Source organism: Zeugodacus cucurbitae, chromosome 4, assembly GCF_028554725.1.
Source record: "Zeugodacus cucurbitae isolate PBARC_wt_2022May chromosome 4, idZeuCucr1.2, whole genome shotgun sequence".
NCBI classification, from domain to species: domain Eukaryota; kingdom Metazoa; phylum Arthropoda; class Insecta; order Diptera; family Tephritidae; genus Zeugodacus; species Zeugodacus cucurbitae.
In genome coordinates, this window is record NC_071669.1 from 40,060,468 (window position 1) to 40,112,049 (window position 51,582).

The 51,582-nt window shown below is 37.5% G+C and overlaps 5 protein-coding genes across 6 annotated transcripts; 3 read left to right on the top strand and 2 right to left on the bottom strand.

Annotated features, from left to right (window-relative positions):
* The first annotated feature begins 2,530 nt into the window (after positions 1-2,530).
* Positions 2,531-4,920, top strand: LOC105214936 (uncharacterized protein DDB_G0271670). The gene has a single exon (XM_011188642.3). The coding sequence runs from the start codon at positions 2,953-2,955 to the stop codon at positions 4,231-4,233; it is 1,281 nt and encodes a 426-aa protein (XP_011186944.1). The 5' UTR covers positions 2,531-2,952; the 3' UTR covers positions 4,234-4,920.
* Positions 4,921-18,842: 13,922 nt separating this feature from the next.
* On the top strand, positions 18,843-20,877 carry LOC105214920 (uncharacterized). Its single transcript, XM_011188626.3, has one exon. It carries the CDS (start codon positions 19,363-19,365, stop codon positions 20,467-20,469), a length of 1,107 nt encoding a protein of 368 aa, XP_011186928.1. The 5' UTR covers positions 18,843-19,362; the 3' UTR covers positions 20,470-20,877.
* An 8,499-nt stretch (positions 20,878-29,376) lies between these two features.
* LOC105214935 (mucin-5AC) lies at positions 29,377-31,301 on the top strand. The gene is made up of 4 exons (XM_011188641.2): positions 29,377-29,971; positions 30,046-30,447; positions 30,545-30,912; positions 31,187-31,301. Exons 1-4 carry the CDS (start codon positions 29,924-29,926, stop codon positions 31,299-31,301), a joined length of 933 nt encoding a protein of 310 aa, XP_011186943.1. The 5' UTR covers positions 29,377-29,923.
* Positions 31,302-31,933: 632 nt separating this feature from the next.
* On the bottom strand, positions 31,934-34,762 carry LOC105214919 (hepatitis A virus cellular receptor 1). Of its 2 annotated transcripts, XM_011188625.3 has the most exons (7): positions 34,596-34,758; positions 34,437-34,536; positions 34,067-34,374; positions 32,902-33,953; positions 32,519-32,845; positions 32,211-32,462; positions 31,936-32,148 (listed from the first exon to the last, which is right to left on the bottom strand). In XM_011188625.3, exons 1-7 carry the CDS (start codon positions 34,629-34,631, stop codon positions 32,034-32,036), a joined length of 2,190 nt encoding a protein of 729 aa, XP_011186927.1. In that variant the 5' UTR covers positions 34,632-34,758; the 3' UTR covers positions 31,936-32,033. The 2 variants fall into 2 exon arrangements, with proteins under 2 accessions (XP_028897908.1, XP_011186927.1); XM_029042075.2 differs by lacking the exon at positions 32,519-32,845 and having other exon boundaries at positions 31,934-32,148; positions 34,596-34,762.
* Positions 34,763-37,588: 2,826 nt separating this feature from the next.
* Positions 37,589-38,337, bottom strand: LOC105214918 (uncharacterized). Its single transcript, XM_011188624.3, has 3 exons — positions 38,185-38,337; positions 37,974-38,116; positions 37,589-37,919 (listed from the first exon to the last, which is right to left on the bottom strand). Exons 1-3 carry the CDS (start codon positions 38,218-38,220, stop codon positions 37,799-37,801), a joined length of 300 nt encoding a protein of 99 aa, XP_011186926.1. The 5' UTR covers positions 38,221-38,337; the 3' UTR covers positions 37,589-37,798.
* Positions 38,338-51,582: the final 13,245 nt, after the last annotated feature.

Here is a 51,582-nt window from a genome sequence, read left to right on the forward strand (position 1 = left end):
GAATTTTCATCTTATAATTATAAATATAGCAACGACAAAAAAATGTCGTTTCTATAGTCGTTTCAAATTGGGGAATCTCAATTTAGTTTCGATAAATGTCGTTAACGCCAACAGGAATACCAAATAGGCGTTCTTAAGTCGTTTTAAAACGATAACGACAACGGGAATAGGGGCGATTATAATGTGATTTAATTTAATTCAATGAAATTGTGATTGTTTACAAAATGAATATTTAAAGTAAAAAGAAACTGTACTTCTTATTACAATAGTCTACGTCGATACGTGCGTAAGGCTACACATCTTCCAGAAAACTCTTTGTCTTAATGCTGCATACTCATGTTCGAAGGTTCGAAAGACGCTGCTCTTCCGAAAATGGGTTTCGGAGTTGATATTTTACGTAAAAGGAGTTTCAAGATTGCCAATCCTACATATATACGTATAAGTTTTCTTTATGAAGATATCGGAACAAATCTTTTCGCAAATACTACATACTTTACAGTGTGGCATAGCCCGTAAAAATCGCTTAAATCGGACTATAACTTTTCAAGGCCATGAGGGCCTCAAAGCTTGAGTTTATTTTCATTGAGAATATCGGTAAATCTCTCAGATATTCTAAATAAATTCAAAGGAGATGTGTTCCTTCTAATAGTGTGCCTCTGTACCAAAAATGTTTTCTCTAGGCCTCATATACTTCATATAATTTTTTCAGACTTACGGTGGACTGTATACCGTATATATCGGTTAATATATGTGAAATTTTAGCAAAATTAAGTGGTCGTAAAATCTTGGATATAATGTAACTTAGTGGCATAAAAAGTTTATATCACTTCTGAAATTATGCCAGCTTCCATATACTGTAATACATACCATATAAAATTAAATAAATAAATTTCGAAAGTATATATGTTCGGTTACACCCGAAGTTAGTCCTTCCTTATTTTTAATTTTGCTCTTAATGTTGAATATAGTATTAAGTAGCTACCGCACCTAATCCAACCAGCCTCATAATAGTTGGATAGTGGAAAGTTGTCGAACATTTTAGGTATTTTAGCAAGTTTGGAGCTTTGACTTTTGTATTTGCATATTATTATTTGAAGCACGGACTCTATTCCCTATTTCTAAAAATATAAATAATGTTAAGACACCATAGTATACTAATAAGTATTCAAAACATGTAAAACGATATCGAACACAGAAGAATGTGTGTTGTGGGTTTTAGGAAAATTTCGAAAAGGACCCAGAAAGGAACTCCATTGAAATGGATCTTGTCTTAGTTTTAAATAATTATAACACATCAGTACACCAAACGTATAACATCCATCTTCTGGGGAAATTTTTATTTTCGAAAGTTTATTAATATTTTGAATACCAGTATATACTAATTAATGACAATACTTGAAGTACAGCAAAAGTTGCATAGCCAACTCATCATCAACTGTGTACCTGCCGTGCATCACATGGCTGCAACAACGTCAGAAATCTAGCAAAGCAAACAAAGAGAAAATAAAATAAATAACGAAATTACCATACGAGTTTGAAAAGTTTGTGTCAATCGCCAATCTTAGCACCTCCACATACACATCAATTGTTTTTAAAATACTAATATTTCCAAAGTGACGCACGAACTCACGTGCACCGGCCGACCAAAACAAACGGAAGTGCAATGAAGTGAAGGTGTGAAATGGACTTGGCCGCACACCGACAAAGTTGGCCGGGCGAAAAACAATAGCGCCGTCAAGAGTCACGTTGTGTACACTTGCACACCTCGAAACAATTGGGCGACAGCGTACTTTCTTCACGGGCAACAGCGTGAGTGTCGCACAGGCCGCAAATGCATGACCGCTGTCACGCTGTCGAGTAATAGTTGTTTGTTAGCACATAATTGCATAGTTGGTCGCCTGCACTGCTGTCAGGTCGCGTGTAGAGCCGAACCACTGCACCAGTGCTGCACCAGCGTCAGCCGCCGGCAGCGAGTGCAGCAACACCTCTGCACTGTTATAGTGCATCCCATAAGGCACGCGTCTTCCACGGGTGTACGGCATGCCATGTGTGGCATTGCGCTGGAATTCGCATACATGACAGCATTCGTTTGGGAAATGTGGGCTTGGCAATGTGCGGTCATGTTTACCGCTGGCATTTTGAAAAATTCACGTTACTCGCGCCAAACTGCTGTGCAAGGTGTCAAATGAGTTGTGTCGAACATGTGATGTGTGCGACGGCGAACGTGAAGCTGCGTTAACAATCGTGTATGTTCAATTGCTCGATCCTTAAGATTTCCGCATGCAAAAGCTGACAATGCGTTAGCAAAGCAGACGTGAGCGCAAAGTTCACGAACACTTGTTGCTTTGTCTCAAAGCTCGTCGGCACGCTCGTCGTTTGTCATAGACGAAGCTCGAATGCCTTCAAAACTTTCTATACGCTAGTGTGCCTTCTTGTTGTTGGTGTTACGATTGACTGGCTGGCATGGCAGGCTGGCAGCGAAGGTTGCATACGACGCAAATAAGCTTCGCTCCAGCGCTGGCCGACGCAACGAAGTGGCGGCAATGAGGACCAACACGATTGTGTCCCTGAAGCAGCTGGTGTATAAAAAGGCTGCCCATTGCTGGTAGCTGGCATATGTTCGTCGCGCTTCGAAGCTGAAGTATCTCAGTGAAAATTGCGGAATATACAGTAGAAAAGCAAACCGTTGTTATTTGAAAGTAAAATACAAATTTGTGTCTCAGATAAGAAATCAAAAAAATATTTTGGAAAAAAGTGCAAGTGTCACCAAAAACCGAAAAACCCCTTAAGCGTATTTGGATTACTAATACATACGCAAAAACTATCAAAGACAAGAAATAAAGTGTGAGAAAATTTTGTTTTTAACAAAGCCAAAAATTTGGCTACAAGAACTGTTGAAATCAATTAAAGACAGCAAAAAAGTGTTACAAACCAAACATCAACAAATACAAAATGGATAATTTAACACCGCAAAAACTCAACAAACCAACAACATCATCTTCTAGCAGCACATCCAACTCATCAGAGTTCGCTGCGAAGCACACCACAGCCTCACCCGTACACGTCGATCACAAATCCGTTTCCTACTCAAGCACATCCTCTTCGAGCGACAGCAAAATGTCCAAAACAAAATTGACACGCGATCAGAAAGTATCGCGCGGCTTTCTCAACTGCATCGGCAAGCATTTGGGTTGCCCCTTTCTGCAGCAAAATCCACGGCATCTGCCACAGCAGCAACTCCAGCGCTACATCTACAACAGCCAAGACGATTTGCCCAGCTCCTCCACAGATTCGTTCTCGCTCAGCTATGAACGCGGCTCACACACGGGCTTCCACCTCACCGGCTCCAGCATCGATCTCACTTGCGGTGATCTCAATGACTTCGCACAAGAGCCGAAAACGCAGCAGTATCAAAGGCAACACGCCTCACGCAATACGCTCTCCTCATCGGCGTACAGCGGCTCCTCATGCTCACCAGCGTTCTGCTCATTTGACGTCGACTGTTTGGTGGATATCTATAGCGGTGATGTTGACGCCGATGGTGACGAGGTCTCGCTAAAAATGTACCAGCAGCAGCAGCAACAGCACATCAGCTCCAACAACAATGTGGCGCATAGTTGCAGCTCTGGTAACAATACCGATACAAATAGCAGCGATGACGATGATGAATGCTCCACACATGAGGAGTGCTGTGAGCAAAAGCAGAAGCGCAAATGTCTGAAGCACGAAGCACAACAACATCACCAGCAGACGCATCAGCAGCGCCACGAACAACAAAAAGAGCACACAACACACAAGCGTCTGCACCTGAGTCGCCTATCCATCGCCTCGTCGGTGACACGCATGTTGAACCATTTCGCCAGCAGCACGTCGATGAGGTCGTTGTCGTGCAGCAGCACACCGCTGCGCTGCTTCAAGGATGCCAAACCGAAGGAGGCTGATGACGCAGCCGCGCATTTGAATGCCAGGAATAAGAGCGAGCACAAGAAGCACAGCTTGCCGAACACGTCGTCATCGTCGGCATCGTCCAGCGGCAGCCGCAGCAGTAGCAGTGGCAGTAGCAGCAGCGGCGGCGGCGGTAAAAGCAGCAATAGCGTCAGCGGTAAGAAGAAGGAGAAGAAGCAGCAGAGTATATTGCGGCCGCCAGTACATTATGTCTACACGAAGGGCATGTCCGGCCTCTACTCGCGTGTGCCGCGCTACACCGTCTGCTCGCCCTATGCAATGCATTAAAGCGACAGCTAAGGGCAGAGGGTGACCGTTCGGCGTGCGGAAATGTGAGATAAATGATTTATGCATATATACACCATGTATACAAACAGAGACGTATCGAAAAAGAGGCTGACTATCTAAGTATTATAGTACGTAGAGATTCGTAGGTTTGGAGAAGTCGAAACGTTTTTTTCCAAATGACAACAGCAAAAGACTTGTAATTCATAACAAAACATAATAATACCGTTAAGTGTACATAAATGATTAGTTTAACCCGTAGTTACTTGTAAGCGTCTAAGTATAAGCTCGAAGGAATAAGGTTTGGTTTAAAAAAAAACAAAAGACATAATAATGGAAATCGCAGTGCCTCGAGTTTAATGATTTGAAATGTATGAACAAATATGTAAAACATAGTATATACATATATATGTACACCAAACACCCCTAGTGGGTGTGTTGTAGTCGGTTTAGTCAACTTAATGTAAAACCTTGCAAAATTTCTTCCATTCAAAGCTGCATATTTTTTCTAAAAGAAAGCGGTAAAACGAAATAAAATTAAAATGAAAAATTTTATTCAAAAAGCACTGAAAAGTTCAAAAGTTTCTTCCATTACTACAAGGAAAAGTATTCAACTATCAAATAGTTTAAAAAACGCTGTATATTCAATTATTCTAAACAAAATTTTAATTATATTTATTATTAATTATTTATAGTCATTAAAATGTAGACAAATTTTTAGTATAAGTAAAATTAAATAATTATAATATTTATTTTTGGCTACTTCACATTATATTTAAATAAATGCTATATTTCTGAAAAATACAAAATACACTCGTTTCTTTATTTATTTTTTTAGTGGCATACATTTAGGACCAACTGTAGTCAGTCAAAATTGACATTTCTCATATCAGATGAGCCAGATGAGCTGCATTCAAGAGTCGAAATTATGAACAATCTTTAATTAAAAACTAAAGCTTTCTAAGTTTACTCATTTAAATTCTATGTATTTTTTAAAGACAGGATATTGAAGAACTTAACTTTAATTGAAGAGCGAAACTGATTCCACTTTCTATGTTTGAAAACGAAGAAAATTGTCATTTATATAATAAAGCTCAATGTCATACATTCTATCTCTATTTAGAACCCTAAAAAAATTAACAACTTAACTTACATAAAAAATATTTTTTCTCGGTTCTTAAATGTGAACACACCGATTGATTCTTCCACTTAGAAGGTACATTTCCTTATTTCGTAAGTTTGAAAAAGAAATATAAATGATATCAAAACTGTTAAAGCTGATACTTTGATATTTTCCGTAAAGGACCTTTATAATTAAACTAAAAGAACTCTCCTCAAATATAGACACAAAAGATATAAACAAGAGACTGACTACTAACACTGCTTTCGCTATTTAGAAAACACCGAAACACCCTTCAAAATTACTGCTTTCACGCGCTTTTGAAGTGTATGAAAATGAATTTAAAAATACGAATAAAATTTCCAGTAATAACAGTAAACATCATATATTTTTAAAACAACGAAAATCTAAGTAATTTCGATTTGAAGAACTGCACCGTAACATTGAGCAAAGCTTAGCGTCTTTCAACTGTCTTCATGCAACTCAAAAAGCTGTGCGAGGTAAATTTTCTGAAACCTCCAACTTTCTAAAGCTCATCGGTTGGTGGTATATTTACTCTCCACTTCGTGTTCTTGCTCTGTTCCGCGCTCTTTGGCGCACCGCATGCGCATTCAGCACTTGGCATTTGTTATGGGAACACTTCGCCGTCAAATAGGGTACAGTTGAGGAAATGAAAACATAGTACGTCATCGACAACAACAACTAGATTTTGTTTTTGTCAGCCGCGACACACTACTGACACACAATTCAGCCTTTAGTAGCCACATCCATTGCTCGGCGAATGCAATGCACTTGTGAAGGACTTGTGCTCGACCTTATTTACCTTTTTCGATCCAACTTGGCGCAGATAAGGTTTGACGACAAAAATTTCCTTGCCACCGGAATGACAACTATTTGACAGTGTCATACGCGCTCATCTAGCATTTGGTGGCATAGAATTTGAATATTACCCCGTCCGGTTTTGGGCCCACAAATAGTTTTCAACCGCTTTTCTGAAGGTCCTCACCACTTTGCTTCGATTGTGTTTCGAGTATATTATATATGTATATACATATACATATATCTATATATCGTTTGTATATATATACGCGAACGTAAGGCATTGTAGGTTTGTAGTTCGTTGCCGCTTGAGGCTGAAAATAGTAACGATGAACAAGTAACCTTTAACCGACTGCTGTTTAAAGTGAATGCCAAATTGGCATATACGAGTATATGAAAGGGCATTTACATGGACGTATACTTGATATAAATGTATTTTCAGAATTCTGCATCTAAGGTCCTCTCTGACGTAATACTTTCAACATTTCTATGGCATCATAAGCGAATTTGGCGTATTTAAATCATAATGAGTTGTTTGTTGTGGAATATTTTGAGAATATTGAGGTGGATATGGGAACAACACGTAAAATCCTAGTTGGTTCAACCTACACCGTGCTACTTGTCCATTATTAATGAAAGAATTTCATTCCTTTTAAGGACGTGTATCTTGAGCTAGTCATTAAGTGAAAGTTGCATCAAGTTTAGGAAAGATAAACATATTTTATTCTTCAAAAGGTCTTTTTAAAGTTTAAGATTTTCAGCATAGAATATAATAATAAAAAATATTTAAATACAAGTAAGGAAATGAAAAGTCTAAATTCGGGTGCAACCACATATTTTATACTCTCGCAATTTATTGATATAGTTTTATTAAGATAACACACTATTTTACCCATATAATCGGCATAAAGTCCAATAGGATAACGAAAACCATTATATATATGTAGTATATGAGAGCTGAGGTAATTCCTGAACCGATTTCACTCATTTTCATCAAAAACAAACATAATATCAAAAATTATATACTCACTTAATTTGGCTAAGATATTTCACATATTAACCAATTTATAAGCTATTAAGCCCATCGCATTCTTGAAAAACCTATAATTAGCTACGTATATGAGAGCTAGGGGAAGTTATGAACCGACTTTACCCATTTACCACCAGTACAGAGACACACTATTGAACATGATTCCCTCTGAATTAAATTAAGATATCTGAGAGATTTACCGATATTTTCGGTGAAAAATTACCCTAAGGCACTGGATTCTTCATTATAGACCGATTTAAAAAAAAAATTCACAAGTTATGTCACAGATCACATACAGTATTTGTGTAAAGTTTTATTACACTATCTTCATTGGCTCGTTATGTATATATTATAAAGTGAAGGAATGAGGTAGAATTCAATATTGAGTTATATGGGAAGTAGTCGTGGTTGTGAACCGATTTCCCCTTATTCCACACGTGTTATCAGGGTGTCAAGAAAATGCTATATACCGAATTTCATTGAAATCGGTAGTGTAGTTTCAGAGATATGGTTTCCAACCCATAAGTGGGCGACGCCGCGCCCATTTTCCATTTTATAAAAAATCTGAGATCAATTTCTTCTGTCATTTCTTCTGCACAATTTAGGGTTTCTGATGTTATTCATTACTGAGTTAACGCACTTTTAGTAATTTTCAACCCAACCTTTGTATTGGAGGTGGGAGTGGTCATTATCCGATTTCAACTATTTTCATGGTGTATGATAGGGTACGTAAGGGAAACGACTCCAGAAAGTTTGGTTTGTAAAGGTTTATTGGTTTGCGAGATATATACAAAAAACCTATTTGTGGGCGTGGCCCCGCCCAATGAATCACATCATATTAATGAAGTGTATTAAATAACATTACAATTTACTACATAATTAAAACAATTTTTTCTGAAATTCCTTCCAAAGTCTAAAAAAGTCTCTCCCCTGGCTTGTATGCTAAACCAAAACTAAGTTCAATCGGAAGTAAAATAATTAATATTAAGTATTGTTAAATAAAATAGAAAATTATTTTGTTTATTTCATATAATTTTTAAAATTAACTTTTGTCCCGATATATTTATGTATCTACCCTGCCAAATTTTGTTTCGTTTCTACGACATAAATTCAAAGAGTGCTCAAGAGCATATATCAGCCTGAAGTTTACAATACTAATCGCGAAATCCGTTTTAGCGCTGTATTTTTTCAGTTATTGCGGCCCGATCGTGCGATGTACTGGATTCGAAAACTGATTTTGTCTCTCCCCTGGCAATTCATATAACGTATACTATTAATTTAATTTGTTTACCTTTATTGTTCCAAATTACTAATTCTGTGATAATTAAAGTGAAATAAATAAATTACCCAAAAAATAGTTCAGTCAATTAAAACAATTAAATTTGTCATGAAAACGTCTCTTCCCTGACAAAATAACTGCCAGGTGAGAAAGTTAGAGACCAGGAGAGATAATATTCATCATGACACCCGGACCGGAAGTCGTGAGCTGCTTGAGTCTTGATACTTTCATGCGTGAACTTCTGAACATGGCCCCTTCACCACCTCCAGCCATCACCAGCATCAACAAAACCGAAAATATTAGCTTCGCAATCCAACGCAGAATCGCTCTTACCAACAGATACTACTTTGGTCTGAGTTAGCATTTGAATGTTAAAGTCCTCTCTCGGTGAACCAAAACCAAGCTCTACATGTCTCTTATCATCCCCGTTCCGCTTTATGGTGCAGAAGCTGTCGACGATGTCAACATCCGATGAGACGACACTAGGAGTTTTCGAAAAATATTTATGTTTTGTGGAAGATTTATGGTCCTTTGAACATTAGCAAAAGCGAATGCCGCAGATGATGGAACGATGAGCTATACGACGACATAGACATAGTTCAGCGAATAAAAAGACAGAGGCTACGCTAGCTAGGTCATGTTGTTCGAATGGACGAAAACACTCCACCTCTGAAAGTATTTGATACAGTACCCGCCGGAGGAAGCCCTCCATTCCGTTGAAATAAACAGGTAAAAAGTGACTTGGTTTCTATTGGTATTTCCAATTGGCACCAAACTGCAAAAATGAGATGTGACTAGCGCGCTCAAATAGATTCACCTATAATCGCATAAGCGCTGCATACGCCAAATATGTATGTAAATATAACTAAGATCAGATTGGCCAGACTCTCCCATACCAAATCTTTTTTTGAAAAGGCAGAGGATATATTACGTCTTTAAAAAGTCAGAAATGTTTTTGAAAGATCTTAAGATTTCATATGTAATATTTGTTTCGTTTATTTAGGATAAAGAGTGAATTTATTGATTTGTTATTTTAATTTTATGGTTTATTCATCTAGGAAAAAGAGTACCTTTAATTTGTAATACTATTTTAAATTAATTTTTTGCTTTTGGTAAAATAATTATCTACCATAAACTTTACGTCTCTCCCTGGCCGATGTATTTACCCAGGTTGTCGAAAAAGTAATAAAATATGTATTAAGTGTCTTGCCCTTACGTGAGAAGATAAATAAAAGGGACAAAAATCATAATATAGAGGTTTCATGAAAAAAATCCAAAACTTTTCTTTGGCCGTATTCTCTATGCAATTGAAAGCTCTTATCGTAGAATCACCCATATATGACTCTATATCTAACTCCTTCAGTTTTAGGTGTTATAAACTACCGTTATGTGAACAAAACTATAATACTCTCTTAACAACTTTTGCTGCGAGAGTATACAAATAATAATAAAATCTTCCTCACTGGAGTAAACATCGGCTCCGCGATTAAAGCCGAGTTAACAACAGCACGACAATTGTTTTTCTTTTCACTGTTCGGTGCCAATTAGTGATACCAAGCGAAACCAGGTCGCTCTCCACCTACTCTTTCCAACGAAGGAGAGTTCATTCATTTTCCTCTGCTTCCCCAGTGCTCTAATCCATCCAGACAAGTTATCCTTGCCAGTGTAGCTGCTGTTTCTTGATACGCTGAACTATATCAATGTCCGCACAGCATAGCAGGATAAAGGATTTGTAGATTTTGGCTTTAGTTCGTAGAGAGAGGACTTTACTTTTCAGTTGTCTACTCAGTCTGCGTTGCATCTCAAGGCTGCCATTGTTGCTGGTGTTAAAGCTGATTCCACGATAAATGGATTAGCTTTGCTTTTATATCCAATAGAGTTTTTATAGAGGGATATAGAAAATATTTCGAGCAAAATCAGTCGTAACTACTTTTAATTTTATAAGTGCAAATAATGTTTTTTCATACAAAACATATTTCATGGATTTCTTTTTGACAACCCATGATATAGAATAATACTACAAATATATGTACACATTGAACTTTGGCTTATGCATATCAATAACAATAACAACAACGGCATTAATAATGCGCCAAAGCGAATGATATTTGCACACGTGAAATGCGCGAACGATTAAGAGTTTATTGCCTTATCGCGTTGATTGCCCTGTTGTGTTGATGCACATTCAACAGCTGGTCAAGCTGTTGCGAGGCTAATCTAATTTTACACAAAAAGTAAGCAACGTCAGATAGCAAGTAGAAACTAAAACAAATACAAACAAAGAGCCTTTCAAAACCTTTCAGCAGGTTTGCAGTTAAGGTCAAAATCAAGATTTTCGCTTGTTATTATTAGCAAATTGTGTTGGTGTTGTTGTCGAAAATTATATATGCCCATGAATATATCCATTAACAATTATCAATTAACGGGATTCAATGACCACACGGTTCATTGGCAAATGACATATGATCGAGCCAATTTTGCTTTAACTCACACATACCTATCTATAAACGCTTGGTCCTTTTAAAAGAGCGATAACATATGCTATCATAATTAATATTGGTAGTGCAAAATCGTGATGAATATCCCAGCAATACAGGTATATGACGCTTAATATGTTGAACTCCCTAGAAGGTAAATTAATACTCTGGAGGAGAGTGGGAGGTGTTGGAATTTCGCAAAGATATTACATTGTGCTATGCAAAGTTCATATCTTACACACACATATTATTTGCACGTCTTAGTTTGAGCGCCAATTCAGTCACCTGTAATTGATATGTGATATTTCTTAATTTTAATTAAGTCAAAGTAGCTCATAGTAATATAGACATATACATACAAATACACCTGCGCACATTTGCTAGTTATATAGTTTATTTCCCCGAATAGGTATCCGATTTGCATTTCAGTTATAATTAAATCAGAAGGATAATTACTTAGGAGTCCCTTTGAGGTTAATATTTCTATTTGGCTTTTGATTATTATCTCAGGAGCTAAGCGAATTTACGTTATCGAGTCACAATTTGATAATCAGTGTGATATGTAATATGGCGTAATATTAGCAAACATTTTTATACTCTCGCAACATGTTGCTACGATAGTATTATAGTTTTGTTCACCTAACGGTTACTTGTAATACCTAAAACTAAAAAAGTTAAATATAGGTTTATATATACCAAAGTGATCAGGGTGACGAGTAAATTCGAAATCCGGATGTCTGTCTGTTCGTCCGTCGGTCCGTCCTTCTGTGCAACGATTCTATAGTTTAAAAATGGATGAAATCGGTTAACAATCACCCCTATTTTCCATATTCCAGAATTTTGTAGTCTATCTACCTATCTGATCCGTTCACTATATTGAATGGTACGAACGAAACGAAACTTTGCACAAATACTGAAACTTAAAAATCCCCGAAATGGGACCATAACTTTTCAAAGCCCCAGATATCAAATATGAAGACCTCAGAGCTTATGGGTAATTTTTTATCGATAATATCGGTAAGTGTCTCAGATATTCAAAAGAAATACAAAATCTGTAATCTGTCCTAAAAATGTACAAAATCTGTTTATAACTCCCCTAACTCCCATATACCACATAAACGAATTTTCAAAAATATGGTGGGCTTTATTCCGCATATATCGGTTAATATGTAAGATATCTTATTAAAATTAAATGAACGTATAGTCTTGGAAATACTGTAGCTTGGTGATGAAAATGAGTGAAATCGGTTCGGGAATTTTCTCAGCCCTCATATACTATATGTACTGTACTGTTTACACCCGAACTTAGCCCTTTCTTACTTCTTTTTAGAGTACATTTTACAGTTTTATTTACAACTGCTAAGAAAGTTTGATAGTTTCATTATGTTATCTTTCTCCATTTCTTTTTTATGACGCAACGTGTTTCAATTTCTATAATATATCATTCTTTGACTAATATAGTAGTCGGAGTTGAAGTCTAATTTAATATCGACCAAATTCTCTGGGCATACGAAGCTAACGGTGAAGCTGTTGACATTACAAAAAATCGATTTCATCAACAAGTTTTAGCAAATATTAAATTTGATAAAATAAATTCGAATAAAAAGCGTCGATTTATTTGAAACATTGCTAAGTAGATATTAGTTTTCAAAAAATTCTTAATGGACTATAATGTTAATGCCAGAAAATTCTTTAAATTTTCACTTCAATACGGCTCGCAATGCAATCGCTTTGCCCTTGATTAAGCTATTAAATAACAGTGAGTGCATCAATTTCCCTCAAAAGGCACGTCTAATATACAAATACACCACTAACGGCATTTATACTTCTGCTGCAACTGACAACACTTCAACTGATGCCCGTTTTTGTTATTGTGCTAATGCTAGCGGTTTAACGGTGTTGCTAGTTACTTAATTGCTGCACCCATAGCCAGTACGAACACACAAACACGCACAGATGCACGAACAGACGTTTGTATGTGCCGCGCGCAACAAGCAACTACATTAATCTCGTTTAATGCCAAACAAATTGATTTATTCTTATATACGTTTACTGCTCTACCCATACATACAAACTAATTTTTTCTTTGTGCTTTTTATACATTTCTCCTATTGTATTGACGCATTTCTTTGTTGATATGTCGTCGTCGCGACACGGTACCTTGATACTGTCACAATACACCGTCGCTGATGTAGACGCTTTGATAGAGTGACAACGAGGTATGAGAGGGATGTGTATTAGTGGTGGAGATGGTGGCAGTTGGGCTAGTGTTTAATAAATTCAATTGTACTAAGCGCAATTTATTGCACATTGTCGTTCAACGCTAATGACGTCCGTCCCACACTTCATACACCTACGCATACTTATGATATGAATTAATTAAAAAAATTCGCGAAGTGATGAGCACTTTTAGCAAAGATTATTTTTGTTTGATATAATTCAAAACTATAAAATCTGTAAATTTTTATTTATTTTGAATTTTTTTTAAATGCATACATATAGCCGCTACAAGTAACTCATACGCACTGTAGAGCAGTTTCGACCATGGCGTATGAGTTACCTCAAGCAAGCAAAACGAGAACTATTATGCAGATAAAGCTTCTCAAGATAAATTAATACATTTTAGACATATTTGAAAAAAGGAGCTTATGTGCTGTTGGATCTCTTCTTAGAATATTTGTCCACGCATACCCCATTTTATTTTGTGGATTTCGGCTCATAGGGGTGTTTGGTTTGTGTGTGTCCATAAGTCAGTGTTAGAAACGTGACGGTGACGGGCCAGAAAATGTGGCAAATGTTGCGACGCATCGATTTGTGAAAACTTACAGCTTTTGGATGGCGAGATTCCATGTTTCGCAACCATATAAAATGGTTGACTTAACGCTGGAATTGAATAGTTTTATTTTGGTACATTGCTCAATGATGGTTGAGCTCCAAACCAAATTTAGGGCACCGAAAGCTTGCTGGGCTTTTTTATACTGTTGGTGAGGTCTTCCTTTGATCCTATGACATCTACCTTTGCTTTCGCCAATGTTAATTTTGTGATCTACTTTCTTTCCAGTTTCTTGCACCACTCCGTGGCGAATCCCACTTATGGGTCAAAAGCCATGTCTCAATAAATACTCGATTTCAATGAAAATTGGTACATAATACTTCCTAGACACCCTGATGACACGGATGGAAAATAAGCGAAATCGGTTCACAACCACGACTCCTTCCCATATAACTTAATTTTGAATTCCATCTGATTTCTTCACTTTATAATATATACATAATAATATACATTGCTGTATATCGTCTGTGGCTTCACTTTTGGAAAAATTGTCGAAATCGGACTATACGAAATCGAATATGAAAAACTCAGTTCCTTAGGTTAATTTTTCATCGAAAATATTTAAATCTCTCGGATATTTGTATGTAATTCAGAGGCAATCTTTTTCATCCAATAGTGTGTCTCTGTACCTTCTTCTTCTTGACTGGCGTAGACACCGCTTACGCGGTTATAGACGAGTCCAAAACAGCGCGCCATGTATCCCTTCTTCTGGCAGTTTGGCCCCAATTGCTTATACCAAGCGAAGCCAGGTCCCTCTCCACTGGTCCTTCCATCGGAGTGGAGGTTTCCCCCTTCCTCGGCTTCCACCAGCCGGTACTGCATCGAATACTTTCAGAGCTGGAGCACTTTCATCCATTCGAACAACATGGCCTAGCCAGCGTAGCCGCTGTTTTTTTATTCGCTGGACTATGTCTATGTCGTCGAATAACACATACAGCTCATCGTTCCATCGTCTGCGGTATTCGCCGTTGCCAATGTTTAAGGGGCCATAAATCTTCCGCTAAACCTTTCTCTCGAAAACTCCTAGTGCCGTCTCATCGGATGTTGACATCGTCCACGCTTCTGCACCGTAAAGTAGGACGGGAATAATGAGGGACTTGTAGAGTTTGGTTTTTGTTCGTCGAGAGAGGACTTTACTTTTCAATTGCCTACTTAGTCCATAGTAGCACCTGTTGGCAAGAGTGATTCTGCGTTGGATTTCCAGGCTGACATTGTTATTGCTGTTAATGCTGGTTCCCAGGTAGACGAAATTATCTACAACTTCAAAGTTATGACTGTCAACAGTGACGTGGGAGCCAGGAGATATTTCGTCTTGTCCTCGTTCACCAACAGACCCATACGCTTCGCTTCCTTATCCAGTCTGGAAAAAGCAGAACTAACGGCGCGGGTGTTGTTTCCAATGATATCGATATCATCGGCGTACGCCAGTAGCTGTACACTCTTATAGAACATTGTACCTTCCCTGTTTAGCTCTGCAGCTCGTATTATTTTCTCCAGCATCAGGTTAAAGAAATCACACGAGAGTGAGTCACCTTGTCTGAAACCTAGTCTGGTATCGAACGGCTCGGAGAGGTCCTTCCCGATCCTCACGGGGCTTTTGGTGTTGCTCAACGTCAGCTTACACAGCCGTATTAGTTTTGCGGGGATACCAAATTCAGACATCGCGGCATAAAGGCAGCTCCTTTTCGTGCTGTCGAAAGCAGCTTTAAAGTCGACAAAGAGATGGTGTGTGTCGATCCTATTTTCACGGGTCTTCTCCAAAATTTTGCGCATGGTGAATATCTGGTCTGTTGTTGATTTTCCAGGTCTAAAGCCACACTGATAAGGTCCAATCAGTTTGTTGACGGTGGGCTTTAGTCTTTCACACAAGACTAAATCGCCTTATACGCGATGTTGAGGAGGCTTATCCCACGGTAATTGGCGCAAATTGTGGGGTCTCCCTTTTTGTGTATTGGGCAGAGTACACTGAGATTCCAATCGTCAGGCATGCTTTCTTCCAACCATATTCTGCAAAGAAGCTGATGCAAGCACCTTATCTGCTCTTCGCCGCCGTATTTGAATAGCTCGGCCCATAATCCATCGGACCCCGCCGCCTTATTGTTCTTCAAGCGGGTAATTGCTATTCGAATTTCTTCACGGTCGGGCAATGGAACATCTGCTCCATCGTCGTCGATTGGGCCTGTCGGCCAGCTTGTCAAGCTCTTCATACTCACGCATTTCGGCCTCTTTCTGTTTTTGTCTGCAAATGCGTCTCGCTTCCCTCTTCAGCTCTCGATATCTTTCCCATCCCGCTCGTGTTGCGGTCGATCGCAACGTTGCGAGGTAGGCAGTCTGTTTTCTCTCCACTGCGAGACGACAATCCTCATCATACCAGCTGTTTTTCTGGCTTTTCCGAAAACCAATGGTTTCGGTTGCAGCTGTACGTAAGGAGTTTGATATGCCGTCCCACAGCTCCCTTATACCGAGATGCTGATGAGTGCTCTCAGAGAGCAGGAGTGCAAGTCGAGTAGAAAATCGTTCGGCTGTCGGTTGTGATTGCAGCTTCTCGATGTCGAACCTTCCTTGTGTTTGTTGACGTGTGCACTTTTCTACACAGAGGCGGGTGCGTATTTTAGCTGCTACAAGATAGTGGTCCGAGTCGATGTTGGGACCACGCAGCGTACGCACATCAGAAACACTGGAGACATGTCGTCCATCTATCACAACATGATCGATCTGGTTGCGATGGATTTTCTTATGCTGGAATCTAGTACTACAGACGACCATATTTCGGGCCCCGGCGAAGTCGATCAGCCTCAGACCGTTTGGTGATGTTTCGTCATGGAGGCTGAATTTTCCGACTGTTGTGCCAAAGACACCTTCTTTACCCACCCTAGCGTTGAAATCGCCAAGCACGATTTTGACATCGTGGCGGGGGCAGCGCTCATAGGTACGTTCTAGGCGCTCATAGAAGGTATCTTTGATCACTTCGTCCTTCTCTTCTGTCGGGGCGTGGGCGCAAATCAGCGATATGTTGAAGAACCTCGCTTTGATGCGGATTGTGGCTAGACGTTCATCCACCGGAGTGAATGCCAGGACTCGGCGACGGAGTCTCTCTCCCACCACGAATCCCACACCGAATTTGCGCTCCTTTATATGACCGCTGTAGTAGATGTCACAAGGACCCACCTTCTTCCGTCCTTGTCCCAACCATCGCATTTCTTGGATTGCGGTGATGTCAGCCTTTACTCTTACGAGGACATCAACCAGCTGGGCAGAGGCACCTTCCCAATTAAGGGTCCGGACATTCCAGGTACATGCCCTTAAATCGTAGTCCTTTAAACGTTTGCAGTGGTCGTCATCGAAATTGGGGTCTCTCATCCGAGGCTGTTTTGTTCTTTTCATTGGGGGGGTGTTTTTATGTGGTGGGTCCCAAACCCTACGCACAACCGCGAAGCGGGTTTCGCCTTCTCACTTTAGCTCGCCTCCAAACGGATGTCTGTTGGCTACCCAGAGGATACTTGGTTTAAGACCGGAAGTCGTGAGCTGCTTGAGCCACATGTAAAAGAATCGTTCCTGGCCATTCCCAAGTGAATGACAGTCAGCAACTTTCCTCACTTACGTGAACTTCTACATATGACTCCATCCTCCATCTCTGTACCAAAAATTATTAAAATCGGGTCATAACCTTCCTTCGCTTCCATATACCAGATTACAGGTTTTACAAAAATACTGTGTTCTTTATTCCACATATATCGGTTAAAATGTGAGATATCTTACAAAAATTAAGTGAGCGTATAGTCTTGGATGTAGTGTACCTTGGTAGTGAAAATGAGAGAAATCGGTTCAGAAATTACCTAAGTCCACATATACTATATATGATGATTTTCGATATTCTAGTGGACTTTATGCCATATATTGTCAAATTGTGTGTTATCTTAATAAAACTATATCAATAAATTTCGAGAGTATAAAATGTTCGGTTGCACTCGAACTTAACCTTTCATTACTTGTTTTTTAAAGATGACAGTACAAAAGCATATAAATGTGGCCAATAGACATTAATATTTAACTTTTTAACCCGAAAATAATATTCATTCGGCAATCATATTTGAACGAAAGTTTATTATTAACTTCACATGTCTATTACAGGTGATCATTATGTAAAGTAATGAGGCTAAAATAAAATTTCAGGCACTTTCAATTTATATTCATTCATTAATATTTAATAAGATTGCCAATACAGCACAAGTTTTTGCAAAAGTTAATTCAGTTTACTTTTCTTACATCTTTTGCGATTCATGCTAAAAAAGTGTCAGCTTGTACGACTAACACAGTGCGCACATAATAAAACATTTTCCTATGTATACAAATAATGAAATATAGTTATTAAGGCGTTAAAGCAAGAATGCACCTTTGGCGCACCCTTTTAAAATATTCCATACAATTTTAATGATCATACTATTTTCAGCTATGCAATCCGATATGAAATGAAACGAACACCCGCCCAACTTATTTTTAACTCCCTCTAGTGAGCATAAACCGCAAACTTCTTACTTATGTCCTTTAAGCGCTTGTGTGCATGTGTAAGTATCTATATTGTATGCTCAGAAATTTTACAAGCCCTTTATATGCTATAAACTTTATATATTTTTAAATACATATTTACTTTGAACTTTTTAGTGCAAGTGAAACTGCTTTGCAGAAGCTCTGCATGTGAGGACAATGACTCCTGAGAGCAACCAGAAATGCAACGAAACCACATGAGAGTGTATGCGAAGTTGGGCTGCTGAGCGGTTGGCAGTAAAGAGAAAATCTATAGGAGGAGAGAAATAGTTTAAAATGTAGAACAATAATGTATTTTTTATTTTTGAAATGTTCTATCGGTGTTGCAAAATCTTCGACAGTGATAATTTTAAACAAAATGCCATACAAAATTCCAAAATGAAGTATTTAGTAATTCCATTTTTGTAACAAAAATGTTTTAAACATTTGATCATTTGACTAAGCCTTAATATATATATTATAATTAGATATAAATAAATATTGGTTTTGCTTTCAAATACAACTTATGGCAACTCTGAACGTAGGTTAATGTTATTTTAAATAAGACATTAAGAACTGCTCTCAAATATATTAAAAAGCGTCGCGCCTTCAGCAGCAATCTCTAGCAAAAAGGAGAGCGAAGGATATGGTGTGAGCATAACGGAGAGATAGCCACTGGGAGCGTATTGTTTGCAGATATTTTGCAGACTTGCAGCTTTTGCCGGCCAAAGCTATATAAAGAAGCCGCATAATGAAAACAAAGTCATAGGCCGCCATAGAGCGTTAGTGTTTACACTGAAAACGTTTAAAGGACACAATAAAAAGAAATACAATAAATACAATAAATACGCTAGAAGTGTGCAAAAAAACGAAGAAAATAAGAAAATAAAAATAAAGAAGTTACAAGAAAGTGCATAAACTACTACAAGTGCGCTCGAAAAATTGTCTGATTGCTTAAGATATTTCAAATCAAATTAAGTTATGAAAAGTGGCAAGTAATATAATCGACTCCATTAAAGTATTTAAGTAAAACATTCCAAAATAACCGCAATGGGTACCTTGCATGTCTGCTTCGCCGATGTGCCGCACTACACAAGCGCCACCTCAGCCTTAGCAGCCTCAACCCTATGCACCACCAACTCAACTGGAGCCCCGTATGAGCTGAATGGTGTTAACGCCGGCGACAGTAATAGCGCGACAACAATGACGTTGCATACCGATCTGAACAAGGACACGCCGCCATGCAGCCTATCGCCTGGTGCCGCCAGCAGTACGCACAGCATTTCGCCAACTCCGCGCTATGAACGCAACATGAGTTTCTTTCAGCAACTCAGTCGCCGCTTTGGACTGCTGCGCTCCAGCGATGACCCAGTTTTCAGTGCCGCCGAAGATGACTCGACCGATTCGTGCTCGTCGAATATCGTTGCAATGCCAACCGTGCAGCGTTCAACCGGTGCAATGGGTACGTCATCGCCGCCAAATGGCGGTAATGCGGCAAACGCCAGCAACGGCTCTAACTGCGCTGGGACACGCTTGGAAATAGGTGACGCCTGCATGAAGGACGGTCACGGCTCAAGCAGTGAACACATATCGTGCGCTTCCAGCGAGACAAGCAGCACCGTCGACATTGACGAACAACAACAACAACAACAGCGACATTCACCAACAATAACAACCACAAACTCGACAGCGGCCAAAGAGCGACGCTCCAGTGCACGCGCCAGCTTCTCGCGTCTGCATCGTCGCTCCACCTCTTCCATTCGACGCGCATTCGAAAGTTTCTCACTATCATCACGTTCGCTATCGTGTAGCGGAGCCAATGCGGCCACAAGCGTCGACACACCTCACAACGCCCATCCACGCAGTGCCACCAACAATACACCCATCAAATCGGCACTGAAATATAATTCCAATGCGGAGCTGAATAGAAAGGCACAGGCTGGCACCTCGAATTCGGCAACCAGCTTACACTTGTCAGCAGCATCAGCCTCAGCTACGTCATCGGCGGCATTAAAGTCCTCGAAGGGCAAAACGAAGCCACCACCACAACGCATACTCCGTCAGCCAGTCTCCTATACGTATCTGAAGGGTATATCCGGTCTGCCGACACAACGAGTGCCTCGCAGCGCTGTCTGCTGTCAATATGCAAGGCGTTGAAGGCGAGACGGCAAAATTATTTAATTCACTGTAGCTGCGGCAACGATGCCGACGTCGTCTACGAAATTAGTTAGACACCGACAAAGTGTTCATTGTTACATACATACATACACAAATTGAAGCGTTTGCAAAAGATGAGATGTGAAGATACGATTATTCGACTAGTTGATTGTTCGAGCGTTTATTGTTGTTGGTTCGCATTGAAGTGACGTATAATCCATAGTAGAAGGTTTCTCCAAGTAAACAAATACATACACACGCGTAGTCCGTATGTTAGTCTGTCATGCGTATAATAATAATGTGAAGAGGAAAGCGAAATAATTATTAAGTACATAAGTCGAGCTATTTATAACTTTCATCATAAATACATATATGTATATATATATATAAGCGTCAACATAAAATTCACTCACACACATACACGCATACGCAACAATACACAGAGTGCGTAGATTTTGTATAAGTATATGAGTGTATTCGGAACACAGGCACACATTTATAAGTAGTCATAAATTAACATTTAAATCCATACACACACAACAGCATCATTCATGCGTCATTTCATTCCCTTTTGCTTTGTTCTTCGATTGCATCAAAAAAAACTGTGATAAATATCATTTTCATATCGGATGTAAACCCTAGCAATGCCAGCATTGAGCATAATATTTTTCAAAAATATTTATTAAATTAATTAAATAAAAAATTCTTAAGAATAAAATACATATATGACCTTACCAAAAATTAGTTTATTTTGCTATTGTTTACTTTGTATGTAATTAGCAGTGCATATCAAAACCCATAAATACAGCAGTAATCCTGAAATAGCAAACAGATTAATCGTCAAGCCAGTTCGTTGTATTGAAATTTTCGTTAATTCGAGTACTCACTTAGAGGTATGTTTTGCAATAAAAATTAGTTAAATTTCCTAAAATTGCAACATAATAAATTATTCGTGAAAAACATTACAGAACAATTCAAATGTTGCTTTAAAGAAAATAATGTGTAATGTCAAACTATTTTTTAGAATTTATCGGATAAATTATTCAAAAATGGACCAATTCAGGAAATTCTCCACTACTGAATGTTTTCTTTTTGTAGCTGCAGCTCATATTTTTCAAAGGTTTTCCTTTTAAATTCTAACATCTTTTTTGGGCTTTCTATGAATTTCAATATTATTTTCTACTTTAGTTTTACTTTGCACATGCTTTTAGAAAGCGAAAGTAATACAAATCTTTTTTGAACTCTATCGTGGTAAATGACTTTATTTTATTTTAAACTCTTTCTCTGTCTTCTTCATATTGTTCGTTAAACCGAGTGATATTTTGTCCATATATGAACTTTTATTACAGAAATAAACCATCATTATAATATAAGGACTAGGATATTGAATTTGGAATCAATCTAATATAACCTCATTTTAAAAAACAAAAGGTTTTCAATTTTAAATAAAAAACGTCACACATTTCAATTAAATTATTGTTTTTTTTCATTAAACTTCGTTGCATTATTATACAATATATCCATCATAACCTCAATTCACGATGCTAAAATTATGCATTTATATGTCTGCCGACACTAGACATATGCGTGAGACACGTTTGTTTTGTTTTCATTTTTATTTTAGACAGACTGTTAATACATTCAATTAAAATTTATATCAATTTTTCTGAAAAAAAATATATTCAAAGTAACATTTTGCTTACAAACCTTTTCGAAATATGCGCTGTAAAATTACTAATAAATATTATAAATAGATTACTAGAAAATAATAATAATCAGTCTGACAAATACATATGAATAATCTCAAAAATTTTCAAAATCCTTAAAATCAATACACTTAAAGGCACTACAATAGCCAAGATTTCAAGAAGCCATATGACACCTACTAAACATAAATATATTTACATTTATTCACGAAATTGCGATTGAGCGTACACTTTTAATTAATATTTGTAGCAACACGAAATTGACGACTTTATACAGCAACAACAATAATATTGCATAGAAACTCCAGTGAAACGTATTAAAGGAACTTACATACATATATTATATACAAATAAATAAACGTATTGATATTTGCTCTCATACATACATATGTACTTTGTAGACAGATTTATACTGCCAAATATTAAATGCACTACAAGCGAAATTATATACAAACCTACGTACACCAACAAGTTTCCATAAAAAAAATTATTAAAATTATTACGGTACATATGCACGAAAGCTTTCGAAGATTTCTATAACAATAACAGAACTATTATATAGTCCAATAAAAATCAATAAAAAGCCTTATACATAAAATTCTGGTTTATAATTGCAATTTTTCAAAAAAATATTTATACTAGTATGACGTTTTGTGGAAAGGTAAGTGCCAGTGAGGGGTCTTGAGTTGTTGGTAAAAAATCTTTGTTTTCTCCTTTTATTCCAGTGTAAAATTATAAGCCTGTATGCCTTTTCCAAAACTGATGATGTCGAACCATGATTCCTGTACACCTCAATATGCTGAATATATTCATTAAAGTCTCGTTTAACATATTCGATCTCATAGTCAGCCAATTAAGGAAGCCCTGGTTAACATATATCGACTATTTATGGAATGGTATTAATCCCTGTCCTCGCAAGTTCATATTTCACTTTATACCCTAACCTACATTTCGTTTAGCAATATATTGTAGCTTGCAATAACGGAACGAAATATTCACATCGAAATACCTTACATTGACTTCATTCAAGATACATTGGGGTTTCCTCGAACTATCGTTTGCTGGACAGAATCAAACTGTGTTCGAAATTATTGTTATCTGTGCAGCATGTCGAGAGAGTTTCTTTGTTGATTTTTACAAATATCAGGCAATTGAAAACCAAATGAAATTTAATGGAAACATGAAAACATATAAATTTTACGCTCAGAAAGAGAGTAGTATAAAAAGTGCTCAATCTGTTATCAAACAACAAACACTGATAAGAAGTAATGTGAATATCTGAAAATATTTCTCTCACGTTACTGATTTTTTGTTTATGAGTTTTTAACTTTACTGTGTGTGTGTGTCTCTATGTAGTCACATAATGGAATCTGTCAGTAGACTCTAGTTTACTGCAATTTCTAAAGATGGAGCGGTCTCCCTTAAAAATATATTTCCTTATCTAGCTATTAAGAGATCTTCTACTTTTACACGTTTAGAAACCGCGTTTAAGGGGTTAGGGGTAGTCAGGATTTACAAAAAATCAATTTTTTTTTTATATTTCTCGTTACGTGTAGTTGATCCGATAATTACTTTTCGCCTTATTCGACAAATATCAAAGAGCGCTCTGGCACTCCAAACGCTAGCGTTTTTCGCAAAACTGTGTTTATTGAACTGATAACAACTGTAACTTGAAAACCGGTTAGTAGATTTTAATGAAATTTATACAGATTTTAGAATACATAAAAACCTAGAAAAAAATTTACTGAGGCCGAAAAAAAACAATAAAGCTTCGACCAGCCCCAATATCTATTTATAAAACTAATGTTTTTATCCGATTGATTTTAGATAAATCTCCAAGGACTTATGATTGTCACATAAAAGCTATAACTTTGGAAATTATATTTTTTTTTTCAAATTTTCGTGACGTCAGTTCAAAACAATATGTAATAATTCCAATTCAGTTCAGTGATTCTCTTCAAATATGTATGTTGAGGCCAAATTATAACTGATGCATGATCTGATAATGCCCACTGTTTGTTCGATTTGTTACTCGTCAAATTATGATGAGTCAATAGCCTTGTTATTTATAATGCCCAGTTTCACAAACAACAAAAATCTGCCTTCTTCCTCTAATATACAGGATATATTCTTTTATAGATGCCCACTGTACAATTTTTTCGATGTTCTCACTTTAAAGATTTTAAATTTTCTTAACAGCAGAGTTGCATAGCACCGCCAATAAAAATACTTTGAAATCACTTTGGTCCACTTATCGAAAAGTTTTTACTCAAAAGGCACACAAATAATATGTTCGTGGGATATGAGGAGGACAAAAGTCTTTGACCGCCGATCAATGCTCATACAATCAACATTGTGAATGTAGGCTTGTATTTGTTTTTGGCAACAAGAGAATATTCGGTAAGAGAATATTCGCGTTGTTCGCGGAAGTATGCGCATGTACTGTAGTAAGACATACATATGTATATATAAACTCGCACACAGTTAATATTATTTAATATTATATATATGTATGCACGACTGTGGCCTATTTAATTCTATTCGATATCGTTCTGATTGTTGTATTCACGCAGCGAAAACTTTCCGCTTCTCAATACAAAAAAAACTGCAATAATAATAAAATCCACTGACCTGATTTTTCTAAAATAAAATACCCTCACAACTTAATATAAGCTGTTCATCGATAATGCCCAGCACAATTCAATACAGATTATTTATCCATAAAACGAAGAAGTCTATAGCCAAAGCCGTAAAGAGTTTGTATGTATTTATACACGCTATTTAGTTAATTCTGAATCATGTATAGAAATGGAAATTTCTACATATTTGTAGTGGTCAAGAAGCTCAGATGGTTAGAGTACAGGAAGAGTATGTATGTTTCCGCTAAAAGCACTGTTCGTCATATGCGCCTACTTATTATTGTAGTTGAAACCAGACATATTACGATTCAATGAAGGCTTGAGATTTGCAAAGTAAACTGAAAACTACTTTAATAATCGCGGAGCATGGAATGGTATCAATTGAATACTTCAATTTAAATATACGCAGCGCAGCATTCATTTAGCTAGTTCAATCATAAGATCGGGAAGCATCATTTGGATATATGGGTACACAAGGAATATACCGAATTTTGATATTTCTTGTAACCAAATTGAATGCTATTAATTATTAGTCGTAGAACGTTTCATCAAATAACAGAGTTTCTGTGTGCACCAATAGACCGATTTTGCGCATTTTCAAGTTTTATAAAAGTGTCTCAAGATTTATTCAAGTTATCTGTTGTATGAACAGGTGGATCAATAATATATATATTGGACCAATCCCCCTAATTTTTTTGGTATATAGAACCTTCAATATATATAAACAATCGTCGATAGTTTGTAGCTCAAATAAAAGGTTTTGCGGATCAATCTACTCTCTTTCAATCGTAAGTTTAGTTCTTCAGAAAACTTTGACATTTTTATACTCTCGCAACAAAAGTTGCTAAGAGAGTATTATAGTTTTGTCCACATAACGGTTGTTTGTAAGTTCTAAAACTAAACGAGTTAGATATAGGGTTATATATACCAAAGTGGTCAGGGTGACGAGTAAAGTTCAAATCCGGATGTCTGTCTGTCCGTCCGTGCAAGCTGTAACTTGAGTAAAAATTAAGATAGTATCCAATGGAAGTCATTAAGGAAGTAACTGGGAAGCAGTTGGAAACATCTCTTAGAATTATCTGATATTAATGCTATTGATCTATCTGCTTTCCTGATAAACATTCAAAATTATTAGCGGTAAACATATGGACACGCGTTTTGTTTCCTTCTTTTATGTTTAATAACAAATAATGTATTTATAACAGTTATTTCCCACTTAAACCAGAAGTAAACTTTCTGGCAAGAACAAGCAGAGAAATGTCCAATCGTTTTTATTTCGGTATTTAGTCATTGAGATAGCTATTTTATACGAAAGCTAATACCAAGAAGTACTACTTCATATCAACCAAATCATCCATTAATGCGCAAATTCCGTAATGAAGGTCCACATTTCCATGAAATGATATTACGAGTATAGCTACTAGGTAGGTAAATTTTTGTTTCTATGCTTTAATTCTTTTTTAGTCAAATTACATTGCTTATGCAAGTACTGAGTATTATTTTAATAAATATAATCCAATTTATTGTATTAACTGACTCTAGATATGAGTTATATTAAGAGTGCTAATTAGAGTCAAGGCTTAATCGTGCAATAAGAATACCAAAGGTACGTCGCAAAATGTTGTTTATTACTACTTAAATGCGCACTTATTACTCACACTCATATAAAAATACATATGTCTATCCTCATTACTTGTATGTATGTTAGGTATGTGTGTACTACTCACTGTTTGCTTGTATTCATGTAGACTCTTATTTTACTCGGATGTAACCGAGGACATTTGTATGCTGTTTTATTTATACAAACACACACACACATCTATTCATACAGTTCCACATATGTAAATGGAAAATCGACGTCCTAGGCGTGATATGCTTGACTAGTCAACGCAGTGGTCAGTCAAAAAGGAATCTAGGTCAATGCATAAACTATGTTATATTGTATTAGTTCGTTAATGATATATGCTTATTTATTTCCAGTTGTGTGCCGAAGGGGAACAATGTCGCACCAATAATAATCTAGCAGATGATATAAAAAGCCATGCATGAAAATGAAATGTCCTTCTTCTCTACTTTATTTATGCATCTTTTATTTGATGCGTTTTGTATATCCTTACGCCAGCGAAAGCATACCATTTCAGAACTAAAAGTGAATGAAATTTATTACGCATTTGACTTCGGAGTCATATGTATGCACTAACGGATACTTCATTTTAAAACTTTCAATGATTGCTCCATGTTTGAAGCCTTCACGGCCCTAAGTCCTTCCTAACCCTAACAATCCTTCCTAAGACTAACCGATGTGTCTCATCTCCTCATCTCCTGTAACACAAATTACCTAAAACTTATACTTTAAAGGGGCCGAAGTGGATCATACACTTGTTTATAGATCATACAGCTTAGACTAATGTAAGAGAGTCCTTTGAATTTACTAACTTTTTGCAAGACGCAAATTTCCAGTTCACTTTTATAATTCACCGCCGCATTTTGAAAGCTTAATCGGGTACCCTTTCGTATAAATTGTGATTTTCAGTTGTTCATGCTTCGTCCTTAGTGTATTTAATAAAGCCACCACAAAACTGTCGTTGCTGTGCATAAAGAGTGCTGAGAATGCATATATATATGTATGTACATTGATAACTGTGGAATTATTTACATATGTATGTCAATATTCGGTTTACACATACATATAATCAATTCGCTGTTATAAAACGGAATACGTGACTTTCGGTCTGTCGCTGTACATCTGTTGACGTCACAATCTTGTAACCAAATAGACAAATACAAAGTCATGCATGGAAAATGATGATGATGATTGATTTTATGTAATGTTATAGACATACTTGCGTTGTCTCTGCGTATTAAATTATACAAATAATCGTGATATTGAAATTTTGAAATGATTTTACGTTTGAAAATTCGTCTCTTTCACTCATATGCAACACATTGTGACTATGTATCAAAGCACTAAGTAGTATTCTGCTTATACTATAGGTGAAACTATATCTACGTTACAGACTCTCATTGCAGCTTATATGTTTCAACTATGATAGAATAATCAAGAACGAAAAATATTATCACATGCTTACTTTATTTGAATAAAATTAGTTATATATTAACCGATACCCGACTTAAAGTCCACCAAAGGGGTGAATCCTCCGAAATATTTTCACGCATTTTATATTTGTATATAAAATCCGCTGGAATAACGAATGACATTATGTGTAGTATATACTAAATTGATTTTATCAAATATTAATTCCGATCACAATGTGTATCAGTCTGGTATCTGGTGACACTCATTAAAGGCATTGATACTTGATTTGTGTATTGTAGAGTGGAAGAACCTAAGGGAATTTAAAATTATATGCTATTTCACCTGAAAATCGGCTTTGTCACGCCCATGGTCGTAATTTCAATATATACAATGGTTGGAAGGTGGACATGCTTATTATCTTATATCTGACTCAAAGTGGGTTCTGAATAAGATATGACTAATTCATTTGTAGCTTTATGTGTCCGTAGCCATACCACTTTAGACAGTATGGAATGGATAGTAAAGTGCAAACTAAACTAAGCGGTGAAAGTTAAATGCGAAAAATTTTAATTTGTCAATAAAAAATATCTGTTGCAAAACATTAAATGTCGAAAATAGGGCAATAGGTTAATATTCGCGTGAAATAACATGCTTCAAACATATGGACACGAACAATTCGCCGCAAATATGAACATAAAGTTTAAGTTTGACACACTTCTCTTCATAAAATACTTCCAAATCACATACAAGTGTCAGTAAACACACTATTTTACATTCGAAATAAGCAAATAAACATTAACATAGTTTTTTGTTTACGAAATTCAACATCAAGTTTGAGATAATTAAATTTATTTACATAAATTCGTGGGCATAACCATAACAGAGCTGAGGAGCATGAGACCAATGGAATGAGTGTAAAGGTTAAAGTATTTCTTATCGCTTTGATCGCAAATACATTTGAGAATGCACACGTCACTTTCAACATCTCAATAAAACTCTGCCGTGATTAGCTTAATGTGATTTGCTGCAAAATTTTGATAACATCGGTCCTTCTCTTTAGTCTTTACCTTTATTTCTATAGTTTGGTTGGCTTTCAAATATATATTCGGATTTTAAGCTGACTAAAGCTCTTTTTATATTTTCCAAAGAAAAAAGTGTATGCCTCCTGGTTATAAATCCAAAATAAAGTATAACGGAATTTCCCAATACTCTTAGACTTTGCGCTGTTCTGGTGGCGTGAACTGTATGCGTATCTTTCGGGAGTACTTCCGCAAAACAATGAAAAATTTACCACCTATTATTCTCCGGAAGAGACATAAAAGTAATATATACAACAAAAAATTTGGCATGGAAACAATGAAATAAATGTATGTAAGTGTTAAGGGAAATCAGAACAAGTAAATAAACTGTTTATTTTCACACGTCATTTTAATGATTTCTTTTATGGTTCAACTGATTAAATGGAGAAGAGTAAACAAATAATCATTTTATGCTTGGAAATATCTACTCAAATGCGCAGGGTACTTTTGCCTGAGATATCTATGCCGAAATTAACCAGAAATTTTCAAATGTGTACTTATCTTTATAACCTGCGAATATTATTTTGTAAAATCAGTTATTTATCTAAAATGCGAAAGCAATCGTTTGTTGTTTTACTATAACACTTAACACGGGCGCGTGTGTTGAATGTTTGAGTACTACGCGGTAGATCGCGAGTTCAATACTGAAAACGGCAAAATTGTTTAATCAAGTGAAGTGTACTTATATCAATAACAAATAAATCAACGGTAAAACGCAGGACAACAAGTGTAATACTAATTACTGAAAACAGCACTTGAAACCTGTTGCTCTTACTGGTTTACCATAGGTGAAAAAGCTCGGCCCAAAACGCGTCTATTTCGAAATTGTCGATTATTGCCATCATATTTGCACATTATATATGTCTGCTAACAGTATGTCTCTATATATATTGATTGGCATTGAAAAAGAATAAGAACACTATGAAAAGCTCTAAACAGATAGAAAACTAAAGTTATCCACTAAGCAAGTTATTTTGGCAGGTGCGAAACAAAATGTTCAACAAGCTCCTCAAGCGGTTCCTTATTGTTGCGCTTCCTAATGTTAGTTGAGTATTTATGTGTGTGCATTTAAGTTCGACCGAAAGTAATTTATAACCGTTTAATTTCAATTGCAGCTTCTCTTCATCACAAATGAACACTTCGGCCACGCAGCTCTCACTGGCCAATGCAACATATGTTTTCAGAGTGATATCGCCTGCCTGGATGAACAGAACTTTGCTGCTTGCGTAGACGAGGCGCCGCTCAATGTGCGTACACCCTGCCCACCAAACACGGTGTGCACTGCTGATAAAGGTATATGTCAAGCCACCGCCCGAGGTGCTGTACCCGTGTGCTACGAAGATCAGTGTGGAACATGTGCATCTGCGCAAAAGAATTTCGCCTGTCTCGACGAGACTATCTATGCCATCTGCTATGATGGTCAAACACCAGAACCGAGTTCCATAGAATCGTGTTCCGTCGGATATGTATGCGATTTGAAAAACCCTAAAATTTGTTCGCCTGCGCTAACAGCGATTGTGAGTATAAATTTCATAATTAGTGGATAGGACTTCTGATTAAAGGAAAGAATTGTCGTAATCTAATATCTACGGGCCCTCCCTTTATTATTTATAGCCTTCGTGCACCATAAGATCAACAACAGATACAACAACCATTACAACAACTGATACAACAACAGATACAGCTATCGTTACAACAACTGATACCACAGCAGATACAACTACTGATACTACGACAATAACGTATACAACAACAGATAGTACAACTGAAGACCCAACTTATACAACAACTGATACTACGTCTAAAACTGATACAACTACAAATGCGACCCCTATCCCTACGACAACAACTGTGACAATAACCGATACAACAACTTTTAGAACAACAGGATCAACTAGACCACCTAGAGATGCAACAACATTTTGTGCTGAAACGGCCAAGCAAGGAAGATTTAGACAGGATGGTGATACAACATGTGCCAAGTATGTATATGTAGTACCAGTTTTCAATACGTTTCATCTAATAATTTAGTAAAGCTTCTAGTGTATAAGATTAGACACTATTTTTCAAGTATGCTAGTCATAACCTGAAATCAAACCTGTTTATAAAGTCAGTCAACCAATACCCAAACTGAGTTGAGCAACTTAAGTAGCCTTCGACCATAGTGAACATGCTTACATTTCTTTATAGAAAATGGTTTTACCCACAACTGTGGCTTTACTAACCCTTATCAAATTATGTATTTTCTGCTTTCAGATTTATTTACTGCTACCGTCTTGCTGGTCAATATTTGGGTCGTAAGTACGTTTGCCAGTACTATTTCAATGCAGTTACTCAAGAATGCCAAACGCAACGTCCGGATGATTGTTAATATTTATATTATTTAAAATAATTAATATTATATTATTTAAAATAACCGACAGATTTTCTCGAGATCATATGAAATAGATTGTACAATAAATTAACTCAACTATTAATTGCTTATATGTATATTTTAAAAATTGAGTTCTTTGAAAGTATTCTATCCGAGTAAATGTGGGAGATGACCTCTGAAATCCTTTTAAATAGTGATTAGTTCTTAGTCATTTTTGTACTTTGAAAGAAGTCCGCATTCAAATCAAAATATCGTAAGCACTTGGAAAATCTCTAGAATCCTATCCCAGTAAAGTGAAACTGGTTTACAAATACCCCAACTTCACTATACAAAAGGACAGTCCAATAAGTACTTAACTTCATCGCCTCATTTCTACACTATCCATAAAATTTTACTATCATACGAGTTATTGCCATCTGTTTGAAATATTTCAATTCAACGGAATTGAAAAGATAAAGAAGCACTCGTAATAATAATATTAAAAGCAAAACTTTTTTCTTAAAAAGCATAAATTCCAAAACATTCCTATTCACTAGTATTCCAATAACGCTATTAGTCATTATTATATATGGATAACGATTAGGTCGCTGTATAGATCAAATTCGTCTTATATGCTTTGATATTAATTTATTTATTCATGTAAGTAAGTTGGAATCGGTTAGTATGTTTTAAGACATTTTGTTTGTAATTTTTATTAGGAAACAATATAAAAATAATTTTTCGGTTCTTCTACGATGGACATTTATATGTGGAACTACATTTGTTTATAGTCGGATCATACAAGTTTCTACAAGTGTATGCCTGAGCAATCCAACGAGACCCTGGTTTGGAACAGACGATGTATCTGAAATATGGTTTAATCATTAAAATCGTATGATATATTTAGAAAATGTTAAAACTGCGCACTTTTTGCAAGTAGGATCATCGGGTCGTGCAATGTTACCCTGTTCGCCGTGGTTTTCGCATATTTCCTCAAGAGTAAGTGTACGCTCAGTGGTTGTAATTGGAACTGGTGTTGAGGTTGTTGCTGGCGGACTCTGAGTGGGGCACTTATACGTTGCGGTGCAAAATTTCAGACCAGGATCAAACCATTGATTCGTAGGGCAGGTGCTAAGGTCTGCTTTCCACACATTGCCATTCTTTTTGCATCTAATAGATCTGAAATTTCGAACTTTATTTTAATGCACAAAATTAGAAGATAGGAATATGCTTACTTTTTACAGGTTACGTCATCAGGGAGTGGAATGGTTTCATCTTTGCCGTGCTTTTCGCATATTTCCTCAAGAGTAAGTGCATGTTCAGTTGTTGTTATTGGTATAACTGTTGTGGTGATAAGCAGTGGAGTTGTTGTGGGTTTATCTGATGTAGTGCTGGGTACTGGAGTCGTTGTAGTTGGCAATGTTATTGGTATGGATGTTGTCTGAGTGAGGCACTTATATGTAGAAGTGCAAAATTTAAAACCCGGATCAAACCATTGATTCGGTGGGCAAGTACTTAAGTCTGCCTTCCACACATTGCCCGATTTTTTGCATCTAATTGATCTGAAATTTCGAAATTTATTTTAATATTCTGGATAAGAAGATAAGACTATGCTTACTTTTTACAGGTTAAGTCATCAGGGAGTGGAATGGTTTCATCTTTGCCGTGCTTTTCGCATATTTCCTCAAGAGTAAGTACATGCTCAGTTGTTGTTATTGGTATAAATGTTGTGGTGATAAGTAGTGGAGTTGTTGTAGGTATATTTGTTGTAGTGGTGGGTATTGGAGTTGTTGTAGTTGTTGTAGTTGGTAAGGATGATGTAGTGGTGGGTATTGGAGTTGTTGTAGTTGTTGTAGTTGGTAAGGATGTTGTAGTTGTGGGTATTGGAGTTGTTGTGGTTGGTAAGGAAGTTGTTGTAGGTATATTTGTTGTAGTGGTGGGTATTGGAGTTGTTGTAGTTGGTAAGGATGTAGTTGTAGGTATATTTGTTGTAGTCGTGGGTATTGGAGTTGTTGTAGTTGGTAAGGAAGTTGTTGTAGGTATATTTGTTGTTGTAGTTGGTAAGGACGTTGTTGTAGGTATATTTGTTTTAGTGGTTGGTATTTGAGTTGTTGTAGTTGGTAAGGATGTTGTTGTAGGTATATTTGTTGTAGTGGTGGGCATTGGAGTTGTTGTAGTTGGTAAGGACATTGTTGTAGGTATATTTGTTGTAGTGGTTGGTATTTGAGTTGTTGTAATTGGTGAGATAGTTGTTGTAGGTATATCTGTTGTAGTGGTGGGTATTTGAGTTGTTGTAGTTGGTAAGGATGTTGTTGTAGGTATATTTGTTGTAGTTGTGGGTATTGGAGTTGTTGTAGTTGGTAAGGATGTAGTTGTAGGTATATTTGTTGTAGTGGTTGGTATTTGAGTTGTTGTAATTGGTAAGGTTGTTGTTGTTGGTATATCTGTTGTAGTGGTGGGTATTGAAGTTGTTGTAATTGGTAAGGTAGTTGTTGTAGGTATATCTGTTGTAGTAGTGGGTACTGGTGTTGTTGTAGTTGATAAGGATGTGGTTGAAGATATATCTGTTGTTGTTGAGAGTACTGGAGTTGTTGTAGTTGGAATAGGCGGTCCACCTACCGTTGTCGTTGTGGCTATGGGTGTTGTCCACTGACTTGGTATGCAACTTGGCTGGGGATTTAAATAATATTTTATAACCCAACAATATATTCGTGCATAACATATTCAATATAAAGAAGAATTGTCATCCAAGAGTGATGTTAAACTTTCATGTTTTACTGTACCGCAGTTTGAGCCGCTGGTGTGCAAAATCCACTTTCTCTATTCAAATCGCAGACAGTGTCCGCAGGACAATAGGAGAGTGACTCATAATGTGGCATATCGTCGCCAAAACAGAACGCAATGGTCGTTTCGTTAAGGCATGCATACAGCTTGTCCCTGGATGCGCAAATGCCGCATTTAGATGAGCCATCTTCCACTGGATTAGTGCGACCACAACTGGGAACTGCCGAATCCCTTGGATAGCATACAAACTCATCGCTTGTGCATATATAATCTGGTGGGCATGTGACGAATTTCATAGTTGGTTGATCTGGCAATTGCACAGTTATCACTTAATATTATTATTTCTTTCTATAATACAATATAATTTACCAATAAGACAGAGCGAATAGACCGTCTCGCTGTGACAAGCAACAGGATTATCTGCATTGCATTTGTCGCACTCGCCACGCACACCGCCAAACGCGATTGCCTATTAAAAACACCAAATGTATAGAGATATAGATCTTAGAACACCACTGTTTCACTAACCACAAGAAGGAAAGTAACTTCACTTATTCGCCTCATTTACTTAGCTTAAACAGCAAATGCTGACTGAGTCTGCAGCGACAATTTGTTAAGTTTTAAACACGATAAAGTCAATGGCAACCGGAAATGGAGGAACGTACTATACAAGACATGATAAACACTTAGAGGCATATAAAAGAATATTTACATATATTTGCATGACACCAATATCAGTTCGATGTACGAAAAACTCTATCTCATTGGTTTATTATCCGCCCAAAGGCACTATGTTTACCATCGCTGGCATACAAATAAAGACTCTAAAAGCAATAGATGCATAGAACGTACGCACATTCTAATGAATTAGACACATATTCTTGTACAAGAATTATAAATGCTATATAACTAGCTTTTATGGCGCCACATAATATTTGTTATTAAATCTTTTATCGAGTCTTTTAAAGTTTACAATCGTTGTACCTGAAGATTAGATATCTATATAGACCAATGTACAAATAAGTATGTAAGCGCCGTTGCTGTTCGGCTACAATTGTATCCAAAATTATGTATTGAAAACGAATAGATTTAGTGCTGCTTGAATTCGAAATAAGCTTTTCGTACAAATCTGAACAATTGGAATATTTTAAGGAAGGTTTTGGGTTCTTACATTGTAATATCTCATAGAAATTTAGATATATCACCGATCAGAAGTCTATATTTACAATAAATTGTGTCCAATAGATTAATCAATAAAATTTGCCCATAAATATTCATTTTCATTTGCGTGCTATTTCGTTTGTGGAAATAGAATGACTAATCCATTAAATATTTGATGAGAGACTGATTGATTTATGTGTGGCTAGTTTTCCTTAGACTGTAAAAAAAAAATAATTTTTTAACCTAATTTGGTTCAGCTATTTTAGATAGCAGTTTTCTATTAAAATCTATTATCAGTGGCATCATATAGCAAAATATAAAAAATAGCTGTAAAATGTACCCTTGTGATTTTAAAGCAATAATAAATTGGACGTGTGTACAAAAATCCAGTTTGTTTACACTTTTTGTGAGAGTGAAGTGGGGAGAGCTAAGTTGAAGTTTACCGAATATTTTACACTATCGCTTTTACTAAAAAATTGTTATTACCCAAGTAAGGAAGGGCTTAAGTAATTAAGCTTTAATTCGGGTGTAACCGAACATTTTATACTCTCGCAATTTATTTATGTAATTTTAGTAATATAGCAAAGAATTTGTTCCATATATTCGGCATAAAGTTTAATAGAATAACGTAAATAATCATATATATAGTATATGAGGGCTGAGTTAATTCCTGAACCGATTTCACCCATTTTCACCAGCAAGGAACACTATATTAACCGATATATGCGATATATAGTCCACCGGAAGTTTGAAAATCCGTATATGAGTTACCATGGATAACTGAGAGATTTAACGATATTTTCGATAAAAAATAGACAAATGATACTCCTGAAAAGTTATAGTCCGATTTCGGCGATTTCTATACAGATACACTAAAAATACAGTATTTGTGCAAAGTTCTGTTCCGATATCATCTTTGGTGCTTAACTTATATACATATTGTAAAGTGAACGAATCAGATTAACTTCAAAAATGTGGTTTAGTGAAACTAGGCGTGGTTGTGAACCGATTTCGGCTACTAATACTTCTGTACCATCTTTATAATACAATTACAGGTTCTGGTGGCTTTCCTTACTGAATTAAAGTGCTTTTAGTAATTTTCAACATAACCTTTGTATGCGAGGTGGTCGTGGTTACAATCCGATATCTTCTATTTTGAGAAGTAAGTGCCTAAAGAAAATTACTTTAGAGAGTTTGGGTGATATAGCTTTAGTATTTTACGAGATATGTGCAAAAAACTTAGTAGAGTGAGGGGCCACGCCCACTTTTCCAAAAAATTACATCTAAATATGTTCTCCTTTCTAATGCGTATTCAGAACGAACCGGTTAATCGGGTAATTTGTTTGTTGGTACTTCGTTAAAGCACTTAACTATGAACATAATTTTGCCTATTCCAGTGTAATAAATTTTCAAATTTGAAACATAATTGAAATGAACTGTAAACGAAAATAAAACAAATAAATAATTTGATGATACGAAGTGACGGAAAATTATCAAGCATGGCATTAAGCATCAGACTGGAAACAGAGCGGAACAGAGCAATCGTTCTGAATACCCTTAATATAAGATAAAAACAATAATATTGACTATTGGAAATTTAAAAATTCCAGTATTTATTGAACACACCTTGCAATATTATAAAATGCATCAGGGTATTCACGGAATGTTTTGTTTGAGCCGAAAATTACGCATTTTTACTAGTTTTCAACACAACCTGCATAGGGAAGGGATCGCGATTTTAACCCGATCTCACCTATTATCATACAGTAAAGTCGATGTCTCAAGAAAAGTTCTTTTGTATTAATACTTCTTGAGATATACCAATATATGTTTATACCAAACCATGTTAGTTATACCAAAGCATGTTAACTCGAAGCCAATAAAATAAATAATATATTCACCGATGTTATTGACATAAAATGAACCGGAATAAAAATGCTACTATTAGTAATATGCATCTGGATCGATTACATTAATTACTGATGCTACACCTCATTCCACCACTTCATTTCACTAAACTGTCAAACAAAAGAAAATGTCGGCCATAGGCACAGCAGTCCCCATATTTGGTCAAAATTATATAAGAAAAACAAATTCTTTTCGACCTTTTATAGTTGAACCAGGGCCAGAACTCCTCTTAACTCCAATATAACAAGATAGAGGGATTTTCAAAAATGTGTATTGGTAATGATTAATGATTACTGATTCCACAAGTTATCTAGTTTTGTAATCTACTTTATTTAACTTTTGCTTTGTATGTTTAAAAGTGGTCGACGAAGAGTTAATAGAAATTTTTTATGTACATAAGTGATATGTATGCAATTTTAAGTAAACATTTAAATTAATTCAACTGCTGCATATAATGTGTCTAATATTTTGATTTCATTTATTTAGAATACTTATTTCTAGTATAAAATCTATTGATAAATGTATTATAAATATGTGTGAATTTTCGAATTGTTGTTATACTAAAACAAATCAGATAAAACAAATTAGACGCATACACAAAGTAAAAATATGAACTTATATAATATTCTATGTTGTAGTGACACCTCAGTTCCAGTCTACTTTCAAAGTGAACAGTTATAAAGACTACTGCAGTAACCCATTGAAGTGTCGAAGAATTGTCCCTCTGGACACTTCAATAGTTTCGCCAGCCACTCGCCATATTGATTATAGCAATGGATGTAACTGAAAAATTTAGTTCATTAAATGTTGAAACCTCACAGCTTAGTTCTAGCTTACCTGGTGCAATCCGTATCAGATGGATTGGCTACAACGCCCACTACTTCTCGTTCCGCACAGAGATTTGAAATATTTTGATTGCTCAAATCATATTGTGAACTGTCCACTGGAATGCCTGTTGCAAGTGTCAAACTGAATAGCATCTGTCGAGAGAAAAAATTATAATTTCAATTGTAGATTATGCAAGACGTGTATATCAAGTTGAACGCACCACTGTGATAAAAATTAGCCGCTCATTTGAATTCATGGTCACGCTCGTCGTTCGCGAATTTTAGTTATGAACTTAAAGCGAAAAATTTACGCATTTTTATATATTCATAAGAGAAAGCATGTCATGCATATATATATACATATATAAGATATACACACATATTTCAGTTGAAATTTCGCACGAATCTGTATAAAAGATACTAAAGTAATCAAATAATCTTACCCAATCCAGTCACTGTTGCAAACATACATACATATATTTATATGGAAACGAGTACAAAAGTATGTGGCGGTTAATCAAAAGGCAGATGGCTCATATTCTATAAATATGTGTAATTACACTTGTACAAATCTCAATTGTGGCGTTTAGCAATCTGCTTGTCTTATCTGTCACAAATATCGTTATCTCATTTCTGCATAAATAAGCGCCAGAATAACGAAAACATTCTCTAATTTATATCCAAATTGCGTTTTATAACTAACACTTTTCGGTTTTTGGTTTATAACCATAATTTCAGTCACTACGCACTTGGCGCTACAAAGAGTCATTTCTTTTGCCACACACATTAACTGTCTTCAAGTCTTCAACTCCATAAGCGTTAGAAAGTAGCGAATCGAACAAACTATGTCAATCGATTTAACAAACTGATTGACTATGGTTATTTGAACAAAACTTGGTAGCATTGAAGAAAACGTTATTCCATTGTAATGCATTCTAATATTATATTGTGTCGAATTCTACTCTTTTTTGTTGTTATTTAAAAATCTCACTTTAAACAAGTAAGGAAAGGCTAAGTTCGGGTGTAACCGAACATTTTATACTCTCGCAATTTATTGAAGAAATTTTATTAAGATAACGCACAAATTTACCCATATATTCGGCATAAAGTTTAATAGAATAACGAAAATCGTCATATATAGATATGAGGGCTGAGGTAATTCCTAAACCGATTTCATTCATTTTCATCAGCAAGGTAAATTATATCCAAGACTATACCCTCACTTAGGTCGACGAAAATCCTCGTAGCTATACCCTCCGCGCGGGTGTCGACTGGGCAATGGGTGGCGTTGCTTGTACGGTGGTGGTCTCAAGCTGTCCATGGACAAGCTAAGCCACTGCATTGCAAGCAGGCGTCACCTAGCTAAGGCTGGTGTAATCCCTCATCCACCTCGTTATGGTGGTCAGCTCCATATGCAGCCTCATGAGGGGATGGATGAGGGTCTACACTGGCCATTGCTTATGAGGTACCTGGCGATAGGTATAAAGCGCTAGGGGTAGAGTCCCCCGAATTTCCAAAACTCAATATGGAGGACAATAATGAGGAAAAAAAGCGGGCTAGGATATTAGCCCAAACGTCGGTGGGAGACGTGGCTGCTACCACCGGCGGGCACAGTGAGACTACAAGCTGTGTCGCCAGCGGCCGCACCTCCACTGCAACGGGAGCAGGTTGCGGTGGTTGTATTGTTACTGCCAAACCAACTCTACGTCGCACCGGTGCCACAGTCCATGAAGACTCGGACCAGGAAAGCGCCGTAAGTGTAAGCACGGAAAAGGAGGACGAACTTCTCCGCTCTCCGGTGCTTTCGACCGAGGGTACCAACTCTGGCAACAAGAGAGGGCCCAGGAAGAAGCCAAGCAAGGAGGGGTTGAAGGCAAAGGCGCGATATAAGGCGGCGGTCGGGATATGCAGCCGACTCGAAGGCAAGCCTGACCTGAATGAGGATGAAGAGAAAAGGTTGGCTTGGGCCAGAGAGGAGGTAAAGAACGGCCGAGCACATTTCGCCACTCGAAATTGGTGCAATGCCTCAAATCCGGCGTTTGAGAATCGCATTGAGGAGCATATTGCGGAAAAGAGGCAGCGCTCTACGGAAGGTGAAACGAAGGCACCGACGAAAAAGAGAAGATGCAAAGACGCAGCCGAGAATCTAGACGTCAGGCATATGGACGAGAAGCCGACAACGTCCAAGGCAGCGGCGGAGTAGGATCGCCTCAGCCGAGCTCCTTCTCAATTTAGAGAAGGACAGCTACGACGTGGCTTTAGTCCAGGAACCATGGATAGCTTCGGGTAACGTGGTCTCTGGGCTAAAGTCAAAAAACTATATAACATACATCCCGAGCGTAACCAACAGGGTAAGAATGGCAATACTGGTAAGCAAAAAACTGTATTCTCATGTTGATCTCAATCTTTCCACAGATGACTTAACGGTGGTGGGTGTAAAGGGTGTCAAGGATGAGCTCATACTCCTTGCATCCTGCTACATGCCACACGATAGCGAGGCCCCAACGGCGGAGCTCCAAAAACTGGCGGCTACATCCAGTAACAGGAGGCAGGCGCTGGTGGTGGGCGCCGGTGCTAACGCCCATCATTCGTTCTGGGGAAGCCCGGACATAAACCAAAGAGGTGAGTCACTATTCAACTTCATCATTCAAAGTAGTTTAGCGCTAGCCAATCGAGGTGAGGAACCTACTTACATAGGACCCACATCAAAAAACGTTCTAGACATCACTCTTTTTACAAGTAGAGGTGTATTGGTGGAGAATTGGAAGGTGTTAGACGCACCATCATTCTCTGATCATAGATACATCCACTTCTCCATTCAATCGAAAGCTAAAATAAGAGGTGTAGGTAGAAGGGATCCCAGAAGGGCAAACTGGGACCTCTACCGATGGATACTATTATGCAAGAGACTCAGACCTTGCACTTTCAACTCTTATAAAGAATTAGAAGAGGGCGTAAACGTATTTACAAATGCTCTTAACAAGGCATTTCAATCCGCGTGTCCTCAATTACGACTGAAGCACAACACAAAGCCCCCCTGGTGGAACAAAGAACTCGGATCCTGCAGACGCAAGGTACGAGAGATGTTCAACTGGGCCAAAATAACACAGAATGAGGAATGCTGGGGCGAATATAAAGATCTTCTACGAGACTACAAAAAACTGGTGCGTAGGACCAAATGTCAGTCCTGGAAAAGCTTTTGTGGAAGTTTTGAAAAGACCAATGAAGTGGCAAGACTTAGGAGGTTGTTATCAAAGAGCCCCGCTCCACCGGGTCTGATTCGCAAAAATGACGGAGAATGGACACACAACTGTGAGGAGTCATTAGAGGACCTTGTTGTTGTTTCCCAGGTTGTAGAAATACAGTCACTCCTGAGTGTGTAGAGGAATATCCTATGAACTTTCCTGAGCACATTATCATGGATGACAAGATTGAATGGGCAATTCGCTCGTTCAGTCCATTCAAATCCCCAGGAAGGGATGGAATCATCCCAGCCATGCTACAAAATGTTCCACGATTAGTTGTGCCGTGGTTAAGAACGATTTTTATAGGATGCCTAAGGTTCGGTTATGTGCCGCACTCGTGGAGAGAGGCTAGGGTGGTGTTCATTCCAAAGGCAGGTAAGAACAATCCAACCTACTCAAAGGAGTTTAGGCCCATAAGCTTAACCTCTAAAACATTAAGAAACATTAGAGAAAATCATAGATGTGCATATTAGGGACACGGCGCCCCCTGGCAGCCTGTCCAAAGCACAACATGCGTATACTAAAGGCAGATCTGTAGAAACTGCACTCCATTCACTAGTTTTTAACATCGAAAAAGCCCTGGAATATAAGGAATATGCTCTCGGAGCTTTTCTGGACATTTCCGGTGCATTCAATAACGTTTCAATAGAATCCATTTTGAATGGTATCGAGTCTATAGGGGTTGAACCTGTCATACGACGGTGGGTAAAAAGCCTCCTGACTTCTAGAAGGATAACAGCGGAATGGAACGATGCCAGAACGACCAAGGAAGTTGGTAGGGGCACTCCGCAGGGCGGGGTACTCTCTCCGCTCCTTTGGACACTGGTCGTGAATAATCTATTGAAGAACTTGGAAGGTAAAGCCCCCAAGATAGTAGCATATGCAGACGACATAGCCATAGTAATAACAGGAAAGTGTCTGCATACTATTAGCAGCATTATGACCAACACACTCAATACTGTCCAAAATTGGGCAACGCAAGCAGGCCTAGGGTTAAATGCGGAAAAAACCGATCTGCTTGTTTTTACAAGGAAATACAAAATCCCTCAATGGAGGTTCCCCTCGCTAAACGGAACAGAAATATCACCGAAGGACCGCACTAAGTACCTAGGAGTCGTCTTGGACAGTAAGTTGCTGTGGAAGCACAATGTGGAAGAAAGGGTAAGAAAGGCCAGTAATGCTCTTTATGCATGCAGACAGCTGCTCGGCGCTACCTGGGGGCTTTCTCCCTCTCTCATGCACTGGTGCTACACAGCAATAGTGAGACCAATACTGCTCTATGGTGCTATTGTGTGGTGGACAGGCATAAAGAAATCAACCTACCGGAAGCCAACGGAAAGGGTTCAGCGACTCGCAGCGCTCTGCATAACGGTAGCTCTAAGAACCACCCCTACGGCAGCTCTTGAATGGATACTTAACCTGCCGCCGATAGATCTCTTTGCCGAAACCTATGCGGCAAAATCTGCGGGACGACTACTGGCGGCAGGAGAATTTACGTATAGAACTTATGGGCACAGCTCAGTGGGTAGGGGAGTTTTGGCAAGTACCGACTACTTAACCCCCCTCATGAACTGGGAAAGAAGATTCCGAGTGAACCTGGAGAAAGACGGCTGGCGTAAGGGAATGATAACCTCGCGTAGTACATTGAATATCTACACGGATGTTTCGAAAATGGAGGACGGAGTAGGTGCGGGAATATACTTTCAGGAGTTAGGTGTAAGGCAGCCTTTTAAACTTCCGAACCACTGCAGTATCTTTCAGGCGGAGGTGTTTGCTATTGGGATAGCCGCAGAGCTAGCCCTCAACACAGAAGCCGGCTACTCCAAAGACAATATCTACGTAGACAGTCAAGCTGCAATCAAGGCAACAACCTCGGTTTGCATTTCGGCCAAAAGTGTTTTGGATACCAGGGTGGCAGTGGAGAGGGCTGCTAAGAACACGTGTCTTCACTTCTACTGGGTGCCAGGGCATAAAGGCATTGAAGGGAAAGAGATTGTAGACGAAATTGCCAAGAATGGCGTAAAACTGTCTTCCGAAAACGCGACCGACATTGGCAAACCCATGCACTGTCTGTACGATGATCTGGACAGGGGCATGAAAAGGAGAATCCTAACACGGTGGACAAATATACCGGGGTGTAAAACCGCTAAAGCCATGTGTAAAGCCGTAGACCAGAAATACACCAAACTCATTCTGACACTCGATAGAAGGGACTGCAGGAGCTTGGTGGGAATACTCACAGGTCACTGTCTGGTGGCGGCACATGCCCACAAAATGGGACTTACGGATCGGGAAGACTGCAGGAAATGTCAAGAGCAAGGTGCAATAGAAACAATGAAACATCTTCTGTGCTCCTGCCCTGCATTGTCAAGACAACGACTTCGTTACTTGGGGGTCTCTCAATATGAGAGTCTGGAAGAGGTATCAAAAGTGAAGCCACGAAAACTTTTAAAATTCGCGTCAAGCGCAGGCATCCTAAAGGATGACTACTCCTCGTGGACAACGTGACGGCACTCCATCTGGTATCGCAAAGGACCTAAATAGGTCTATGTGAGGCGTATTGGCCTACCAGTATAACCTAACCTAACCTAACCATACCCTCACTTAATTTTGCTAAGATATCTCACATATTAACCAATACATATAAGCGGAACAAAGCCCACCGTATTTTTTAAAACCTATATTTAGGTATATGGGAGCTAGGAGATATTATGATCACAGCTCAAATACAGTATTTGTAGAAAGTTTTATTCCGCTATCGTCATTGGTTCCTAATGTATATATTATAAAGTGAACGAATCAAATGGAATTCAAAATTGAGTTATATGGGAAGTAGGCGTGGATGTGAACCGATTTCGCCCATATTCCATCCTTGTCATCAGGGTGTCAAGAAAGTGTTATGTACCGAATTTCATTGAAATCTGTCGAGTAGTTCCTGAGATATGATTTTTGACCCATAAGTGGGTGATGCCACGCCCATTATTAATTTTGTAAAAAAAATCTGAGTACAGCTTTCTTTTGCTATTATTTCTTTGAAATTTAGTGTTTCTGACGTTATTCGTTAGTGAGTTAACCTACTTTAAGTAATTTTCAACCTAACCTTTGTATGGGAGGGCGTGGTTATAATCCGATTTTAACTATTTTCATGGTATGTAGTGGGGTACATAAGAGAACCGACTGCAGAAAATATGGTTTATATAGCTTCATTGGTTTGCGAGATATATACAAATAACCGATTAAGCGCGGGGACACGCCCACTTTCCCAAAAAAATTACATCCAAATATGCCCCTTCCTAGTGCGATCCTTGATTCCAAATTTTATTATTTTATAACTTTATTTATGGTTTAGTTATGACACTTTATAGGGTTTTGGTTTTCGCCATTTGGTGGGCGTGGCTATTGTCCGATTCTCCCCATCTTCGAAAGCAACCTCCTCAGGGTGCCAAGGAATACGTGTTCCAAGTTTCGTTAAGATATCTCAATTTTTACTCAAGTTATCCGTTGCACGGACAGACGGACGGACGGACAGACAGACATCCGGATTAAAACTGGTCTCGTCATCATTCGGTTCATAACCACGACAACTTCTCATATAACCCAATTTTGAATTCCATCTGATTCGTTCACTTTAATATATATACAATAGGAAACAATGAAGATAACGGAATAAAACTTTACAAAATTAGTGCATATCATCTCTGGCTTCACTTGAGAAAAAATTGTCGAAAACGGAATATAACTTTTCAAGGCCCCTGTTATCGAACATGTTGAACTCCGCGCCTAAGGGTAAATTTTAACCGAAGATATGGATAAATCTCTGATAATTTAATGTAGTTCAGAGGAAATTGTTTATTCTAATAGTGTGTCTCGGTTCCAAAAATTATTAAAATCGGATAATAACATCTCCTAGCACCCATATACCTAATTATAGTCTTTTCAAAAATATGGTGGGCTTTAATCTGCATATATGTATTGATTAATATGTGAGATATCTTAGCGAAATTAAGTGAGTGTCTTAGGATATAGTAGTCTTGGATATAGTGTACCTTGCTGGTGAAAATGAATGAAATCGGTTCAGGAATTTCCTCAGCCCTCATACACTATATAGGACGTTATTCTATTAAACTTTATGCCGTAATTTATGGGTAAATCTGGGTGTTATTTTAATAAAATTTCTTCAATAAATTGCGAGAGTATAAAATGTTCGGTTGCACCCGAGCTTAGCATTTCCTTACATGTTATATGTATATATAACCCTATATCTAACTCGTTTAATTTTATGACTTACAAAGAACCGTTATGTGAACAAAACTATAATACTCTCTTAGCAACATTTGTTGTGAGACCAGTTCACTTCTTTCAAAGGCTGCTTTGACCTCAGGTTTTTAAACTCTATCAATACAGGGCCCACCACAAATTGTATACGCTTAACTCTAATTTAGGTATTACCTACAAGGATTACTAACAGCGAAGCACAAAATCCTTTTCTCACGTAACAAGGAATGTGTGAGGGGTGAACGTTTTTGACCTAGTTCCATTTGTACGCAACAGACATGGCAACTAAATACTTACGTAAGTATGTGTATATGTACAAGTATGTATGCGACTAAGATTGCTAAGTGCACTTGTAAGTTTTCAAAAAACCAATTAAAGCCTTTCAATTGACCCGGACTGTCACCTTCAATCTGAAATAGCTGCTACAGTTTATTAATCCACGAACATATTTAGCGCGAAGGTCTTTAAGCACTTCATTTTTAACGTGTTGAAAACTGTTGGATTCAGAAAAATACAGTGATGGACAGCATATCAGACGGTGGGAAATGCAATTGAAAAGACATGACAGTAGGAGTAACTAGAACTCAAAAAAGAAGGGGAATGTCAAATAAGCCGCATCTCAACACTAAATGCTACTACTATATTCTGGAATGAAACACTACACTTTAATATATAAATACTAATCGATATATCTGTTTTAGTTCCCAAATACTGTACTGAACTTTGAGCGCCTTCAAGTGACAGTAGAGACCGCACTTTGAGTGCGCATAAGTGTTAGTTCATACAAAGAAAGCATGTCGCTTCAAGGACATATGCATATATGAGAACAACATGATTTTTTCGTGTAAATTTTCACGCCAATTTTAGGTCAAGTGCTATGCATTTTGTGTCATCGGAGCGTTGAATAGCAGCGGTTATGCTGATTTTTTTTCTTTTGATGAATAGTTTTGAACCCACCAAAAAATGCATTAAATGAGGGTGCAAATCGGCCTCAACCCGCCGTTGCATTCGTTGTATTTTCTCATTGTTTTGTAAGTTGTTTATTGTACATAAATGAGCCTGCTTATCTCAACGCATTCTCAAAGCAGTAACGACCTTTAAACTCATTTGTGCGCAAAAGTGTCGCAGTGACCTTCATCTGCTGTAAGCCTAAGTGAGTAAGTGTAATTACTTGCAAAGTGTAGCATTTTTCATGTTCAACAGCCACATACGTAGATGGGCAAACAAAAGAATACTTTGCATTTATTTGGCTCTTCATTTGAATATCTAGAGCTTTGATTGTCCATGCTGTGACGTCAGTGTAATATTAACTGTCAAATATTCATTCCTGCACACATATGAAGGAGTATGATCTTGGCCCCAATGCGAGGTATGTAACGGCACGTAAGCACGGAATTTCGTTTGTGCGCAGAAGGTACATTATGAAGATGCATTAATGTGTTATTTATGTTTGTAATGTATAGATATGTTCAGTATATTCTTGTAATTTTCCAGTGTGCGCCAGTGCGTATAATAAACATATTTTTAAGAGAGCTGAGAAAGATATAGAGTTATAAATAAATAAAATAAAATTTGAGATGCCGTTCCACAATTCCCTTATATTAAAATTCTGATGAGTGATCTTAGAAAACCAGAGTGCAAGTCGTAAAGAAAACTGCTCGGTTATCTATTGCGTTTACAGATTTTCAACGTCTAATCTTCCTTGTGTTAGTTGATGGGCGTGCTTTGCTGCACAGAGGCGGGTGCGTATCTTTGCTGATCCAAGATAGGTATCCGAGTCTATATTTGGTTCTGGGAACGTACGCACATCTAGAACACTTGATACATGTTTTCCGTCTATCACAACATGATCGATTTGGTGGAACGATTTTCGAAGACAGCCATGGAGCAGCTTAATGAGCTTTCTTGTGGCGAAATTTGGTACTGGGGCATGGGCGTAAATCAGAGATATGTTGAAAAACTTTGCTTAATCTTAAGAGGACATCAACCAGCTGTGCAGCGGCACCTTCCCAATTAAGTTCAAGGTTCAGATATTCCAGGTCCATGCTCAAATCATGATCGTTTGCAGGGGACGTCATCAAAAGGAAAGTTTCTCATCCGGCTTATGTTTCTTTTTTAATTAGGACAAGTTTTTTATGTGGTGGGTCCCAAACCGTACGCACAGTACAATTAAGTTCGCATATTGGCTACCTAGTGGATTTTTGGTCTAAGACCGGAAGTCGTGATTTCGGCCACTCCCCAGTAAATAGCAGTCAGATTTTGCCTCACTTGCGTGAACTTCTACACATGACCCTATCTCGCTAGGAGGGGTTGCATAGATTTATACAAATGATCTGGATGGCGAAAAGAATTGGATGCCGTGAGTTCGCCAGTTCAAATGATTTTTTTATTGATGTGTTATTTGTATTTCAGAAAGGTACAAATGAAAGGTTTAAATGGGTGTGACTCCTCTCTAATAGTCTGGTATATTTCCTACAAACTACTAACCATACTTGCGGTAAGCAAAATCGGTGAAATCGGACAATAACCACATGCACCCTTCTAACAAAGGTTATTAGATATCGATAAAGAACTGAAATACATAGATTCGAGCTGCGACAACACCAATTTAAAAATCGTCAAAATCGGACTATCACATTTTAAAGCTCCATTTAAACATCAATGCCTATAACTAAGTCTTAAAAGAAAATATAGTTAAATTTTTAAGATGCTATGTTTTTCTGATAATAATGTGCTCTGGTGTAGTTGAGCAAATCGGGTCAACATTTTTCCATATACTAAATATAAGGATATTCTAATCCATTCTATCAAAATTATGTCAACATTTAGTCTTGGATATAATATAATTTGGTAGCGAATATGAATGAAATCGTATGTGAATAGAATTTTTATAAGAACTGTAATGAAGGAAAATATTTAGATTTTCAAAAAAGAACAACAGAACAGAAACAAAAACAATTTAAATTAAAGGTAATATATTATAATATAGTTTGTGGTATTTAATTTTAACATGTAAGAAACAAAAACGCAATGGATTCCTCAATTAAATTACTTATTTGGGAAATCGGCCCCTCATTAATTGTAAAGGGTGATTTTTTAAGAGCTTGATAACTTTCTTTAAAAAAAAAACGCATAAAATTTGCAAAATCTCATCGGTTCTTTATTTGAAACGTTAGATTGGTTCATGACATTTACTTTTTGAAGATAATTTCATTTAAATGTTGACCGCGGCTGCGTCTTAGGTGGTCCATTCGGAAAGTCCAATTTTGGGCAACTTTTTCGAGCATTTCGGCCGGAATAGCCCGAATTTCTTCGGAAATGTTGTCTTCCAAAGCTGGAATAGTTGCTGGCTTATTTCTGTAGACTTTAGACTTGACGTAGCCCCACAAAAAATAGTCTAAAGGCGTTAAATCGCATGATCTTGGTGGCCAACTTACGGGTCCATTTCTTGAGATGAATTGTTCTCCGAAGTTTTCCCTCAAAATGGCCATAGAATCGCGAGCTGTGTGGCATGTAGCGCCATCTTGTTGAAACCACATGTCAACCAAGTTCAGTTCTTCCATTTTTGGCAACAAAAAGTTTGTTAGCATCGAACGATAGCGATCGCCATTCACCGTAACGTTGCGTCCAACAGCATCTTTGAAAAAATACGGTCCAATGATTCCACCAGCGTACAAACCACACCAAACAGTGCATTTTTCGGGATGCATGGGCAGTTCTTGAACGGCTTCTGGTTGCTCTTCACCCCAAATGCGGCAATTTTGCTTATTTACGTAGCCATTCAACCAGAAATGAGCCTCATCGCTGAACAAAATTTGTCGATAAACACATTTCGAACCGAACACTGATTTTGGTAATAAAATTCAATGATTTGCAAGCGTTGCTCGTTAGTAAGTCTATTCATGATGAAATGTCAAAGCATACTGAGCATCTTTCTCTTTGACACCATGTCTGAAATCCCATGTGATCTGTCAAATACTAATGCATGAAAATCCTAACCTCAAAAAAATCACCCGTTACATATAAACACTATGCAAAATGTCACTCATACGCACTGGACTTCAACAATGTGTGTACACATGTGAACCAATTTGTCGTGATGGAATCGATAAAATGTCAGAAAATACCATTAATATGACTGACGTCAGCCGCAAAACCACAACAGAATACGGCATTTCACTCGACCTCACGCCGAAGGCTGCATTCGCTGCACCATAATTGCTTAATAGTGTCATTTCGAAAGTTTTAATAAGCTCTGTTCATACACAAACGCATGCAAATGGTGCCTACTAAAATTCCGTCCCTCATCCACATTTTTCCGGTAAATAGTGAAAATATATGAAACAGTGAGCATATGACGCAACAAACTAATGGGTGAGTGTAGTACGCCATGGAAGTGCCATGAGCGTAGTATTAATATAGATGAGTTTTGTTGTATGTATCAGTAATATTTCAAGTTTTTACGAACATTCGTCACTCATTTTAATCACTGAGGGAATTGACAACTTTCAGCTAGATACTTACGAAACCAGAATTATAGTTGTAATTTAGACAAATTATTAAAATATGTTGTGAATGCCAACTTCTGTTAATTGTACTACAGTACATGATACACATCCGCCAAATACAGAGATGCACTTATGGATGCAATAGGTTCAAGTAGTGCACTTTAGTTGACGCATATCCATCAATAACCGTGACCCAATTTGAGCAAAATGTACCCAATAGAAAGCCCGCTGCCGGAGACTAAAGGCAACCGAACGACGTGAACGCTTAGCGGTCGTCGTCGGCACTTTTCACACACGCCTGCCTAAAAACATGTGTCGTATATATCCTGAAAGAGTTTTATTCTTAAATAATTATGTGGTCTCACACCTGCATCTCGATTTAAGGAAGAACTAGTTAAGAGCATATATCAACTCATGTGATATTATTGAACAGTTAAATCGAGATGGTTGCAAATACGAATGAACCTTGACCCCCTTCGTCGTTAATGCATATCTTCGTGTGCGCCTGCAGTTTATTTGTAGTTGTGACATCATTTTATATGTATTACCTATAGATGCAGTCAGATACAAATAGCTTATATATCTCCATAGTATGCTCTATAGTATGCTTCGTAGCGATGAATGGATGAGTTGTTAACGTGTTTCTCTCCTGTGTACACCGGCACAACTGCTGTTTGGGTTAAGCCTTGGCATAATGACGTCTTTACTGCTTTAAGTTCATGGAAGTTAGTCGTACTAGTTCATATACATATATATAAGTATATGCATTGTAAATAAAGCATAACTGTTCCAAACCAACTTCATTCATCAATAATATTTTTGTTTGGAAAAAAACACACGGTTACTTCGGTTATTCTTTAATATGGAAAAAATATGCGCTCCTAAGAACTAAAATTCGACTTTGTAAAGAAGACATTATACAAGGATTCTTTAACAGGGTTCAGGCTAACAAACTTTCTTAACTTCTGATTTCTCTAGGGCTATTTGCTGTCGAACCTTTGTCAAAATAAACTTGCAACCTAACGTTCGCTAAGATATTTAGTGCAACCTTGAATCTATTCCGAATCTAAACCGACTATTTAGCCGCTGTAATTATTGGAACATTGCAGCAATCCCAGTGATGCGATACCGTGGTCGGTACGGCTGTCGACATTTCTCACAGGAACAATGCTCCAAAGGGGCTTACTGAAGAACTGAGAAGGTTGCCACAGCTACTTAGGGTAAATAGCGTAACAATGTCGCGCATGGGGTTGTTGTGAAAGAGGGTGTGATTCCCTCAAGCAAGTAGTAATAGCTAGTGACAATTCCATAAGCATGGGCTAACTGCAGAAGTAGAATCTGCATACTCTTATATATAGATGAGAGTTGCTTTTGGTGTGGGCGGGGATAAAGAGGTCATTAGATGCGATAGAGAGGTCACGGGTGCTGGACGTAAGCATGTTTACTCCTTATAAAAGTAAAGGTATTAAGTTACGAGTATTAGTATTGCGTTTTTTCAATTTGTTATTTGGATTGGTTGTTTCACGCATTCTTTAACGGTGGTTGGTAAGCGAAATAACTTTAACTGCTTGAATATGACCTACGGGGCCGT

Excerpts from the sequence above, each read along its gene's own strand:
- LOC105214920 (XM_011188626.3), top strand. The coding sequence starts at position 19,363 with ATGGGTACCTTGCATGTCTGCTTCGCCGATGTGCCGCACTACACAAGC.
- LOC105214936 (XM_011188642.3), top strand. The coding sequence starts at position 2,953 with ATGGATAATTTAACACCGCAAAAACTCAACAAACCAACAACATCATCT.
- LOC105214935 (XM_011188641.2), top strand. The coding sequence starts at position 29,924 with ATGTTCAACAAGCTCCTCAAGCGGTTCCTTATTGTTGCGCTTCCTAAT. Across the intron at positions 30,448-30,544 it reads CGCCTGCGCTAACAGCGATT|CCTTCGTGCACCATAAGATC; the intron begins GTGAGTATAAAT and ends TATTATTTATAG. Across the intron at positions 30,913-31,186 it reads GGTGATACAACATGTGCCAA|ATTTATTTACTGCTACCGTC; the intron begins GTATGTATATGT and ends TTCTGCTTTCAG.
- LOC105214919 (XM_011188625.3), bottom strand. The coding sequence starts at position 34,631 with ATGAGGCGAATAAGTGAAGTTACTTTCCTTCTTGTG. Across the intron at positions 34,375-34,436 it reads CTATTCGCTCTGTCTTATTG|ATCAACCAACTATGAAATTC; the intron begins GTAAATTATATT and ends TGCAATTGCCAG. Across the intron at positions 33,954-34,066 it reads CACCAGCGGCTCAAACTGCG|CCAAGTTGCATACCAAGTCA; the intron begins GTACAGTAAAAC and ends TTAAATCCCCAG.
- LOC105214918 (XM_011188624.3), bottom strand. The coding sequence starts at position 38,220 with ATGAATTCAAATGAGCGGCTAATTTTTATCACAGTG. Across the intron at positions 38,117-38,184 it reads GGCTAATTTTTATCACAGTG|ATGCTATTCAGTTTGACACT; the intron begins GTGCGTTCAACT and ends TTCTCTCGACAG. Across the intron at positions 37,920-37,973 it reads TCTGATACGGATTGCACCAG|TTACATCCATTGCTATAATC; the intron begins GTAAGCTAGAAC and ends TAAATTTTTCAG.